This window comes from Tasmannia lanceolata, unplaced genomic scaffold, assembly GCF_043159265.1.
Source record: "Tasmannia lanceolata isolate RefF3 unplaced genomic scaffold, GAP_Taslan_0.1 ptg000019l, whole genome shotgun sequence".
Classification (NCBI taxonomy): domain Eukaryota; kingdom Viridiplantae; phylum Streptophyta; class Magnoliopsida; order Canellales; family Winteraceae; genus Tasmannia; species Tasmannia lanceolata.
Window position 1 is genome coordinate 2,988,939 of NW_027518696.1, and position 66,837 is coordinate 3,055,775.

The 66,837-nt window shown below is 41.2% G+C and overlaps 3 protein-coding genes and 1 long non-coding RNA gene across 5 annotated transcripts; 2 read left to right on the top strand and 2 right to left on the bottom strand.

Annotated features, from left to right (window-relative positions):
* Nucleotides 1-3,418: 3,418 nt before the first annotated feature.
* Nucleotides 3,419-16,166, top strand: LOC143852782 (uncharacterized). Of its 2 annotated transcripts, XM_077362382.1 has the most exons (3): nt 3,419-3,595; nt 5,173-8,129; nt 15,874-16,166. In XM_077362382.1, the coding sequence occupies exon 2, from the start codon at nt 7,088-7,090 to the stop codon at nt 7,982-7,984; it is 897 nt and encodes a 298-aa protein (XP_077218497.1). In that variant the 5' UTR covers nt 3,419-3,595; nt 5,173-7,087; the 3' UTR covers nt 7,985-8,129; nt 15,874-16,166. The 2 variants fall into 2 exon arrangements, 1 of the variants encoding a protein (XP_077218497.1); XR_013236860.1 differs by lacking the exon at nt 5,173-8,129 and having other exon boundaries at nt 15,874-16,140.
* A 2,346-nt stretch (nt 16,167-18,512) lies between these two features.
* On the top strand, nt 18,513-23,957 carry LOC143852720 (uncharacterized). Its single transcript, XR_013236848.1, has 2 exons — nt 18,513-18,715; nt 23,589-23,957. It is a non-coding gene; the product is annotated as an uncharacterized LOC143852720 (long non-coding RNA).
* Nucleotides 23,958-24,243: 286 nt separating this feature from the next.
* Nucleotides 24,244-38,379, bottom strand: LOC143852719 (tubby-like F-box protein 3). The gene is made up of 6 exons (XM_077362284.1): nt 37,226-38,379; nt 35,853-35,943; nt 34,913-35,042; nt 26,662-26,838; nt 25,277-25,751; nt 24,244-24,571 (listed from the first exon to the last, which is right to left on the bottom strand). The coding sequence occupies exons 1-5, from the start codon at nt 37,577-37,579 to the stop codon at nt 25,280-25,282; spliced, it is 1,224 nt and encodes a 407-aa protein (XP_077218399.1). The 5' UTR covers nt 37,580-38,379; the 3' UTR covers nt 24,244-24,571; nt 25,277-25,279.
* A 21,825-nt stretch (nt 38,380-60,204) lies between these two features.
* Nucleotides 60,205-61,774, bottom strand: LOC143853205 (uncharacterized). The gene is made up of 2 exons (XM_077362946.1): nt 60,738-61,774; nt 60,205-60,662 (listed from the first exon to the last, which is right to left on the bottom strand). The coding sequence occupies exons 1-2, from the start codon at nt 61,714-61,716 to the stop codon at nt 60,205-60,207; spliced, it is 1,437 nt and encodes a 478-aa protein (XP_077219061.1). The 5' UTR covers nt 61,717-61,774.
* Nucleotides 61,775-66,837: the final 5,063 nt, after the last annotated feature.

Consider the following 66,837-nt stretch of genomic DNA (forward strand, 5'->3'; position numbering starts at 1 on the left):
ACAAGTTTCTACTTCTTTACACATGAAAATGAAAACTCAAACCGACCCTATTCAAATTTTAATAGAGGGACCTTCAATTTATAATAATATCCCTCTAAATTAAGCATGATCATATCATTGCCGTCGAAGTTGTAGGAAGAAATTTGTTTCTCAAGCCATCATAAATGTTTTTCTTGAAATCCAAACAGGGCCTAAAACTTGTAACTCTAATCAGTCTCGAAGTAATTACTACTTGTAATCCTTACATACATTAACATGTACTTGTTAATGAAATTTTAGATGGATGCCGAGATGAACTTGAAAACGTAGATGACCACATTTTTTTTAAATGAAAGTTTCTTCTCTTTCAAAAAATAAAAATAAATAATTGCTGGACCTCATCTCAATTCACATGGGCTCACTTCACACTTTAAGGGGGTCTACTTGGAATAAGCGCAACGTACCAAATATTTTTCTAAACAAATATTACACTGGACTACTGTCAGCCCCCTAAATATTTTTCTAAACAAATATTACACTGGACTACACTGGACTACTGTCAGCCCCCAAATATTTTTCTAAACAAATGTTTTTCTTGTTGTGGCACCTTGTGTTAGTGATTTTGGATTTTTAAAATCATATGTTTTGCATATTTTAGTGTTTTGGAAAATATTTTATCAAAAGCGTTTGGGAAAAAGAAAATATTTTCTTGGAAAGATTTGCTTTTACAAAAGGATGTAGAAGTGTAGTTGAAAAGATAGTCCCGTACCGGATGAGAGAAAAGAAAGAGAAGAGCTTATAAAGCACTACACTTTTCTATTACTTGTTTGATTGCACATTGGGTTGGACCCGCGGGACGGTGCAACGTACCGTTCGCACACGTGCGCGCGGCGTGGGCAATGGGCTATAGGGCGCATAGTGGCGCTTTATTGGCGCTTTTTTAGACGCACTTCGCACGTACGCAACGTCGCAAGGAGCGATTGGAGCCTTTAATTTTTCCAGAGTTGATCTGCACCGTTGGATCAAGATGAAGATGGACCGGTAGGATGGATGGGTCAAATGATTCGTAGGCCCATCAAGCCGAATGGGTTGGACGGTTGGGTTGGGGAGAGGTTTTACTCAAACCAACAGTCACATCTAGGATCGATCAGGACCGTTCAATATCAATGGGTGCGATCTAACGGTCAGATTTCAAACATTCTGGAAAGGTGCCCTGTAGAGGTGTTTTTCACACTGAAAAGACACCAGGTGGTCTACAAATGGTGCAGAATTCAGTCATTTCAATATAGAAATCGAATTGGCAATTCTGACAGACTTTACACTCTTTTCTACACTCCTACAAAAATCCCCAAGTATTTCTACATACTGTTTTTCTTTTGTTTACTGTTCTAGATACTGTTTTTCTGCAGAAACAGAATCTAGAGATTTCTCTAAGGCTTGAAATTTCGGAAGGGCATTTCGGGTTTGATTCCACTAGTGCTACGCGTCATCAAACATTAGTAGGGCTTCCCTACTAGGCTTCATTGTATCTTGGAGGCAATTCGCGGATCCCCTTTGCACACTACTAGTGGGGGCGAATCTTGTCTTAAGGAAAGTGATATCACGCCTTGAAGCAACAAGTTTCTGTTTTCTATCATCAACAGTACCCTCAACAAGTTTTTCCAACACCTTGCACCCTTGCCAATAGCCAAGTGGGCCTAAGGAGATAAGCCAAAGAGCAAACAAGGTGGTAGTGGTGCCACTTGGTGGCTTGTTATTGTAAGTGCATGAGCACATGACCCTTTGGGGCAGTTGTACATTGTACAATGGCCTATAGGCAGTGTGTAAATTAGCCAATGGCCTTGTAGTGGTTGCCAAAATTGCCCTATATGTGGGAAAACGCCCATGCAGCTAAGGCAATGGGGATTGAGCGTGTTCGTAGATAAAGCTTCCTTGTAAAAGCTTTTTGCCTAGAGTAGGAATCTGTAATACGAAAAGCAATAGAGATTGCTCGTAGAAGTACCGAAGTAGGCATTGTTTGGGCCAAACCACGTTAAAAATTGGTGTCCCTTGCATGTTGTGTTGTTTCGTTGTGTGCTGGTCCCTTTCTTGAGAGAGCCTCAAGGGTTGAGTTAGCTAAGGTTGGAGACTTGGTGCCTTCCTGGGTTGCATTGAGTAGGAGCAAAATGACCTCGTGACAACTACCAAGTCAAAAAGTTCTAAGAAGCTCACACATTACATACTAGTTTTGATTAAAATAAGTGACAACTACCATGTCATAAAGTTCTAAGAAGCTCACACATTACATACTGGTTTTGATTAAAACAAATATATAAATCCTTCAGTTGCTTAGTAAAAAAACAAAATGTCGTTGCCAATTTTGGTGATTGATTCAATACTAGTGCCTTACTAACCAAATTAAGAAAATCTCTTTTTCATCACTACTAACTAAGTATAAAAGATAAATAACAGCTTTCTCGCCAACAGCTTAAGCTTTTGGAGTAAACTGGTAGTTTAGCATGGTATCAGAGCCAAAGATCTCAAGTTCAAACCTTCCGGATAGCTAAAAATTCACATGCGTTGGTCGGCCCAAAGTGGGACCACATGTGCCACATGTTTGCCAAGTAGGCCACAAGTGCGAGGGAGTGTTAAAGTATAAAATATAAATAACGCCTTTCTCCAACAGCTTAAGCTTTTGGAGTAAACTGGTAGTTTAACACTTTGAATCTTTGAATAAAGAAGGTTTTGTCTTCTACTTTCCGACCTTAGTTTCTGTGTGCTCTGTGTTGAGGTTCTTCTTGCCACCTCTCCTCTCTTTGTTTGTTAGTTGGTGTTGAAGAGGGATATAGAGAAATGGGACCTGGCGGGCCTGGAGGTGGACCTGGTGGCGGGCCTGGAGGTGGGCCTGGGGGTGGAGGCCATGGGCATGGAGGCCCTGGTGGAGGCCCTGGGGGTGGAGGCCCTGGGGGTGGACCTGGGGGTGGAGGCCCTGGAGGTGGGCCTGGGGGTGGAGGCCCTGGGAGTGGAGGCCTTGGGGTGGACCTGGGGGTGGAAGCCCTTGGGGTGGATTTGGGGGTGGAGGCCCTGGGGGTGGACCTGGGGGTGGAGGCCCTTGGGGTGGACCTGGGGGTGGAAGCCCTTGGGGTGGATTTGGAGGTGGAGGCCCTGGGGGTGGAGGCCTTGGGGGTGGACCTGGGAGTGGAGGCCCTTGGGGTGGACCTGGGGGTGGAAGCCCTTGGGGTGGAGGCCCTGGGGGTGGACCTGGGTGGGGAGGCCCTGGGGGTGGAGGCCTTGGGGGTGGACCTGGGAGTGGAGGCCCTTGGGGTGGACCTGGGGGTGGAGGCCCTGGGGGTGGACCTGGGTGGGGAGGCCCTGGGGGTGGAGGCCTTGGGGGTGGACCTGGGAGTGGAGGCCCTTGGGGTGGACCTGGGGGTGGAAGCCCTTGGGGTGGAGGCCCTGGGGGTGGACCTGGGTGGGGAGGCCCTGGGGGTGGAGGCCCTGGGGGTGGACCTGGGTGGGGAGGGCCTGGACCTGGAGGCCCTCCAGGCTTCGGCGGACAGGGAGGACCCGGCTTCGGTTGACCGGGCTTCGGCTTTGTTGGTCCAGCAAACGGTTTGTGTGGCATAATCAACTCATGGTGAGTTTATTTTCACTTAATCCGTCTTTTCTTGTTATTTTTTCAGGAAAATGATATCTGCACTCCTTTGTTTTTGTAATGGTTCTACTCTATATTTGTGTAATTGGCAATGATGTTGTTAGAATTACCCCCATGCTTTGCAACCATGAAAAATTATTCCCTGGAATAATCATGGGCCCAAGCGTGTGAGAGACGCTAAGGTGGAGGGACATGGAGTGGGAGAGATTTGAGTTGGTGAGAGTGAGAGTGTAGAGACCAACTATAATCCCTAAAAAACAGTGAAAAATAATACTTAAAATTGGTGTTTTGTTTTCCTGATATTTTGGTGTTTTTTGTCCTCTCACGAGTCACACCCAACATCTCACGTTTGTCCCTCCTCGCCTGACGTGGGCATAAAAGACACAAATCTCAATAAAAAGGGGCCGGAGATTATTAAAAACCCCAATAACTATTAGGGCTCGTTTGGATACCTCATATTTTGTATTTGGATTTGGAATTGAGTTTTGAATACAAAATGAATGGATCCGCCAGATCATGTTGAGGGGGCCAGAGAGGGAAGGGGGTACTTCCTACTGGAGGGGAGAGGTTGAGGAGCAAAAAGGGTGAAGGAAACTGCCAGATCTGTGGATTTCCAATTACTTATTTCCACTGCATATTTGGAAATCTGATTTTTTCCCCTGTCAGTCACTGATTTGGAAATCCATGGATTTGATGTGGATCCAAATCACAACACAAAATGGGCTGCAAATGTGAGAAATCCAAGGATTTGATCTGGATCCAATTCTCTTATTAGTTATTAAATATTGAATTCATGAAGTTGATTCCTTAAAATTTGGGGAGTGATAAATCGACTCCCAAATATGGCAAAACTACCCTTCCACCGCGCATGCCATGTGGCAAGTAGTGATTTGCTCGCTCTCGCATAGGTAGGAAAAAATAAAAGGATATTATATTTTGGATTTCCCTTCAAAAAATGTCAGCTTTGTATAATAGGATTTACCACTTAATATTAAATATTCAAAACAAAACTATTGTTCTTATTTTATCAGAGGACATAATCGTTCTTTTACTATGTTTTACAATTAATACTTCATAAGGGCTGTTATTATTCACCAAGATCAAGATAAGAAGTGCACCCTATTTAACATTGTCTAATTGGAGGAATAGAGTGTCTTAAGACACTAATATTTCCCCATTTAATGTGTTGGATGTGTGTATCAACGCATTGATAGAAGGGTTGAAGGTTAGTTGAAGAAGAGCAGTTGCCAGGTGAGGAGAATGTTAGGAAGAACTGAGAGCAGAGTGTTGGAAGAAAACGAGAATTCTAGACAAAGGAAGGTCATGTCATTTGTATAAATAGACCATCACATGATTCTCCATACACCGCAGGACTTGATTTTTCTTCCTCATTTTCCTCATTTGTAGTCTTTTCTTCTCATGTATGCATTTCTGGACTAGTTCTAATACAGTTATCTCTCAAGTTATTTTCTTTTGGACCTCTATTTGCAACATCTAGAGTTACTCCGTGAGTTGAATTTTTTCAACCTATAAATTTTTTTTGTGCTGCATTATTCCAGGGACCAGGAATTTTAAAGTCATGTATGGATATAACTGAACTTCTAAGGGGTTGTTTGAGTGCGGGATAATCTAAACTTGAGTATTCTGGTCATATGAGCTGCTGACTTGCCTGTATAATAAGAGCAGATTTACGATTTGAACATATGTTGCTATAGACTTTGTAAGATTTCTTCTAATATTTGGTACTATATCGTTCCTCTTTTCTTCTGCCTAATTCTATTTAATGGAACTTACATTGTGCATTGACCATGTTGATTGAGTCAATTGACCAGGTGTGGCTATGTATGTGCATTGGTCATGGTGATCCACTAAGGTAGATGGGGTGTAGTTGGTCCTTCGGAAAGCCAATGGTGGTTTGGGGTGGGAGGGGACCAATGACGACCTCAACGAAAAATCTGGTGGTTAGAAAATAAGCTAAGGTGGACTAGGAGAGAAGAGGAATGCAAGACTCACAAGGGCCCTTCCAAAAAAACAGGGAAAGGGCGCCCTCATTGGTCAAAACCAATTTAGGATGCGTAGAAAATCACGGTCATAACTGCCATAAAGCAGTTTTGACCAATGAGGGCGCCCTTTCCCTTATTTTTTTCAAGGGCTCCTGTGAGTCTAGCATTCCTCAGGAGAGAAAAAATAGAGTTAATCTTGGGCTTCCTAGTTAGATTAGAACTAGTTCTTGTTGGGTATATAATATAACCCATGTATGTTCTAATATAAGCCCAATAGGTAATGGATCAGGTGTAGTGGGCCCATTTGGGCTGGAGCCCATTAACCTCTTATAACCATAGTGTATCTCTATATATAGGGACTGGAGGCAACAAACTTGGTATTCCAAATTAGATACCTTGGGTGTAATGCTTCAAGCAACCTCTTGCTTGACCTAATTACTCTAACAATCTTGAAGCACCACTTTTTAGGGTTTCTCCGTTTTTTTTTTTTTTTGGGAACATCGAAGCATTATTGTTTGTGCGTGGGATTTTTATCCCTCAAAAAAAGTTGGGCGTCGGATCTTCTCTCTGAAGGTTTAATCTCTTCGTTCAAGAACGTTAACCCATCTTTGAAATAACCTGCAACTCTTGAAACACCGAGTTTTATTTTTTTTGTTCTCAAGGAGCCGCCTCTAACTTGGAGAACAGAGAGAGGGTTTTACAATTTGGGATCTTAGGGTTTGGGGAGAGACCTAGAGAGGAAGAAGAAAGGGCCTCATCTGTGCCGCCACCACCAACACCAACAATAGAGAGAGGGTTTTGACGATTTGGGATATCGAGTTGGATTCGGTCCAAAAATTGGCTTTTGTCTGCATCTCATGGGGGTGTCTCTCTCTCCCATCGTTATTTGAAGTGGGTTTCATCTCCCACAGAAGTTGTTGTGAGACTCTCTCACTCCATCGTTTTTTATTTGGACGTTGGGTTATCTTCTCCACAAAAATCAGTTTGGGCGTTTTGGAACCGAAAGAAGGGAGAGGAAATACTCTGCTTCAACAATGATTTGGGTGATAACCAGCAGATTTGGACGTGGTTGTCTCGCACATAGCAACGATTTGGACGATTTGGATCAGAATTCGTCTCCCTCTAATCGTTTGGGACTTCGCTGGCATCACCTCCACACCAAATCAACTGCAAATCTTGTTTAAATTAAAGGTGTGTTTGGGAGATCAGATTATTCTGTTGCAGTGTTTTTATTCCGACACAGACACAGATTTCCTTTTGGATCGTGGGTTTTTTCACCGAACCCCAATCTCGTGGGTTTTTGTTTTTCCGTCGGATCTCGCCGGCTATTCACCGGTTTTGCCGCCGGTCTCGCGGTTCAGTTCTTGGAGCTCGAGCTTGGATTCGGTTCTTGGATTCGTCTAGGATTGGGTTCTCGCGATTCGCCAATCAGGTGCACTCTTTCCAATTTTTATTTCCTCTAAAATATACGATGGAAAAGAATTCTATGCCTTTTGAGATGGTCAAACTTCAATCCTTTGGTGGGTCTGAGTTTAACTCTTGGAAGCGAAAGACTCAATTCAGTCTAAAATATATGAACTGTTTTTACACCGTTTTGAGTACCTTTGCTGAGACGGATGAAGAAGTTGATGAATCTCAATGGCTTAGAGATGAGGATTTCTACAAAGACTACTTGTTGAATTGTCTTTCAGATCGTCTTGCAGAAACCTATAGTAAATATAATACTGCTAAAGCAATATGGGACAACTTAGATGCTCACTTCAAGAAAGAGGAGGAATTGTCCAAGACTCATCTAGTGGACAAATTCATGGATTTCAAGTTTCAAGAAGACAAGGAAATCACTCCTCAAGTTATTGATCTAGAGAATTTGAGATCTAAGTTGAATAATGAAAAAATAGGTGTCTGTGATTCATTTCTTGTGGGCGCAATTATATACAAGTTACCATCTGCATGGCACTCTTTCAAAACCGAGATGTATCGGAAAAAGGTGCAAGTGGGACTAGATGATCTCAAACGATTCATTCGAATCGAAGATGAGAATCGAGCTAGGAATAACTTGGAGATGGTTAGACAGCAACAATCTGCTGCTAACGCGGTAATATATCCCAAGAAATTTTCTCGAAAATCCAAGTCACCTAAAAGTGACCATCCCAAGTTGGAGGCCAAAAAGACTATCTTTCAGAAAAAGAAGGGCAAGTGCCACAACTGTGGGAAATTGGGTCACTTTGCTGCAGAGTGTAAACAACCTAAGAAGGCTAAATCTGACACACCACAAAAGGAAACTCATATGATGGTGGGCAGTACTGCGCATAAGAATTTTATTGCCATGTTAGGCAATGGTAAGGCCAGTACTTCTTCAGACTGGTAGTTAGATACAAGAGCCACCTGTCATGTTTGCAACTCGAAGAAACTACTTACGGATGCTGTTGGCGTGAAAGAGACCGTTACAGTGGCTAATGGAGCTGAGGCAAAAGTGACTCACACTGGAACTGCGAACCTGGTCCTTTCTTCAGGTAAAATACTAACTTTAAAAAATGTTAAAGTAGTTCCTGCTATTCAAAAGAATTTAATTTCTATTAGTCTCTTGGACAATGCTGGCATGTGTTCATCTTTTTTGGGTGGTAGAGTAACTTTAACTGTTAACTCTTATTATTTTGGCTGTGCTTTCTTAATCGATGGTATGTATAGACTGAGTTTAGCAAATGAAATCGTTAGTCAGGTTAGTTCCACTTTGATTGATCCTAAGTTGTTACACACTAGATTGGGACATGTGAACTATAGAAAAATGGTCAAACTTGCTAAAACTTATAAAATACCTTTAGATACATCGATTAGATTTGACAAATGTGAAGTGTGTGCACAAACCAAGATCACTAGAAAACCTTTTCATTCGGTTTCTAGGAGCACACAACTTCTTGAGTTAATACATTCTGACCTCTGTGACTTTAAAAGCTTCACTACTCGAGGTGGTCGGAAGTATTTAATCACTTTTATAGATAATTTTTCTAGATATTGTCATATTTATCTCCTAAAATCGAAAGATGAAGCTTTTGATAAATTTAAAATTTTCAAGAATCGTGTTGAAAATCAATTGAACTTTAAAATTAAGCGATTTAGGAGTGATAGAGGAGGAGAATACACTTTGACAGAGTTCAAAGAATTCTGTGCCTCTCAGGGCATAATACTTGAAACTACTGCTCCTTACTCACCTCAATCTAATAGCATAGCTGAACGTAAGAACCGGACGTTAACTGAAATGTTAAACTCTATGTTATTGACAGCTGGCATGCCTATAGCTATTGGGGAGAAGCAGCTTTAACTGCAAATCACATCCTGAATAGAGTAGCACACTCTAAGTTGCCCTCTACTCCTTATGAGTTATGGCATAAACATCCTTGTAAATATGACACTCTTAAGACTTGGGGCTGTATTGCTTATGTGAGGATACAAGACCCTAGAAGACCTAAGGTAGGACCTCGAACAAACACTTGTGTTTATCTAGGTGGTGCAGAAGATAGTGTTGCTGATCGGTTTTTGGATCTATCTACCAATTTGGTTATAGAATCTAGAGATGCAGTATTCTTTGAGAATAAATTTCTCAGAGATCATGGTTTGAACCTACCTGGTGATACTGAGATGGTTACAGAATCGCATGTAGAGTTTGAACAGAATACTTCTGACACCTGTCCTACACTGATTTCTACATCAGAACCTTTAAGAGTTTCTACAAGAGATAGAGTACCCAAGAACTTTGGTAAGGACTTTGTGACCTACCATGTAGATAATGATCTATCAACCTATAAGGAAGCGATGAGATCTATGGACTCTTTGTTGTGGGCAGAAGCCATTGATGATGAAATGAGCTCTCTGTTACAAAATCAAACTTGGCAGCTAGTCGATTTGCCAAAAGGGGCTAAGACTGTGGGCTGTAAGTGGATTTTGAAGAAGAAACTTAATCCTGACGGATCCATAGCTCGGTATAAAGCACGTTTAGTAGCTAAGGGCTATACTCAAGTCAGTGGGATAGACTACTTTGATGTTTACTTACATGTCTGTCATTTGGCAACGATAAGAATTCTTCTTGCTTTGGCTTCTATTGAGAAGTATGTTGTGCATCAAATGGATGTAAAAATGGCTTTCCTTAATGGAGACCTCACAGAAGAAATCTACATGAACCATCCTGAAGGGTTTGTCATGGAGGCTTTCGAGAACAAAGTTTGTAAGTTACACAAATCTTATATGGTCTTAAACAAGCACCTAAATTGTGGCATCAAAAATTTGACAAGGTAGTAAAGAACTTTGGTTTCCAGACCAGTTACTCAGATAAATGCCTTTACTATCGTTCTGTGTCGAATAAGGTTGCGATTATTTGCTTGTATGTAGACGATATGTTGATTCTTGGTTTCGATCTCTCTGTAGTGAGTGACGTGAAAACCACTTTGGCTCAAGAATTCGACATGAAAGATCTTGGTGTGGTTGACACCATTCTTGGTATGAAAATAAGTTTTGAAAAGCAAGGGATTACTCTTAGCCAAGCTCATTATATTGAAAAACTACTTTCTACATGGGGATACAGTGAATGTAAACCGATTGAGACACCATTTGATTATACCAAGAAGCTGATCTCTAATGAAGGAGACAGTGTGAATCAGTTAGATTATTCTAAACTGATTGGTAGTCTCATGTATGCTATGAGTTGCACTAGGCCAGACATAGCCTTTACAGTTGGCATGCTGAGTCGTTTCACTAGTAATCCTGACCATGAGCATTGGGATGCCCTTATGAGGCTGATGAGATACCTTAAGGGTACTCAAGGATATGCTCTATGTTATAATGGCCATCCTCCTATCCTCGAAGGGTATTCTGATGCATCATGGGGCTCAGAATTAGGAGACAGTAAATCTACCAGTGGTTATATTTTTACACTGGGTGGGGCCGCTATTGCATGGAAGTCAAAGAGACAGACTTGTATTGCTCTGTCATCTATGGAATCGAAACTTTATGCTTTAGCTTCTACAGGAGATGAAGCAGAGTGGATAAGAGATCTGATCATGGACATTCCATTGACCCATTTAAAGATTAACTCTTTAAATTTGTTCTGTGATAATCAAGCTACAATTACGATTGTGAAAAACTCACTCTTTAATGGTAAGAGGAGACATGTCCGGCTGAAACATGCCACGCTGAATTATCTTCTAGAACACGGTATTATCATTTTGGTTGATGTGAGATCAAAGGATAATATGGCCGATGCTCTTACGAAGGGACTGAACAAAGATCGAATATTCAAAACTACGGGGGAGATGGGGTTAAAGACTGTGTAGACGTGTCTTAATCTACATTCATATTATTTTGAATTTTTCGAATCTCCCTATCTTGGCCAAGATAAGCACTTGATATGTTTCAATGATGTTTACAGTTATCTTTATGTCATTCCACATTTGATGACATGTCCTTCTTGGGAAATGTTGTTTCATTCCAAATTTGATGACACAGCTTAACTCAATTTGGATATTATGCCTGTAACATTTTGTAAGCCCAATAGTTTCCACCTTGGCATTCCCATCTTATTTTGATGATTCCAATACACAAGTGATTTATGATCACTAATGTGTTTGATTGTCTAAGTTGTATATCACATCGGTGCTAAGACAACATTGCTTGGATTGAGGCCAAGAAGATCTCATTGGACCACATCATGAAGGCCAAAGACATCGAAGTCCAAGACAAATGAAGACTTGAAGAATCCATCGAAGATCAAGTTATATTAGATTGTATTAAGATCCAATCCTAGTTTAGGATTTTGAAAGGCATAATTAAGTAAATAAACACACACCCTAAATATATAAGTGATTGTCTTTGTAGAGTTCCAATTCCTTGGAACCCTCATAGCAATCCCAACTTGGTGTTAAGTTGGAAGCCTAAAAACAAGAAATGAAAATCTGGATGAAATAGGCTTCTCGGAACTCCGAGAGAAATTCTCGGAACTTCGAGAAATGGTCCAGTAGACTTTTTCCAACTTCTGTGTGTATTCCCGGAACTCCGAGATTTTTTCTCTGAACTCCGAGAAATATTCTCGGAACTCCGAGAACACTATAACGATCGGAAAAATAGCCGTTGGGAATTTTCGCAGGAATTACCACAATGCCACTGAACGGTCATATTTTGGTTTTCCTATATATATGGACATTCTAAACTTCAAGACGATCAATCCTAACACTCTAAAACTTCATTTGAACATCCAAAGAGTGAACCAAACTTGATTATGCCTCTCATCCTCTAAAGATTAGGATTTGGATCTATAGGCTCAATTTGTACATCTTCTACAATTTGTAAACCCTTGTGAGGGATTTTTTGTTCTTTCTTTCTTAGTCAAGAACTTGTATCGGGCGAGTGTTCGGAGAAGCGTAGCCCACTCTCCGTGGTGAATATTGCCACCAAGGTTAAAGGTAATCGGAATTTGTAATCGGCACCGATCTTCGCCGAAGTTAAGAAGATCACATAGTGAAGCCATCAACGGGTTTGGTTGGTGGAGTGGAGTAGGCCTCGCGTTAGGAGGACCGAACCACTTTAAATCTCGGGTGCAATCTCTTTTACTCTTGCTCTTTATTTTGCATTTGCACTTTAGATTTAACTTGTGTGCTTGAACTTTACTGTTGATCTCTTAATTTCCAAAATTGGGTTTGAGTTTTCAAAAGAGTTAAAACTTGTTAGCAACCTAATTTCTCTCTCCTCATAAGTTGCCGTACTCGGGACCACCCTTGGAATTTCACTTGGTATCAGAGCAAAGGCTCTTAAAAGATTTTCTTTTCTATAAATCTTTGGAAAAAATTTCTTTAAAAATTTCAAACAAGGGAAAGATCATAAGATCTTTGGCAACTTTCTAATTGTGAAATGGCGGATAGAAATGGAACCGGACTTCCGAAGGGCCATTCCACAACTAGACCTCCCTTCTTTAATGGGTCCAATTATGGACATTGGAAAACAAGGATGCGCATCTATCTTCTTTCGATAGATGTGGAACTTTGGCACATTGTTGAAAATGGATACATGTTGTCTTCCAAACCATTTGAAGAATGGAATGTCGTAGAAAAAAGGCATGCAAATTTAAATTACAAACCTATAAATTCTTTGTTTTGCGCCCTATCTACGGAGGAGTTTAATCGAGTTGCTCTTTTTTATTCCGCCAAGGTTATTTGGGATACACTTGCCGTTACCCATGAGGGAACATCTCAAGTTAAGGATTCCAAAATAAACTTGTTAAAGAGCAAATATGAAATGTTTAGAATGGATCAAAACGAAAGCATTTCCGAAATGTATACCCGTTTTTCTAAAATTTCTAATGAACTAGCAAATCTTGGTAAATCTTATCCTACTGATGAGCTTGTGAGTAAGTTGCTTAGGTCTCTTCCTCCATATTGGGGTCCAAAGATAACCGCCATACAAGAATCAAAGAATCTCAAGACGCTAACCATGGAGGAGCTTGTAGGATCTCTCATCACCCATGAGATGCTCCTCACTAGCCGATAAGAGGAGAAGAAGCCAAAAGAGAAAGAAAAAGAGAGTCGATCTCTAGCTCTAAAAGCCTCCAAAGCGAACTCATCATCCTCTAGCGAGGCGGATAGCGATGAAGAAGAAGCTTTAAGAAAATTTAAAAGCTTATGGAGAAAAAAGCATAAAAAGGATAAAAATAAGAAGAAAGAAGAAAGTGATGTTGAGGGAGCCTTAAGATGCTTCAATTGCAAGAAGATTTGACACAAAAGACCGGATTGTCCACTTCTCAAGTCATCTTCCTCAAAATACAAGGGAAAGAAGGAATGGAAGAAGCACAAGGCTCTTGCCGCCGGTTGGGATGCTTTGAGCACCTCGGGCAAAAGCTCAAGCGAAGGGGAAGAAAATAAAAAGGATGATCTTTGCTTCATGGCACTCACCCATGAAGATGAGGTAAATTCAAACCCCTCTTGTAATTCATCAAGCAGTGATAGTGAAAAAATATCTTATGATGAATTGTGCAATACCTTGCACTCTCAAATTTCTAAAAATAAAGTTCAAAAGAAATCCATTTCAAAATTAGAAAATGAACTTGACTTTTAAAAAAATGAATCATCCTCTTCCATATCAAAATCTTAAGCACAACTTGAAAATTTTAAACTTGAGATTGAAACCCTTAAGGGTTATTTGGATGAGAAAACTTGCCAAATTGTAAAACTCCAAGATGTGGCAAGCTCTTCCAAATCTTATGAAGATGAATTTAATGATTTTCTAAATCAAATAACCCATCTTCATAATGAAAATGAAAGGTTGAGATTATGTCTTCATGGATTCCTAAATGGTGACAAAATTATTGACATAATCTTAAAGAAGACTAGTCAAAGACCTAAACATGCATATGATAGGACTAGCGTATCTAACCCTCATGTTAGATGCCATTATTGTGGAATAAATGGTCATTACCAATTCCAATGTGCATCTAAGATTAGGGATAGTGTTGGAACCAAGAAATCTTAGGTTCCCAAAGCCCCCATATGATTTTCATCATATGTGCTTAGATTAGGGGCTTGCTCTAAAATTGAATATCTTTCTATGGATAATTAAAATATCCCCTCTTATGTTGAATAAAAATTCTAAATAGGGGGAGTTCTAGGTTTGTCTTTTTCCTTGAAAAAGGGGGAGCTTTAAATTGAATATTTCATCCCTTTGTTTCTCTTTTACCCCAATCTTTTTTATTGATGCCAAAGGGGGAGAGAATTCTAGTCTAAGGAAAATATGTATGCTTTTAATTGGAAAATCTCTTGTGCTTGTCATCATAAAAAAGGGGGAGATTGTAAGCCCAATGGTTTCCATCTTGGCATTCCCATCTTATTTTGATTATTCCAATACACAAGTGATTTATGATCACTAATGTGTTTGATTGTCTAAGTTGTAGATCACATTGGTGCTAAGACAACATTGCTTGGATTGAGGCCAAGAAGATCTCATTGGACCACATCATGAAGGCCAAAGACATCGAAGTCCAAGACAAATGAAGACTTGAAGAATCCATCGAAGATCAAGTTATATTAGATTGTATTAAGATCCAATCCTAGTTTAGGATTTTGAAAGGCATAATTAAGTAAATAAACACACACCCTAAATATATAAGTGATTGTCTTTGTGGAGTTCCAATACCTTGGAACCCTCATAGCAATCCCAACTTGGTGTTAAGTTGGAAGCCTAAAAACAAGAAATGAAAATCTGGATGAAATAGGCTTCTCGGAACTCTAAGAATTCTCGGAACTCCGAGAAATGGTCCAGTAGACTTTTTCCAACTTCTGTGTGTATTCCCGGAACTCCGAGACTTTTTCTCGGAACTCCGAGAACACTATAACGGTCGAAAAAATAGCCGTTGGGAATTTTCGCAGGAATTACCACAATGCCACTGAACGGTCATATTTTGGTTTTCCTATATATATGGACATTCTAAACTTCAAGACGATCAATCCTAACACTCTAAAACTTCATTTGAACATCCAAAGAGTGAACCAAACTTGATTATGCCTCTCATCCTCTAAAGATTAGAATTTGGATCTATAAGCTCAATTTGTACATCTTCTACAATTTGTAAACCCTTGTGAGGGATTTTTTGTTCTTTCTTTCTTAGTCAAGAACTTGTATCGGGCGAGTGTTCGGAGAAGCGTAGCCCACTCTCCGTGGTGAAGATTGCCACCAAGGTTAAAGGTAATCGGAATTTGTAATCGGCACCGATCTTCGCCGAAGTTATGAAGATCACATAGTGAAGCTATCAACGGGTTTGGTTGGTGGAGTGGAGTAGGCCTCGCGTTAGGAGGACCGAACCACTTTAAATCTCGGGTGCAATCTCTCTTACTCTTGCTCTTTATTTTGCATTTGCACTTTAGATTTAACTTGTGTGCTTGAACTTTACTGTTGATCTCTTAATTTCCAAAATTGGGTTTGAGTTTTCAAAAGAGTTAAAACTTGTTAGCAACCTAATTTCTCTCTCCTCATAAGTTGCCGTACTCGGGACCACCCTTGGAATTTCACATTTCAAATGGAAACATGGAATGGTTCTTTGTAAAAGAAACTATTTAGGTCTTGTTCTTGATTGAAACTTGACATTGATGCTTATTGATATTGATATTTATTTTTTCAACCATTATGAAATTGTACTAAGTTCTTCTGGTAGAACTAGATACTTTTAGTAAAATACACAAATGATTGGATTCATTTTTAATGAAATTCATATTTGATAATTTACAGGAATTGGCGAAAATGGAGGAGATTGCCTCAATTTGGATCTTGATGAGGATGACTTACTTGATGAGTGAATCCTTATAGCGCAGTGGGAACTATTATTTTCTTTTCCGTTGATTAAATAGTTCACCTACATATGAAACTGCTTATGTTTGAGTTTAGATTATTTCTAAAACTCTTGGTTATTGTTTAAAGTATTTTTGTTTTCAGTTGGATTACAAATCTTTATTGATATGATGATATGGATGATTCAATAATTTTGTTTGGACATCACATTATCTATCTATTGGATTGTGCTATATGTGGAACATAGGAGGAGATTGTTGGGTATATAATATAACCCATGTATGTTCTAATATAAGCCCAATAGGTAATGGATCAGGTGTAGTGGGCCCATTTGGGCTGGAGCCCATTAACCTCTTATAACCCTAGTGTATCTCTATATATAGGGGTTGGAGGCAACAAACTTGGTATTCCAAATTAGATACCTTGGGTGTAATGCTTCAAGCAACCTCTTGCTTGACCTAATTACTCTAACAGTTCTTAGGTTTGGAGAAAAACTTAAGTGTTGAAATTCTATGTTTATATGGTGTGAAAGGAGGAACGTGAGTGGGGAGTGAGAGAAAAGAGAGATCTCATCTTTCTTTTTTTCCTTGTGATGATTGCATGAATTTTCTAGAAAATTTTGGAAATAAAAAATATTTTTTAAAGTTTCTACTTCTATACACATGAAAACGATGTGGTGATTGCAGGAATTTTCTAGAAAATTTGGAAATGAAAAATATTTCTACAAGTTTCTACTACTTTACACATGAAAACGAAAACTCAAACAAACCCTATTCAAATTTTAAATAGAGAGACCTTCAATTTATAATAATATCCCTCTAAATTAAGCGTGATCATATGATTGCCGACTAAGTTGTAGGAAGAAATTTTTTCCCAAGCCATCATAAATGTTTTTCTTGAAATCCAAACAGGGCCTAAAACTTGTAACTCTAATCAGTCTCGAAGTAATTACTACTTGTAATCCTTACATACATTAACATGTACTTCTTAATGAAATTTTAGATGGATGCCGAGATGATCTTGAAAACGTAGATGACCACATTTTTTTGTAATGAAAGTTTCTTCTCTTTCAAAAAATAAAAATAAATAATTGCTGGACCTCATCTCAATTCACATGGGCTCACTTCACACTTTAAGGGGGTCTACTTGGAATAAGCGCAACGAACCAAATATTTTTCCAAACAAATATTACACTGGACTACTGTCAGCCCCCTAAATTCGATGCCATAGGCCTTGGCTTGTAGTGGCACCTTGCACCCTTGCCAATAGCCAAGTGGGCCTAAAGAGATAAGCCAAAGAGCAAACAAGGTGGTAGTTGTGCCACTTGGTGGCTTGTCATTGTAAGTGCATGAACACATGACCCTTCGGGGCAGTTGTACATTGTACAATGGCCTATAGGCAGTCTGTAAATTAGCCAATGGCCTTGTAGTGGTTGCCAAAATTGCCCTATATGTGGGAAAACGCCCATGCAGCTAAGGCAATGGGGGATTGAGTGTGTTCTAGATAAAGCTTCCTTGTAAAAGCTTTTTGCCTAGAGTAGGAATCTGTAATAGGAAAAGCAATAGAGATTGCTCGTAGAAGTACCGAAGTAGGGATTGTTTGGGCCAAACCACGTTAAATATATAAATCCTTCAGTCGCTTAGTAAAAAAACAAAATGTCGTTGCCAATTTTGGTGATTGATTCAATTCTAGTGCCTTACTAACCAAATTAAGAAAATCTCTTTTTCATCACTAACAGTTACGGTTAAAGTATAAAAGATAAATAACAGCTTTCTCGCCAACAGCTTAAGCTTTTGGAGTAAACTGGTAGTTTAGCATTGTATCAGAGTCAAAGGTCTCAAGTTCAAATCTTCCGGATAGCGAAAAATTCACATGCGTTGGTCGGCTCAAAGTGGGACCACATGTGCCACATGTTTGCCCAGTAGGCCACAACTTGGCCACAAGTGCGAGGGAGTGTTAAAGTATAAAATATAAATAACGCCTTTCTCCAACAAGTTGAGCTTTTGGAGTAAACAGGTAGTTTAACACTTTAACACTACCAAGGCAAGGCGCAGGTAAAACCAAGCGTTTATTGAAAGAATTGATGGTTTAAGGCATGCTTGTAAAGAAGAGAGGAAGGGTAGCTGAAGATTGGTAGATAAGGGTGAGTGAATGCTAGGCAGGTACGCGGAGCTTTGAGTCTCTTTGAGTCTTTGAGTAAAGAAAAAATTTCTTATCAAAGCTATAAAAGTACTCTTCATCGAGCTTACTAACACACGCTTATCAAGAAGGTTTTGTCTTCTACTTTTCGACCTTCGTTTCTGTGTGCTCTGTGTTGAGGTTCTTGTTGCCACCTCTCCTCTCTTTGTTCATTAGTTGGTGTTGAAGAGGGATATAGAGAAATGGGACCTGGTGGGCCTGGAGGTGGAGGTGGCGGGCCTGGAGGTGGGCCTGGGGGTGGAGGCTTTGGGGGTGGACCTGGGGGTGGCGGCCCTGGGGGTGGAGGCCCTGGGGGTGGAGGCTTTGGGGGTGGACCTGGGGGTGGCGGCCCTGGGGGTGGAGGCCCTGGGGGTGGAGGCTTTGGGGGTGGACCTGGGGGTGGCGGCCCTGGGGGTGGAGGCCCTGGGGGTGGGCCTGGGGGTGGAGGCCCTGGGGGTGGAGGACCTGGAGGTGGGCCCGGGTGGGGAGGGCCTGGACTTGGAGGCCCTCCAGGCTTCGGCGGACAGGGAGGACCCGGCTTCGGTGGACCGGGCTTCGGCTTTGGTGGTCTAGCAAACGGTTTGTGTGGCATAATCAACTCATGGTGAGTTTATATTCACTTAATCCGTCTTTTCTTGTTATTTTTTCCAGGAAAATGATATCTGCACTCCTTTGTTTTTGTAATGGCTCTACTCTATATTTGTGTAATTGGCAATGAGGTAGTTAGAATTACCCCCATGCTTGGCAACCATGGAAAAATTATTCCATGGAGTAATCGTGGGCCCAAGCGTGTGAGAGACCCTAAGGAGGAGGGAGATGGTGAGGGAGAGATTTGAGTTGGTGAGGGTGAGTGTAGAGACCATCTATAATCCCTAAAAAACAGTGAAAAATAATACTTAAAAATTGGAGTTTTGTTCTCCAGATATTTTGGGGTTTTTTGTCCTACTCTCACGAGTCACACCCAACCTCCCAAGTTTGTCCCTCCTCGCCTAACGTGGGCATAAAAGACACAAATCTCAATAAAAAGGGCCCGGAGGTTATTAAAAACCCAATAACTATTAGGGGCCCGTTTGGATACCTCATATTTTGTATTTGGATTTTGGAATTGAGTTTTGAATACAAAATGAATGGATCCGCCAGATCATGTTTAGGGGGGCAGAGAGGGAAGGGGGTACTTCCTACTGGAGGGGAGAGGTTGAGGAGCAAAGAGGGTGAAGGAAACTGTCTGTGGATTTCCAATTGCTTATTTCCACTGCATAATTAGAAATCTGATTTTTTTCCCTGTCAGTCACTGATTTGGAAATCCAAGGATTTAATCTGGATCCAAATCACAACACAAAATGGGCTGCAAATGTGAGAAATCAAAATCAAAATCTTCTTGGCATTCAAACGGGCCCTTATCTTATAGATATAAATTTTGTTATTGCTATTAAATATCTTACACAATTAAATACATTACATTTTCAAGTTGAATCTGTTTTTACCTTATGAAATTTTAGTCATAAAAGCATATATTTTCGCATGAATAATAATTGCGCATAGCATGTGACTGTTTTCTTATTAATTATTAAACATTGAATTCATGAAGTTGATTCCTTAAAATTTTTGTTTACTAATTGAGGGTAGTAATTTCCGTAGTATTTAATTCCAAGAGGGCTTATTATGTAATAAATCACAGGCCATAGTACCATGCTTATGAGTCTCTCTCTCTCTCTGTTGAGCGTCTAGTACATAGCAAAAGCTTGAAGCTTGAAGACAGAAAGAGAAGAGATTAATTGAATGCTTCATAATAGAAGTTGCAATTCGACCCCAACCTTGATTGCATGATCCTGGCCCTTGATTTATGAGATTACAAATGAAGATTAGAAACATACCTCGATTTGCCAATCAATCTACATTGGACCTTCTACTACCTCTCTAGATGGTCTCATCTCTGATAGAGAAGATCTCGTTATGGTTAGTCAGGGAGTTGATTTTCTTACCAGCACTCTTACTTAAAGAATAATGATGAGTAAACTGAATTGGGAAAGCAATAGCTTCTTAACACATCGACAACTACTTGCCTTAAACTTAGTTTCTTTATCTCTTTCTTCGCTTTTTCTTAAGATGGCAAAACTACCCTTCTCTATGCCATGTGGCTTGTAGTGATTTGCTCGGTTCCGCTCTCAACTGGGCAGTCGGTTTCGCAGCGTCACTCTTTCTAAAAGAATAATGATAAAGAAACCGAATTGGGAACCTCAGAACCTGTGTATGGAACCAGCAATATCTTCTTAACACATTGATAACTACAGTACTACTTTCCTTATACTTTAGTTTTCCTTTCTTTTTTGCATTTTCTTAAAATGGCAAAACTACCCCTCCTTATGCAATGTGGCGTGTAGTGATTTGCTCGGTTCCGCTCTCAATTAGGCAGTGAGTTTCCATAGCAGCACTCTTAAAGAATAATGAAAAGGAAACCGAATTGGGAGCTTGAGTATGGAACCAGAAATAGCTTCCTAACACCTTGACAACTACTTGCCTTAAAACTTAGATTCTCTAGTCTTTTTTTTTCTTTGGATCAATTACCAATGGGGGACAAAAATTAGGTGGAATTATCAAGAGGACCCATGCTTTTCAGAAATTATCAACGAGGGACAAAAGAGGTCTTGTCATTAAAAGCTGGACGAAAATGCCCTTTTCTTAAGCAACACATTTTGCTTTTCCACTTTTCCCTCTTCTCTCTTCTTTCCCTCTTTTTTTTTAACTTTTCCATTTTCAACTTGTTTTTTTTTTACCTACCAGTCATCTTCTTCATCATTTTAGCCACCATTGGAGGAGGGAAAACTCGAAAACTTGAAACGTGAGTTCATTCCCATCTCTCTCTATATCTAGGTTTTGTTTTTCATTTGTTTTAGGGTTTTGTATTTCTCCTTCTCCCTTTCGATGGAGGATGAGGAAGATGAATTGTACGGTAGAAAGAAAAAAAACATGAAAATGAACGAGTGAAAAAAAACAGGAAGTAAAAAAGTGTTCATAAGGGACTTAATAAGCCCATTCGAAATTTGGTAACCCCATTTTGATACTGGATAACCCCAACTCTAGAGACTTGAAAACCCCATTCCAAAACTCCAGTACTCTTGGGCAATTTTAAAGGACTTAATAAGCCCATTCGTAAATTGGTAACCCCATTTTGATACTGGATAACCCCAACTCTAGAGACTTGAAAACCCCCTTCCAAAACTCCAGTACTCTTGGGCAATTTTAAAGGACTTAATAAGCTCATTCGTAAATTGGTAACCCCATTTTGATACTAGATAACCCCAAACCCAAATACTTGAAAAACCCCTTTCCAAAACTCTAGTGCCCTCGGCAAATTTTTAGGGACTTAATATGCCCATTCGGAAATTGGTAACCCCATTTTGATACTTGATAACCCAAATCCTAGAGACTTGAAACCCCCCTTCCAAAACTCCAGTACCCTTGGCCAATTTTTAAGGACTTGATAAGCCCATTCAGAAATTGGTAACCCCATTTTTTATACTAGATAACCCCAATCCCAGAGACTTGAAAACCCCCTTCCAAAACTCTAGTATCCTTGGCCCATTTTCAGGGACTTGATCACCCCATTTGATAATTGGTCCTTTTTCTTTTTGCTTTTACTTAAAATGGCAAAACTACCCTTCCTCCGCGCATGCCATGTGGCATGTAGTGATTTGCTCGCTCTCGCATAGGTTTGTATAGTAGGATTTACCACTTAATATTAAATATTCAAAACAAAACTACCGATCTTATTTTGTCAGAGCTCCACATAATCGTTCTTCTACTATGTTTTACAATTAATACTTGGTAAGGTTGCATTTTTCACAAACAAGCTGACAAGATATTATTATTTTTACATCAGAAGCTAAAATAGTTTCTTCAGTGGTTTTTATTTTCTTTTACTGATTTTCCTTTTCTTTTTTTATTATTTTGGATTTCATCATAGAGGTAGAACTTGGATCGGGCTCAGCCCGGACCTGACGGGTTCAACCTGAGTTCAGCTCGGGCTAGGTTGGCATTTCCTCGGTTTGAGTTAGGAAAAGCCAACCAGTTGGGTTAGGGTTGAGACCTTGGGCAACCCAAATCCGAACCCGACCTTCATCCTCTAATTTTATCATGATTTGTAAAATCTTAGGGGCAATGGGTTTTTTTTTTTTTTTGTTGGGCGGGGCGGCTAGGCTACGCAGAACCCAACCCAATCAAACCCAATTTGGAAAAAATGGGTTAGACTGGTCGGGTTAGGGTTGAGAGATTTATAGGTGGGTTGGGTTAGGGTTGAGAGATTTATAGGTGGGTTGGGTTATAGGTGGGTTGGGTTGAGTAGGGTTAGGGTTGAGGGACTGCTAATTCAGGTTGGGTTAGGGTGGGCATCAAATCATGTTCGCTAGTGGTTAAGAGAGACATTTAAAACGATATTAAGTGGGAGTACCATAAACCTCACATGGAAAGTTCAAAATCCAACATCTTGTGTTGCTTTATAATGTACACAAATCAAGATCAAGATAAGAAGTGCACCCTATTTAACATTGTCTAATTGGAGGAATAGAGTGTCTTAAGACACTAATATTTCCCCACTTGATGTGATGGATGTGTGTATCAACGCATTGATAGAAGGGTTGAAGGTTAGTTGAAGAAGAGCAGTTGCCAGGTGAGGAGAATGTTAGGAAAAACTGAGAGCAGAGTGTGAGAAGAAAACAAGAATTCTAGGCAAAGGAAGGTCATGTCAATTGAATAAATAGACCATCACATGATTCTCCATACACCGCAAGACTTGATTTTTCTTCCTCATTTAAGGCTCTACTCTGTGCGAGAGAGATGGCACCACCTGGACCCGGACCTGGTTGGGGCCCAGGACCCGGAGGCCCATCAGTCGGGTGTGGACCCTGTGACTGTTTGTGTCGCTGCGTATCTTCTTGGTGGGTTTTTTATTATTATTCAATTATTTTGACATTTTTTTTTTGTCAATTTTTCCTCTTGGAATTATACGGTCAGACTCCATATTCATGAGACCCCTTGTGGTGTGGGGCCTGCTCTAGTTCACCAATCCAGATTCAAAGATCCAGATGACAAATTCATTAACTTAAAAAAAAAAAAAAAAAAAGCTCCAGATGACTCATCCGGTCCTACTGAAGATTCATCTTGTACATTTTTGCCAAATGTACGGTCAGATTCCCTCACAGACATGGCTTACCATTGGTACAAAGGATGGGCCCGCTGAGTATTTTGCACATTTTAACAAATATAATCTTTTTTTTTTATTTGTCTATTTCTTTTCTACAAGTTAATGTGTGAAAAAACCAGACACATTTTTCTGTAATTTACTTTTTATTTTATTTTTGTTGGATATTTTGATTTGACTTATTTAGTGGAGTTATTGCTTGCTTAATGAATTAGGGAATCAATAGTGAAAGTATAAAGCTAACCAGCTCTAACATAAAATCTTTGGTGATGTTTGGCAGTTTCTACTTCTTGTGCTGTTGCTTCTTGTTCCAAGATTGCTGTGGGCCCTTCTTTGGTGGCCCACGTGGTCCTGGTGGCCCCCCAGGTGGGCCAGGGGGTCAACCATTCTGAGATGGCTGCTGGTAGAAGGGAAGTTCTGTAATAACAAGAGAGGATGATCCATGTCCAACACCTTTGTTTAGGTGTATGTCTTTGTGGGTTCTGTGTGTTTGCCTCTATATGAAGACTATATGATATGAACATGAATAGTGTAATTGTCTGGTGATCTGTTATTGTTGTGTTCTGTGATTGTTGCATGTACAAGAATGTTGTTATCTATAGTAACCTTTCATTAAAACTAATTACATGAGATTAGTTTGAACTTCTAAGATTGACGGCTGAATTAGCAAAAAAAATAGGTTTTTTGATTGGAGGGTTGGGTAGACATTCATGTTTAGATTAGTTAATTCCTCTTTTCTGTTTGTCTTTTCCTGTTAAATAACTATTTTCAAGAAAGACCACCAAAAGCAGTTGGAATGCAGTTATTTTTAGGAAAGGACAAACAAAAGGGGGTGGAAATATCATTTCTCAGATTAAACAACAACTAGAAACAGATAAATGAATCACCTAATACAAACAAAAAAGTAGAAATACACATAGCAAGGACATCACACAGCAGAGAAGTATAAATTAAATTCATGGGTTTCGTTCAATTTTGGAACAGACCAAAATGATACAGTTGTTCCATGAGGGACGTGGAATCCATAGAGCCTGATGAAATCTTTTGGAACAGTTCTGTACAACATAAAAGAAACAACAAATACACAACAAGAGTCTTTTGGTACACAACAAGAGTTAGGGAGATGGAATCCACCAACCAGTTGGTTTAACCAAGTTGCACTCCAGCCTCTGCATAACGACACCCTCGTCTTCTCCAAAGGATTTTATTGTAACTGCCATGCAGCAACTAGAAAATGCTTCAAGGTGTCAGCTTCTTTAAGGGCTGATAGACAATAATATAGGGTCAGAAATGAAATTCCCAAACATATAGAACCATCAAAGCTAAAAGGCCTCTTTGGATACCTCTAAAAATTGTGGGTATAATAATGTTTAGAGGCTGGTTCATCTCCGTAGCGACTACGTGTGTTGCCCCAAATCAGCCCATTCACTTTTCGGTGAATGGCTGAGATTAAAAAATCTGTTTTTTCAGTTATACTAATCTCAGCCATTCACGAAAATGTGACTGGTGATTTGGGGCGCCGCACTTGGTTGCAACAGAGGTGAAATCCACTCTAATGGTTATAGGCAAATGGTTTTGAAGTTAAATATGATTATTCACAAATAATAGTTGTGTGTGTGGTAACTATTTTATTAAACCAGCAAACTGATAACAGAGAGTAGGGATCAAAGATGTTCTCCACGATGAAAAAATACAGAAGGGACAAGATGTTCTCCACAATGAATAAACAGCAGCTAATGATGCAAAGAATGCCACAAATAATGGTTGTTGGTTTTTATAAAAGATAAATTAATGGCCTTGAAAGAGACCTTAATGTCCCATTTGCAAGAGGCCCAAATAATAGTTCTGGTTTCCAAATAAGAACCAATTTTGCTAGCATCCAAAGAGGCCCCAAGAGCGATATATTGTATAATACGAGAACAAAAATCTATGCTAAATGGGGGGGGGGGGGGAATCTGCAGCTCAAACCTGTCATTCGCATGCAATCTTGGTGTCGAAGCTGCTGAGGCAGATAGCAAATGCCTGAAATGCTGAGATTGGATAGCGGAAGTCCATAGTGAACAAGTCCTTCCCCACCTTTCCAAACTGGAGAAGGACCTTCTCATGTTCCTGGCTGGCCTGCCCATTTTCGGGTGAAGCTACCAACTGGAAATTCTTAACTGAAGCAACTGTGACACGCCCTCGAAAATTCAGACACCAGCATTGAAGCTGCTCATGCCAACGAGGAGCCTTGTTCTTCAACACCAATATTCCCTCTTTCTGGGAAGGCAAAGGTCCTGATTTGAAGCTATCTGAGCGGCTTGACTTGGACCGGAAAAATGATATTGATGGATAGGAATCAAGGCCGCCAAGAAGGAATTCGGTCTGGGTGGGAGCCACACCTCCTGGTTCAATTGCAGAGGCGGGAATGGAGTTCATGGTACACTGCATTCTCCTTGGACCTCTGGTTGTTCCAAGAAAACATGAGTATGGATTTGATCATTTCCAACATACAACAGAAGAAAAATCCCTACATATAGCAAGAAATGGAGAAGACACTTTGCAAATTTGAAATCCTTTCAGAAACCATTTGCATCAGAAAAACAGTCTGAATTTTCCTCATCTTTTCAAAATCAAAATTTAGGATTTAGAACCAACCGAGGATCATCAATTGGATTTTATGGTCTTTTACTAACCAGATACAATTCAAAAAAAAAAAAAGATTGGAAATAGATATGCTAAAGGTAATATTTTGGTAAAGAAATGGGGCTTTTAAGTGTATCCATGTTCATGGTGATTGACCATAATTCATAAAAATAGGTATTCCAAATTGGAAAATGATATGAGGACGCCCAGGCCGGGCGTCATGACCGAGACGTCCACTCCCTGCGTACCATGCATGTGGGCCAGACCACCAGACTGCTGACCACACATGTGGTATGCAAGGAGGGTCCATCCAGGCCCTGGCATTTCCTGGGCATCCTGCTAATAGTCCTCTTCCAAATACTATAGCTGTTAAAACCAGTAAAAAGATCAAGGGAGGAAAAAATGTTGAGGAGAAGTACTACTTTTGCAGTGCTACAAAACTTTGAATAGATATTTACAGCCCAAAACAATTTTAACCTGTTTTTATGTTTTCTAGTTTCAGTTTAGAAATAAAATATCCCAACAGTCTGGAACACTTTAATTTCCATTTCTGTAATAAGAAGCTTCTTTTAGACACTTACAGATGGAACAGAAGAACTCAGTATAATTCTCCAAATTACTCAGATATTTTCAAAGAAATATAACAAAATCAATCTGTAAACCCACACCTTTTAAAGTCCCAAAGCCTGAAAAATATTCATTATGTTTCACATAAATGTGTTTCTCACCTGGAGCCCAGAACATTCAACTCGTAAGTAATGTGGGCAACTGGATAGTTGCCAGCAGGTACTCTGGGGGAGACTTGTTTCAAAGCCACCAGCCGAGTGGAACGACTTTTTGCCATGGCTCCAGCATGAGGAGGCTGAGCATCATAGACTGTGAACTTGGTCCCCAAAAAGTTTGATCTGTTAAAAAAAGTGAATTTAGCAGGAAAAAAGGATCCCAAAAAACCTGGATACCTCCACAGAAAACATAACAGTTGAAGAATACTAAGCGGTGTCAATGAGCCAGTTAACAGGGTAATTGGGCCACGCTCAGTCTTATTCATTTTCTGACCAACTCTTGGCACGTCCTATCCCATTAACACCTCTAGTTATACTCCCCATAGCATTGGCTACACAATGTGGCTGCTCGTCTTGCCAAATCATGTGCATATAGAGTTGTGTTTTGGGGGAAATTTTCGCCTCCGAATGTGCACTTGTGATCCCTTCTTTCATTAATCAATGCCATCTTTATCAAAAAACAAAAATAGAGTGACTTCTTGAACACTAGATGCAGCACACTGTTATTTTTTCTCTTCTGGTAATATTGATCATAAAGAGTAGCCACAAACACATACATTATATTAATACCAGATAACTTCTTCATACAGCCAATTCGAGTAAATTCGGTGGAGTTCTGAATCAAAATGAGTGACTTTTTGAACAATGGATAACAACACTGCTATTTTTTTTCCTTTTTCACTTCTCATAATGATAAAAACATTATTGATCACAAAAAGTAGGAAGTGCAGAGTTGCATAAAATAAAAACAAGAAAAAACCTCTAAAGAAAACTATGACATGCGACGTTGAACTAAAAATTTTATCAAAAGAAGAACATAAATTCTATGTTTGAGGAGCCTTAGTAGACTCAAATTGTCTCAACAGTGCAAGAAAGTTAACTTCCCAAAATGGTATTAAATAAATCTTCCCGGATTAAAAGATTTAAGAGAGCCTAAAGAGACTCATCCAAGTCAAGAAAACTAATATCTCACAAAAATAAAATGTACATTCAAGGTTAACTTCAAAACTCAAGTAAAACTATCCAGTCCTCCAAGATACCTTACACAATGACCCTTCTACACTGGCAAAACCCAACTTTTATCATATATCAATAAATTTGTGAGGGTGGCCTCATTACTTGAATCCCAAACTCACAGTTGACCCTTATTTCAAACTCACAGTTGACCCCTCCCATAAAAGGAATATCTTACCCAATTTTTTATCTTACCCCTTTGATGGGAACCATCCTTTACCAAAACTCATGAAGTGGGCTAAATATGATGGTGGGGTCCATCAATAGTACGTTAGGGTTTTCCTTTTGTTAGTAGGGGCATATTGGTCTTATTGAAAATTTTAATGTAATAGATTAATCAGTTCAAATAAAATAGCAGTTTATTTTAGTTAAGAGTTACGCTATTTATGCGACACTAGTCATGTCACTATTCACACACATGTTAAAGTCAATGTAAGGATTTGTTCCTAATAAAGTACTTCTATTGATTGGATTTTATTTTTTTGTTAGTAAATGTTAAATTAGAGTTATGGAGAACTACTTCGGAATCTAAAGGTTTTAGATTGAGTAGGACTAAGACAGAATATATGGAATGCAACTTTAGTAATGTGAGGAGGAGGGACGAGGATGTAGTAAATATGACTGGACAGGAGGTACCTAAGAGGGATATCTTTCGCCATCTTGGTTCAATTCTACAAAAGGAAGGAGAGATTGAAGAGGATGCTAACCATAGAATAAGAGCATGCTGGTTGAAGTGGAAGCTTGCCTCAGGAGTTCTAGACCGTAAAATCCCTACCAAGTTGAAGGGAAAGTTTTATAAGACAGCTGTGAGGCCAGCCATGTTGTACGGCTCAGAATGTTGGGTCACCAAGAAGCAGCATGTGCATAAAATGAGTGTCGCAGAGATGCGAATGCTTGGATGTGCGGCCACACAAGGTTACATAGAATTAAAAATGAAGACATTCATGAAAAGGTGGGGGTGGCACCAATTGAGGAGAAGATGAGAGAGCACTGGTTAAGATGGTTTGGACGTAGGCCTTTGGATGGTCCAGTGAGAAGAGGCGACTCGTGCCAAATCGATGGAGTAAAAAGAGGTAGGGGCAGACCGAAAACAACTTGGGTAGAAACAGTGAGGTAAGACTTGATAGCTAGGAACATAACAAATAACATGACCTTGGATAGGATACAATGGAAGAAAATGATCCACGTAGAAGAACCCAACTAGAACCAGGATTAGAGCCGGGTAGATTCCTTTTACCTTCTTCATGAATTTTTTCTAAATGATTCATTTAGCCGACCCCAACTAGTTTGGGACAAAGGCTTTGTTGAGTTGAGTTGAGTTGAGTTGAGTTGGTTGGTAAGCTGGGATCGAACCTGTGACCTCAAGGTTGAGAAACAAAGCCTCAACCATTGAACTATAGGCCCAAACTGTCCACCCCACGCAAGTCACATGAGAGTCATCTCTCTCTCTCTCTCTCTCTCTCTCTCTCTCTCTCTCTCTCTCTCTCTCACACACACACAAACACACACACACAATTACGCTCCTGTAGATCGGATGATTAGGATTATGCTATGGAGATGGTTTCTTATGAACATCTTATCTATTTGAGGTGCTATAAAATGAATGGGTTGGATGAGTCAAACACCTATGGCATATGGGGTATTGTAAGCTCTAGCGCACGCTGAAAAGTGACCGTACTCGGTCGACTAGATAAGCTTATGTACTCAATCGAGCTAAAAACAGTGGGGGCTCACATTTTTTGGGTGATCCAAACCATTCATTTGAAAGGCCCTTACTTACATAGGGTGTCCAAAAAAAATCAGATCCATAGGATCATCCTAACCCATCCAAATGTGGAGGGGAAAATGGGGGAAAATGGACAGACACAGTTTGTCCACAAATCTGCCCATTTTTCCCTCCACTGTTGGATGGGTTAGGATGATCCTATGGGTCTGATTTTTCGTGGACACCGTATTTAGGTAAGGACCTTTCAAATGGATGGTTTGAATCACCCAAAAAATGTTGGCCCCCACTGTTTTTAGCCGACCGAGTAGATAAGCTTATCTACTCGACCGAGTACACTCACTTTTCCCATATATATATAAATATATATATATATATATATATATATATATATATATATATAGAGAGAGAGAGAGAGAGAGAATAGACTTCCTGAGGCTAACCTCATATAAGCTTATATGAGGTGGCGCTCACAAAACATAAGGCACCGACTTTGTTTGGATGATCCAAACCTATGAAGCATGGGTACGGGGTGCGGGTACGACACGACACGGGTACGTGATTTTTCAAAAAAACCCGGTGCTGGTACGCCGAATATAGTAATATATTTTAATATTTTATTATATATTTATAAAAATAAAAATAAAATAATTGGAGAGCAATCAAATAACAATAACATCACCAAAATGGAAAATTCTAATATTACTCTTCATTTCATAAGTGATTAAGTTCCATATTTCATAACACGAGGCATCAATACATCATTCATTTGAAAAAAAAGTATGTCACCAGTGCGTTGACCAGTGCCTGACAAGATGAATAATTTTTAGAGGCCAAATTATGAGATTTTTTATACCAGACTTTTGGGATTTAATAACGTTTGGATATGATAGATTTTATGAATTTTTAAAATTTGAAAAATACCCCACCGTTTGGAAGTTAAGAAAGTTAAAATTTTGACCCGACCATTTTTCTACGAATTTTGTACTAAAACAGGAGAGTTGATTTTTTTTCCTTTTAGATTTGGGTCTTGAAACTATTTTTAATAAATCCAAATGGAGGGTATTCTGTTATTTACATGTAAATCTTAAGTAAATGGACATTTACTTATATGGTTTACATGTAAATACTAAATATAGGAAAGGAGAGAGAACAAGCAGGAAGGGTTTACAAACCAGATTAGAGAAGCAGGACGTGTCGGGTACACGTGGGTGAGCACCCGACATGCACCCAGTACAAGAAAAATGCTTTTTATTATTTTTAGTTATGGGAGTGCGTACCCGGGACGTACCCAGGGTGTACCCGCACCCCATACATGTCGGGTACGGGTACTGGATGCCCTGGAGAGTACCCGTGCTTCCTAGATCCAAACCATTCATTTGCAAGGCCCCATCATAGATAGGGTGTGTACCAAAAATCAGCTCCATTGGATCATCCTAACCCCTCCAAAAGTGGAGGCAAAAATGGGCAGATTTGGGGACAAAAAGTCTCTATCCATTTTGCCCTCCACTTTTGGATGGGATAGGATGATCCAATGGAGCTAATTTTTTGTACACACCCTATCTATGATGGGGCCTTTCAAATGAATGCTTTGAATCATCCTAATAATGTGGGCCCCATATGTTTTGTGAGCGCCACCTCATATAAGCTATATGAGGTTAACCTTAGGAACCCTTTTCTCATATATATATAGAGAGAGAGAGAGAGAGGAAAGTGTCTCTAGTCTCTCCCCTAGATAAGCTTATCTACTCCTCCCTTTAAAAAAACACAATGGGCCCACGCTGTTTGGATGATCCAAAGCATTCATTTGATAGGTTCTACCATAGATAGGGTGTGCCCAAAAAATCAGCACCAAAGGGTCATCCTAGAACTTCGTTTTGTGGTGCCTTGTGGTACCCAGAATGGACACATATAAACGTCCACGTTTATATGCATCCATTTTGGACACGGTGTGCCCAACAAAACGAAGTTCTAGGATGACCATTTGGTGCTGATTTTTTGGGCACACCCTATCTATGTTAGGACCTATCAAATGAATGCTTTGGATCATCCAAACAGCGTGGGCCCACTGTGTTTTTTTAAAGGGAGGAGTAGATAAGCTTATCTAGGGGAGAGACTAGAGACACTTTCCTCATATATATATATATATATATATATAGAGAGAGAGAGAGAGAAAAAAAAAACGGTTCCTACACATATGTGTAGAGAGTTCTCTACACACTAGCTTAAAATACAATGGGGACCCACATTGTTTGGGTGATCAAAGCCATCCATTTTAAAGGTCCTCACATAGATAGGGTGTCTACAAAAACTCAGATCCATAGGATCATCCCAACCCTAAGATTTGTGGAGGTAAAATGGATGTCTTTAAACCTTCACAAATTAGTCCAATTTTTGCCTCCACAGTTCGAATGGTTAGGATCATCCTATGGATCTGATTTTTTGTGGACACCCTATCTATGTGAGGGCCTTAAAAATGAATAGTTTGGATCACCCAAATAATGTGGCCCCCACTGTATTTTAAGCTAGTGTGTAGATAACTTATTTACATGTGTGTAGGAACCGTTTTCTCATATATATATATATATACTAGTAAAAAATGTCGTGCGATGCACAGGCCGACAAAGAACTGTACGGACCACATCATAGGTTGATCCAAACCGTCCATGTGATGGAACACAACAGAAATAGGTTGTGCCCGTAAAATCATTTCCATAGGCTGATCCTAGCCCTCCAATCTATAGAGGTTTCCATAATATGTTGTTCCTCTTAGGGTGAGGAATTCGTCAATATTTTGAAAGGCGTCCTTAATCCATAGTATTATGTAACATATGTACCCAATCCTTAATTTTGCAAAGAAAAAACATCACTATGTTGACTTTGTCCACTTTGTCCACTTTTTTTATTACAAAAGCATAAAGGAGGGGGCTAGGATTGAAATTATGTGGCTTTAATGGGTGCCTTTGTTAAAAAGCATAAAGGAGGGGGTAGGATTGAAAATATGTGAGTTGAATGGGTGCCTTTGCTAAAAAAAGTCAAAAAAAGTGATGTGTAATTCTCATAGAATTTTGGGAGAATATATATATATACTAGCAAAAATGCACGGGCCGACAAAGAACTGTATGGACCACATCATAGGTTGACCCAAACCGTCCATGTGATGGAACACAACATCAAAAGGTTGTGCCCGTAAAATCATTTTCATAGGCTGATCCTATCCCTCCAATCTATAGAGGTTTCCATAATTAAAAAAGCATAAAGGAGGGGGGTAGTATTGAAATTATGTGGCTTTAATGGGTGCCTTTGTTAAAAAGCATAAAGGAGGGGGTAGGATTGAAAATATGTGGGTTGAATAGGTGCCCTTGTTAAAAAAGTCAAAAAAAGTGATGTGTAATTCTATTAGAGTTTTGGGAGAAATTCAAATAATTCTCTCCTTTTCTCTTCTGCTATATATATATATATATATATATATATATGAGGAAAGTGTTGGTGAGCTTAAGCTCACCAAACTTATGGTGAGCTTAAGCGCCCAATCACATTGGGGCCTACTTTGTTAGGATGATCCAAAGCATTCATTTGAAAGGCCCTTACATAGATGGGGTGTGTACGAAAAATCAGCTCCATAGGATCATCCTAACCCGTCCATTTGTGGAGGTCAAAATGGACAGACATTATTTGTCCACAAATCTGCCCATTTTTGTCCTCCACAAATGGAGGGGTTAGGATGATCCTATGGAGCTAATTTTTGGTACACACCCTATCTATGATAGGGCCTTGCAAATGAATGGTTTGGATCACCACAGAAAATGTGGGACCCATGTGATTGGGGCGCTTAAGCTCACCATAAGTTTGGTGAGCTTAAGCTCACCAACACTTTCCTCTATATATATATATATATATATATATATATATATATTCGGTCTAGTAGATAAGCTTATCTACTCGGTCGAGCTAAAAACAGTGGGGGCCCACATTGTTTGGGTGATCCAAACCATTCATTTGAAAGGCCCGTACCTATATAGGGTGTCCACAAAAAATCAGATCCATAGGATCATCCTAACCCATCCAAATGTGGAGGGAAAAATGGGGGAAAATGGACCGACACAGTTTGTCCATAAATCTGCCCATTTTTCCCTCCACTATTGGATGTGTTAGGATGATCCTATGGGGCTGATTTTTTTGTGGACACCCTGTCTAGGTAAGGACCTTTCAAATGAATGGTTTGGATCACCCAAAAAATGTGGGCCCCCACTGTTTTTAGCCGACCGAGTAGATAAGCTTATCTACTAAGCCGAGTACACTCACTTTTCCCATATATATAATAGTAAACCTTTCGCTATTGTTTTGATATGAAATGAAAAATTGAATTTTAAAGAGTTGTTGCAGCCCTCATACTGTAGTCTGGATTCATGGTGATCAACGGTGGATTTCATTAACAAAGAGGCAATCCCTTTAGATGGATTCCTAAAGTTCAGAGGTGGATTCCATTGATCTAGCCTGTTCTTCTAGGTGGATTCCTTCTTTCCTAGAGCATCAAAGGTGGATTCCATTGGTACTCCTATCTATCTTAGATCTGCTATCTAGTTTTTGTATCCTATGTTGCCACTTGTCAGTCATAATTTAGTCTTCCTGATAAGTTTTGTTTATCGTTCAGTCTCATCTTCACTTAGCAAGTTTCATCTTCTTCCAAAAACCCTAATGGCCTTTTAGCTCACAAATCAGTATTTTCCCTGTCCTGTTTAAATATGTGAGTTTCATATCCGTACTGTTCGAAAGTGACTGATTCCAGTCCTGCAAATTGACTGTTACTATCTATTATATATGTTAAACACCCTTTAAAATTTGGATCGAATCTAAACCCAAATCTGTATTCATGACCAGTCCAGTCCTTAATTTCAGTTCTGCAGATTTCAGAAATAAATTCCTGCAAGTGATGCAACTTCAGCACATCCCTACAGTTTCTTGAATTTTTTATCTCTTCCCATAGCCTGTCTCACATAACCGTAGCAACTTCTAATCCTTCATTAAACTTCCAACACTTTTCTTCACCCGATGTTTCAGGGATGACCAAAACAAAACCTTCCTTTAAATGTCCAAAGCTCCCAGCCTTGAAACCTTGGGACAAACAATCGTTAGCTTCTCTTTGGCAAAACAGGATATCTCTGGCCCTCACACATGGTTTGCATAGCTTAGTATGCACACTGACCACCTATCTGAGGACCAGGGAGAAATATCATCCGGTAAAATCAGGTATTTCCTCATGGAGCTTCAAGATCAATTCTTTGCCGATCTTTTCCAAAGCAAACAGAACCATAATTACAAAACCACTGTCTTTGGTTTCTGCTCGATCTCCTTCAATGATGAGAGCTCCTCCCTGAGAGTGCCCTCATCCTCATGAAAAAGTATCAGTCGATTATATTCAATAATTTGTTTTATTTTTTCCAAGGATCCAGAGCTTACCTCAGCTTTCCAATGTAGGTACTGCTCCACTTTGACATGTCATCGGCATCTAGAGAAATAATGTAGTCTGTACAGGTGGGACGTCGACATTTGCGTGCAGCAAGAAGGAATTTGCCATTATCAGTCAGTGCTGCCAGATAAATAAGTAACCAAAAATCAGCACACAAGATATGTAAAAAAAAAAAAAATTAAAACGGTTAAGCTACCAAATGCAATTTAATGATATGTTGGAACTGGAAAAAAAGACTATCACAGCATTCATTTCATTTTGGTGGATGCACAAATAGCTAAAAACTAGAACAGGAGGGTAAAATCACATAATTAGGGGATGACATGAGGGAAACCTCCTCACCAAGCAGCATAGGAGATCAAGTGGAAGAATCCTAAGCTCTGCTAACTGCTCTACCTCGGTAGACATTGGATCGCAAAATATTAGTCCACGACAGATTGGTGACAACAATTCACACTTATCAAAGCACATGACAACTCGAATAATGAAGGAAGATCAAGGAAGGAAAAAAATGTCAAGATCCATGAAATCTAAAGAAAGAAAGTATGCTACTTCAAGAAGCCATCAAACAAAGAAGGTCCTACATGCAAAAAATACAAAACAAAGTCATCCAAATGAGTTCAAAGACCTGGTTTTTACCAATTCTCAGCTCACGCAAACATTACAAGTTATTTTCTATAAATCTTGACGATAGAGGAAAAATGAGTTAGCGTGTAAGTTGTATGACAGAAGCACCCATTCATGGAATGCAAGGTGCAAGCAAAACTATGCAATACATGGCAGTTTTTAAGTTATTTTTAGAAGTGATAATAATGCAGAGATGTGCTTGGTGTAGAAAACTAGTCACAACCAAAACAATATAAATTACACATACAATCAACTCAAACAGAAGTGCCACATGACTGCCGCAAGGATTTTTTTTAAAAATACCTTGAGTTAAACCCAGGTAAAGATGATAAGTTTGTGTGTTCCGGTTCCTCTTTATGAAACACTGAAGAAGGGAGTCCCCCCTTGGTCCGGGCTGCAAACAACGATCAAAGATTTCAAAAGCATAAATGGAGAATTTAAACAAGAAGAAAAAAATGAAAGAGTAAAATGTTCCTGAATCTACAAATTTTTTATAATGATTTTCTTTTTTAACAAAATAATTGATAATGATAATAGATAGAAAAATCGTCCCGGCAAAAAGAAAAAAGTTTTTTCCCTCTTGAATTGTGAGGCTTAATAGAAGGAAAAGTTATCAACTAAGCTCATCCAGAGAAAGCCCAAAATTATATTCTCAGCACAGATAAGTCTAGAAAACTAACCCAAATGAAGCGTGCTAGATTTCTGGTCAATGATAACTAACAATTCTAGATTTCTGATCAAGTTTCATTTATAGCATGTGGCATGATTTAATAACAATTCAAGACATGACCCACACTCTTTTCACTACTAAACTGGGCAAGTCTTTATAGTTTGGTATTTTTCCCCAGTTATGGGCGAGTCTTTACAAATCAAATCTTTCAGGATTCTGCTCATTCAAGAACAAGTAAAAGGCACACCAAGTCTACCACATGATTCAAGTCAATTCCTATTCTGGACAAATCAACTAATAACGCTGTCAAACATTTAGTTGTATAGAAGTATAAATTGCATAAAAGTTTAGAATTAAAAGACATCATATTTTGGGGTTTTCGAGGAAAGTGATAGTTCTGTACCCACATTGATTGGAACACTCCAGATTTTAAACCCCTCAAATTTCATTCTTATGAGAACAAAAGCTCCAAAATAGCAAAAAAGACTAATGACAAGGTGAAATAAAGGCCAAAAACCATTAAAAAAACTCTCGCAAATTTCTTCGAAAAGATTAATGACGTTTTGTGAAATAAAGTCCAAAAACCGCAAATTTCTTCCAAAAGAATAATTAAACTAGGTGAAATAAAGGCCACAAACCACAAAACCCCGTGAATTTCCACAAATCCATCTTGCTCCATCTTTCAACAGATACACTCACACATATAGATGAATATGTCAATGGGTTGAGCTTTCTCCATTGTAATAGCAAATAAAAGTCCATATATTCAGTTCTATGTATCAGTATCACTTATGCAGTCTTGTTTCACAGATCTTATCGAATCAAAATTATTTCAGACCCTAACCTACCATATTTGTTGCATCAGATAAAATGATACGAATTGCTGATGAGTGATGATACTGAGCATACAGAAAGAAAAGAAAATAGAAACACATAACAATAAGCATAAAAAACACAAGCCAAAAAAATTATAATGGGATTCATAGACAAGTTTCTACAGTCGAACCTGCTTAACGGAAATCGGAAATGTCAGCTTCCCTGATAGTTCAGGGGACTTCACGATCTCCTTCGTAATTTCCCTCCAATTCCTACAGACTCCGGCACAAGCAACCACATGTTTACGTGCGGGCCACGTGCTCTCTGCTGCCTCTAACCTCACCAGCACATCCCTCAACAGCTCAGGTGGCATATTAACCCAACAACTCTGCTTCAATCCATCGATCACCACCGGTCCCACGCTATCCTGGACCACACGATGAGACCTCGATCTCAATCCATAACCCATCTTCACGTCGAATCCCTTCTTCGAAATGCTCCCAATTTCTCCTTTCATATCCTGAATAATACTTTTAAAAGACATGAATTCCCCACTATGTTTCCCCCTTATAAACCCTTAAGAAAACATATGCACTTTCGTATCTAAATTTCGCCCTCCAAAATCCATGAGAATTATAACAAGAAAACGGATTTTAGGTCATAAACCCTTCCCTTTTGAGCTACAAAACTTTGTCAACACGAATATTCAAAGATTAAAACCCTAGAACACAGAAAAAAAAAGCTAATCTTTGGAGGGAAGGATAGATCATTGACACAATCCAAGTCCATTAAAAGCTTCTATTTAGGGCAAAACGGCTGAAACGTTTCAACCTCAGATTCGTTGCATTAAAATTTATAAAAACCAACAAAAATAGAAACAGATTGCCACGTTCTCGATCATCTAAAGCTCCGATCTAAAAAAAATCGCATCTCTATTTGCATCAAAATTTTAACTTATAACTTATCGATTTGAGATAATAACCTTTTTTTCTTAGATCCGTCCCTTCAAAGCATCATTTGTTCAAGGAAAGATAATCAGAAAAGTAAAAGAAAGATCAAATAGTCTCTACCTACTACGAACTCGAAGAGAATAAAAAAACCTCACAAAAGCAGAATAATATCAGCCAAAATCCACGAAAATTATATCAATCGAGAGCTCAGATTCTGCAGATAAAGGACAAATATCACGAAGCAGGAGAGATCGATTTAGGTTTCTCCCATTAGGGCAAGTAATTCATAATTTATAGCTATAGATTAGCACGAGACAAGTTAGGGTTTGGAGCTTCGGTAATCTAAAATACGGCAACATCTGTCTGTTTCGGGTTCGCGCGATAAGAACAATAGAATCGAGGGAGAATCTTATCGACCATCTTTTTTTAATAAAATAGGGCAATGATAAATTCGCATCTCTCTAGGATAATTCGCACTTTTTTTAACGTTAAAAAGCGTTAAGTCTGCAACATACGCTCCTTTACAGGGTTCGAATTATCTTACAGAGGGTGCGAATTTATCATTGACCTAAAATAAATAAATAAGGCTAGTAGTTTGCAATTGGAACGACTCTTTGTTTTATAATAGCCTTTGACCTATAGTTAATTAATGTGAAACATTGTAAGCTAGTCCCATTATCAAAATATGGTCGTGTGGATATTAGAAGCCTTTATTATAAAATTAGCTTTTTTTCTTCTTGTCAATGTACTTTTCCCCTCCGATGTAACTTACCGGCTTTTATTGTTTTATTCTTCAATTGAAAGGTTCAACTCGATAATGATCGCCCACCATTACATTGTTTATGTAGTGGTCCACCCATCATATGCCCGAAAGAAAAGTAGGCTTCTTAATGGATGGTTAAGATTAAGGTTGCAACTAACCTCACCCTATCCACAAAATTCAAACAATACCTTGGGTCGGGTTCAGAAATCATGGGCCTCGAGTTGGGTCGGTTTTCATGTTGAAAATTTCGACCAAATCTCAAGCCGGGTTAGGTCGGGGAAAGAAAAATAATTGAAACCTGACCCAACTTAATTTGTGCTTCATGACACAAGAAGAAGAAAGTTTAGCATTTCGGAAGTCTAGACTGAAGGGAGCTCTTTGAAAAAAGAGGTGAAAGGGCTCCCTCATTGGTTGCACATCACCATCATGTTTGACTTTTCAGCCATTATTAATACATGATTGTGATGTGTAGCCTTTCACCTCTTTTTTGCAACGGCTCCTTTCAGTCTAGAATTCCTCTATAATTAAAAGATAGAAACCTTACACTCACCTCTTACTCAATGCATTGCCTCTCAACTCATTCCTTCTTCAATCTCCTTCGTTTGCATCAAAGAACTCTTAATGGTAGAAGCATTTCCAAATCCAAAATCATTAGTTGATTCTTCACTTGCACTATCACTTAATGGCACATTATTCAAATCATCCATTCTCAAGATAAAATGAGTGCAAATGAGTTGCACAACCCTAGTTAAGATACAACCCCATGACATATGTTCACCAATTGATCATCTAACGAGTAATTATTCTACTCATTGACTATTCATGTATGGATCTGAGAGGATCACTCTCCATATAGCCACATCATTTCAACCTTCTTTTTAGCATTCCACCCCTTTTATTTGTTTTTTCTTCTAAATGAGTGCACTTTCACCCTCTATGTTTATCTTTCGCTATAAAAATTAACCTTTTTTCCAAGAGAAATTATATGGAGCCCGACCGTCAAATCTGCAAGGGCTAGGTGGTTTGCCAGTGGTTTGCCACCTAGCCCTTCTAACTTTGACGGTACTTTGACGGTCGGGCATCATATAAAAACTCTTTTTTCAAAAAGAAAAACATGATGGGGTGGAAATATCATTCCTCGTAAATAATATTTAACACCTCTTTTTATTAAAATAAAAAGGGGATGATAAATGAGCCCATTTATCATCTCTCCAAACTCCAAACTAAAATCAAATAGAATAAGAGAATATAAAACAACATGGTGCCTCGATGTTAACTTACTTTTAACGAAATGCTGCTTACTTTGTTGGGCAGTAGAGATTGCTTTGCTGGAAAGACTGATCTATAGAGAGAGTGAGTCCCACGTGGGCTCACATGAAAAGGTCTCAAGAAGCATAAGGAGAGTCTGGGCCAGTGTTATTTTGTCTGAAAGCTTTCACGGTTTTAACGCCCACACATGGCAGGAATAGCAATGTAAAAGTGACGAACCGTGATTTGTTCGATTGCCCTCTAGTGATAGTTTCTAGATGAAGAAATATTAGAAAAAACTTTTGTTTGGTTGCACAAAATGAGGGATGGCACACGGATTTTGCTTGGCTTTTGGGTGCTAAGTCAGCAAAACTCCCTGTTTGGTTATCCATATAATATTGAAATACCTCGAGACCATGGTTTTAAATTTCGGCCGAAATCTGAAATTTCGGGTTTCGCTCGAGACCGAAGCCGAAATCGGGTATACCCGAAATGTTACAAAATTTAAGGAATTTCACCATAAAATCTCGATTTTGTTCATTATTTAATGTTTTTATACTCGAAATGTTACAAATTTTAAGGAATTTCACCATAAAATCTCGATTTTGATCGTTATTTAATATTTTCCCAAAATTTCAGTAATTTTGGCCAAAATTTCTGCTGAAATTTGGTATGAGATAAAATATTATTTTAATTGATATCATCGAATTTCGGCTGAAATTTCGGTTTTGGTGAGGACTGAAATGCATTCTGAAACCGAAATTTGGAACCATACTCGAGACTCCTATGGACGTCTACTGGTTAACCATTGTAAGTTTGTTGATGCAGGGCCCTTGTCCACTCCCTATAATATTCAAGGCCAACAACCATAAAATAGATGGCATTTTGCTTTAATTTGACAACCAAACGCTACTTACAAGTATTCTCCAGGCAAATCCCAAGCTCGTCTCCTCCATGTTGATTACTTATTCCACCACTCTCTGAGTCTATCCCTCACAACTAATTAAAGACGATGCTTGCAGTTAGATATTCGTACGCTCTCATTTTGATAATGACACTTCTCTCTATTACGATTGGTTGCGAGGCACATTGATATCAGATCTAGGTTTTGAGGGTCCAATTGTGAGCGAGACACAGCCAAAACTGTTTTATACTGTTTCATATGGGAGTTTTTAAAGAATTTATATGTGGCATTAAATCCACTTTTATGAGCTATGATCTACTAAGACTACTAGGCTATGGGTGTTAATGAAGAAACAATTACTCATAAATTATGGGTTAAGGAAGAAACAAATATGATGAAATGATATTAGCACTCCCGTTTAGTCACGTAAAAACCAATCCATTTTTTGTTGGTTGACATAAATGATGTCTTTTTATATTAAAAATCTCAACCATTTTCAAAAAAATAAATGAATTGATTTTTGTGCTGTTACTCCTGTTAGAGTATCTGAAGATTGGTACCTAAAACATGATGACTTATACATAAAAGTATAAAACCAACCCATGCGGAGTCACAAAATGAGACCTAATCTTTCCATTGAGGCAAAAGTTCCTAGTGGCCCATTCCCATGAAGATCAGTAACTAAAACGAAGGTTTTTAATTTTGGTTTTGATCGTTAGTGAAACAAAAACATATCGGTTTCGGTACGAAATTTTGACCAAAATCTTATAAAATTACGGAAACATTTCGGTACGAAATCATGACCGAAATTAGGTAAGAATCTTCACCACTGATTTTTTTTTTTTTTGGTCATTTTTTAGAAATATCATTAAGGAATTCTATTGTTCTCTTTCTTGTGAGTGGAGTTGATTTTTGTCAGGGTAGAAATATTACGTGGACAGAAATTTTACCTTTTCAAATATAAAACGCTGCACGTGTCACATATTTCGATAAAAAAAACATTAATGAAGCCTAAAAAATATTGGGTTAAATCCCAAAATTTCGAGCGAAATTTGGAATTTCAACTGAAATCATAATGTTGCTTAAAAAATGTCCACAGATACTCACCTATATCAATGCACTTCTTCCCCACTTAGGCTTTGGTTCATAATGACACATTGACTCTTTCATAAGCTCATATTTGTTGCTCACTTTGCAAGCAACATGTTTTTCAAGCACTATCGAGTATCGACAATGTGTAATTAGATTCATCAAATAGCCACTCCAGCAACAATCAATAGCGTGCATAGAGGATGAGTCAAGGCCTCACGGGCATTAAAGGCTTTCTTTTTATATAATACAGGTGCAATGATTCAAACTTGCATTATTTCTTTGATAATAATTTTGCCAAATACTCCTATAGTCCTATTGATTTGGTTGTGACCATGCAGATTACACCAAGCACACCTTAGTACCTGAGTGTTTTGTGGGAAAAGGAAATTCTACAGCCAAGGTCTTTCAAAACTCTCCCAATGTTAAAATCATCCTCTTTCTCTCTCCTTTGAAGAAGCTTTTATAAATGGTCGTAGTTTTGCTTGGGGGGTGTTCTAGGGTAAACTTTTGTTTATAGAAAATAAAATTCTCCACGGGGGAAAATTTGCCAATGCACAGCAAGGTAGATGTTTTCCTAAAACAAAAGCAAAAAAATTTATTCTAGAAAGAAAAAAAAAAAAAAAAAAAAAAAAAAAAAACCATGAAAAATGAGTTAGTCAAACATTGAAAAAGCCGTGTTCGATGATTTTTTTTTTTTTAATTCTAGATCCAATAGACCCTTAGCCCGTGTTTGGATTGTAGGAATTTTATTGAAAAGTTTGAAATTGAATTTTTTTTCTAAAATTTCCTACTTTTCAACCATTTGGTTACATGTGAGAAAAGATAAGTTGAACCAGCGCGATTTAAGTTGTATTTACAGTTAATTTCAATTTATAATAACACCTTTAAATTAGTCGTAATTATATCATTTCCCTCTAAATCGTGGAAAAATTATCCCAAGAATTTGTTTTTCCTATACAAAATGGGATAATTCTTGCCCTTGATCCACAGAAAGTGGTGATTAAGTTTGTGAATCTTGTTCTTCATAACAAGTCCAACAAATTGCCCTTGATCCCCACCCTCATCAGATGATAATGTCTCTTAACTAAAAGTGAAGGGGGACCAAGCCATTAAACCTTCCCACATCTCAATCCTACGAATGGGATCACTGCTTGGCTAGAGACCTAAACCTACTCTATTTGGCAGCAATAAAAAATTATTTCATGGAATATTTGTGGGTTGGAGGAGAAACTTGAGAGGCCATGAGTGAAGATAGCATGAGAAATCCTTAAAAACCAATGAAAAAAACACCCTACTTCAAATTGAGTATTTTTTTTCTTGTTTTCTTAGGGGTTTTTCATGCTCCCTCACTCCCATCTTCTCAAAATCTTTCCCTCTCTGCCCTTCACACAATTGGCCACACTAGTAGTATTCCATGGAATATTTTTTCTTGGTTGCAAACTTGCCCATAGGACTAATGTTACTATTTCGTGAGACTTTATACGGTGTAAGCACCTTATTTTTCATAAAGTATTGTACCTATAATCCAAACCGTACATATGATGGGCCATAACGTAAATAGGTTGTGCCCAAAAAATCATTTCCATAGAATGATCTCAACCCTCCGATCTATAGATGAACAGTATATTATGGAAACCTCAATAGATCGGAGGGTTAGGATCATCCTATGGAAAGGAGTTTTTGGGCACAGCCTATTTACGTTATGGCCCATCATATGGACGGTTTGGATCATCTTATAGTGTGGTCCTTACTGTACTTTTAAAAAAATAAGGGACTATAAGGGCTAACACCATGGTTCCTTTGTAATTTCACTAGTAAGGGGCACATGAAAGTGCATGCACGTCCTCGTGCATGTCTGAAGAAAAGAGACTCGGGGCATGATGAGATGAGAGTGTGAGAGGAAGACAAACAACATGGCCTCAATAAGTCGTGCCTCACATGAAAAAATAACTTAATTTTGGTAATTATGATAAAGAGATCGTGGCCGTACAATCCGACTACATTGCCAGTTGCCACCACGCCACAAGAGTGGGTAGGCACTACAACTTTGTTTTCTCATCTGGGTGTGGGTGGGTCCCATGTTTCTTTTCTTGTGTGCCTAATTAAGATCCCTATAGAAGGTTAAGGTCTTAATCATTCTCATAATTAGGCTTTGTCTCTCGGAAAATATGGCAAATCCATTCTCTAATAAATCCAGAATGACAAAAATACCCTTAGATAATAGATATCATTCTTACTAGTATGAGACCCGTGCGATGCACGGGGGCGATTGGGACAGATACATCATCCTAATCATCAACAGCAATCAAAGTGTTGTAGGTAGGAGACAGAATGTAATGGCACAACATCAACATCATCTCTAGATCAATGAGCAAAATAATTTAAAAGAGACGGCAATGCAATCACTGAGAGTAAAGAAGATGACATGCTGCTTTGCTCTATGCAGGTAGGAGACAGAATGTGATGGCATTACAATACTTTGGACTGCTAAACTTCTAATGTTCAGGCAGTGATTTAAGAGATCCATTATTCAGCTGCAAGTAGGTTATGTGATTGCAACCTAAAGCTTTATTTTTTAACACATTGATATGGCACATTCTTTAAACTCAATGATAATGTAAGCGAAATTGACCATGTTGACTCTCTAGCTAGAGGAAGCTAATAAACCCATGTTAATTGCAGCTTACATTGCGTCACATGTCAGCAGCCATATGCCGAGGCCTGTTTGGGCTACTGATTCAAGAAGGAGTAATTAAAAAACTGGAGAAAAACAATGCCAAAGAAACACAACATGGGAAACTCCAATTTTAGCATCAGTACCTCAACCGAATCCTACCCAACCTGATTGTCAATTCGGGTTGATTTTTCCCAACCCAACCGAACCCGATTTGCGAAAAAGCTTAATCCGACCCAACCCAACCTAAATTCGGGTTGAACCCGACTCGCGTGGGAACATCCAAGTAACAACGATGATTTCAAATTTTATATAGTGCTAATGTCTTCACTACCATCTTTTATCATGGCACTACTGACCGTATTTTGATGATCGCACTCATCACTTTATTAAAATGTACGGTATGGCCCGTACCATAGGATCATCCAAACCGTCCATTAGATAGGCCACTGCCTAAATAGGTTGTGCCCCAAAAACTAATTTTCATAGGTTGATCCGAACCGTCCGATCTATAGAGGGTTATAGGTTGATCAAAACCATTCATGTGATGGAACACACCATAAATCGGTTGTGCCTACCCAACCCGATTTTCAATTCGGGTTGATTTTTCCTAACCCAACCCAAGTCGATTTGCGAAAAATCTTAACGCGACCCAGCCCAACCGAATTCGACCCGCGTAGGAACATCCACGTGACAACAATGGTTTCAAATTATGTATAGTCCTAAAGTCCTCACTACCATATTTTATAATGGCACTATTGACCATATTTTGATGATCATACTCTTCACTTTCTTAAAATGTACGGTATGGTCCGTACCATAGGACCATCCAAACCGTCCATTAAATGGGCCACTGCCGAAATAGGTTGTGCCCCAAAAATAATTTTCATAGGTTGATCCGCACCCTCCGATTGATAGAGGGTTATAGGTTGATCCAAACCGTCCATGTGATGGAACACAACATCAATTGGTTGTGCCCGTAAAATCATTTCCATAGGTTGATCCTAGCCCTCCAATCGATATAGGCTGATCCTAACCCTCCAACCGATAGAGGTTTCCATAATTGTTGTTCCTCGTCAGGTGCCCAGAATCCGTCAATATTTTGCAAGTGTCCTGCATTAGTAATATACTGTAGTTTTTCCGTCATTGTCATATGTCTATACCTCTTCTTCGTAGTTTTTTGCCGTAATTGTCATAGACAGGTACCCTATGACGATTTAACTTCTCATGATAGACAATAGAGAAACTCCATATTACGAAAACCTTATAGATTGGAGGGTTGCGATCATCCCATCGAAATGATTTTGGGGGCACAACCTATTTGCGTTGCAGCCCATCAAATGGACGGCCTGAGTTATCCTATGGCGTTGATTGCAAACTTCATTTGAAAAATATGGGTAGCGCCTAAAATTTGGCCTTAATGTTAATGCACGACCCACACCATAGGATGATTGAAACCATTAATTTGATGGGCCACAATGTAAATAGGTTGTGGCCCAAAAATCATTTCCATGGGATGATCACAACTCTCCAATCTATAGAGGTTTCCGTAATATGCAGTTTTTCTTTAGATCGGAGGGCTAGGATTCTGAAATGGAGGGTTTGGATCATGGGGTGGTGCGTACAATTAATTTTGAAAAATACAGGTGGGGCCTACCTTGTTCAAAGATTTGAAGAAATTAATTTTTGGGCCAATGAATTGTGGGGGATAGACCAGTTAAAAGATTTGAAGAAATTAATATTCGAGCCCATGAAAAAGATTTTGAAAAATATGGGAGGGTTTGACCCGAACCATACGGCACGGGCGAGGTAAAAATGACTCAGGAAAATTTACGGGTCACGAATCTTGGACTCGTACCCGGCCCAAGAACTGTACGGACTACATCATAGGTTGATCCAAACCGTCCATGTGATGGAACAAAACATCAATACGTTGTGCCTATAAAATCATTTCCATAGGCTGATCTTAGCCCTCCAATCTATTGAGGTTTGCATAATATGTTGTTCCTCTGAAGGATTTTGAAAAAAATGGGAGTGTTTGACCCGACCCGTAACGGTCCGGGTGACACGAGGAAGGTCAAAATGACCCGGGAAAATTTACGGGTCACGAATTTTGGACCCGTGCCTGGCCCAAGAACTGTACGGACCACATCATAGGTTGATCCAAACCGTCCATGTGATGGAACACAACTTCAATAGGTTGTGCCCCAAAAATCATTTCCATAGGCTGATCCTAGTCCTCTAATCTATAGAGGTTTCCATAATATGTTGCTCCTCTTAAATCTGATGGTTAAGATCACCCATTAGATTTATTTTATTTAAAAAGCATAAATGAGGGGGTATGATTGAAATTATGTGGCTCTAATGGGTGCCTTTGCTAAAAAGCATAAAGGAGGGTAGGATTGAAAATATGTGGGAGGGTGCCTTTGTTTAAAAAAGTCAAAAAAAGAATTTCCAAAAATTCATAAAATCCTTCCCTTTTCTCTCATGTTGCCACCTCAGCAGTGAATAGTGAAACCCCCATCTAGCAAAAAACATTGTGCGATGCACAGGCCGAGAAAGAATTGTACAGACCACATCATAAGGTGCCCATAATTCGTCAATATTTTTACAGGTGTCCTGCATTCGTAAGATCAAACTTTCCCTAATTTGACCCGCACATAGTGAATAAGGAAAAGTAGTTCCCGATTTCCAACCCGACCGGGTTCAACCCGACCCAACCCGATCTGCAAATTCCTCAACCCGACCCAGCCTAATTTCCAATTCGGGTTGAGTTGGGTCGGGTTGACCCGATTTGATATGGTTGAAATTGTTGACAACCTCAACTGAAGCCGGGTTGTTTTGGATTTTGAGAAGCATTAGTGAATCAGCAATAATAAGTTTTTAACTGACAATCGGTTCTCAAAATCCAAACCAAACAGGGACTAACAATTAACAAAGGGAAATGTTATCCGAACTACTATATTTTGATGATCACACTCCTCACTTTATTAAAGTACGGTATGGCCCGCACCATAGGATTATCCAAACCGTCCATTGTGGACTGTGGAGACTATTTAAGTGTTGAAAAAGAAAAACACATATAGAGAACTTCTTGAGATAGAACCCAAATTCGGGTTTCGAGTCGGGTCGGGTTGCCCGACAGCCCAACCCGACCCGATTTCCAATTCGGGTTGAACCCGACCCACGTGAGAACATCCAAGTAACAATGAAGGTTTCAAATTATATAGTGCTAATGTCCTCACTACCATATTTTATAATGCCACTAAGCACTGTATTGTGATGATCGCAGTCCTCACTTTATTAAAATGTACGACATGGCCCGTACCATCGGATGATCCAAACCGTCGATTAGATGGGCCACTGCCTACATAGGTTGTGCCCCAAAAATAATTTTCATAGGTTGATCCGAACCCTCCGATCTATAGCAGGTTATATGTTGATCCAAACCGTCCATTTAATGGAACACAACATCAATCGGTTGTGCCCGTAAAATCATTTCCATAGGTTGATCCTAGCCCTCCAATCGATATAGGTTGATCCTAGCCCTCCAATCGATAGAGGTTTCCATAATTGTTGTTCCTCTCTAGGTGCCCGGAATCCGTCAATATTTTGCAAGTGTCCTGCATGCGTAATATAAAGTAGTTCTTTCGTCATTGTCATATGTCCTTACCTCTCTTTGGTAGCTTTTTTTCGTAATTGTCATAGACAGGTACCCAGGTCGGTACTTTTCGTATGTAGATTACGATTTTACCTTCAAATAATTCCTCATAGAGATAGATGTTAGATATCAGTGAAGGGGTTAATGGTAAAAGAGCATTGCTGTAGAAAAACGAAAAGTCAAAAAAAGGATTTTCTAAAAATTCAAAAATTCCACCCTTTTTCTCTCACACTCCACCTCAGCAGTGAATAGTGAAACCCCCATCTAGCTATCTTATAGTAGATATTTTTTGGGCTGATTTTGCAAAAGAAGTCTTCTACTTTCCAGTTTGACAATTACAAATAGAGTCTTCACAATTGAGGGCCCGTTTGGATGCCAAGAAGATTTTGATTTGGATTTCTCACATTTGTAGCCCTTTCAGCATTGTAATTTGGATCAGATCAAATTCTTGGATTTCTAATTCAGCAACTGACAATGAAAAAAAAATCAGATTTCTAAATTTGTTGTGAAAATAAGAAATTGAAAATCCACCGATCTGGAAGTTTCATTCACCCTCTTTGCTCCTCAACCTCTCCCCTCCACCAGGAAGTACCCCCGTCCCTCACTATTTCCCTCTACATGAGCTGCCAAATCTTTTCATTATGTACTCAAAACTCAATTCCAAATCCAAATACAAAATGGGAGGTATCCAAACGGGCCTGAGGGAATTTTGCAAATCAGGTCATTCCATAAATTTGTGACCAAAGTGCCCTTGATATATATATTTTTTTGACTTGTTAAAAGGTCAGAATGAAAATTACCTTGTAAAGAGACCAAAATTACACGAGATGCTAGTGGGCCCAACCACATGCATAGGCTAGTGGATATCGTGGGACCTACCCTATCAAAACATGATTAAAATGGTGGGCCTGATCCAATGCATGGGTTGAGTTGAGTTGGTGGGACCGACCCTCTCAAAAAATTAAAAAGCCCCACTCTATCAAAACATGAAGTGTAAAATGGTGGGCCCCACCCCATCAAAACATGAGATGTAAAATGGTGGACGCCACCCAATGCAGGTTTGAGTTGGGTTGGTGGGACCTACCCTATCAGAACTTATTATTGGAAGTGTAAAATTGTGACCCACGCTCTATCCATAGGCTTGAGTGAATATCGTGGGACCTACCCCTCAAAATATGATGTGAAATTTTGTGTCCCACCCGATGCATGGGTTTGAGATGAGTTGATGGGACAAAATAATAAAGGCTCCACCCGATCAAAACATGAGGTGTAAAATTATAAGCCCCACCATATACATGGTTTGAGTTGTGCTGGCGGAACCCACTTTATCAAAACATATTGCTGAGTTTCACTAAGTCGGGTCAGATTTTTTATTTTTAAATTTTTTTTCGGGAAAAGCCCCTTTAATTTAAAAAAAAAAATTATCACTCCAAGTACTTTAGTCAAGCGCCACCACTCCCAACCAAGGTTTAAAATTTCGGTTTTGGTATCGGTTTCGGACCTTGAAATTTCGAAATTTCGGTCGAAATCTAGTACCCAAAAAAAAAAAATATTTTATTCATTATTAAATTTCGGTAATTTCGGTGAAATATTAAATTAATATTTTAAAAACAAATTTTTTATGTCAAATTTCGGAAAAACCGAAATTTAGCCGAAATAAATGACAATTTCGGTTTTGTGTGGTATTGGTGTAGGTCTCCACCGAAATTTCGGATTTCGGTCGAAATTTAAAACCATGCTCCCAACATGTTACCATATGTTGTCGCAACTCGCAAGTTAAACCCCCATGAATGCCCACGCTATGAATATTGCACAAGTTAATAAAATCAACTACTCAGAAAGACACTTTTGCGATCAAAGGTAAGAGGTAGACTTTGAGCCCCAACGAAGGTTCCAATATCGGCCAATATATGGAGAACATTCTCGATGTATCCAAAATATTCTGATATATTTGCGTATTGGGACCAGTTTGATATGATATATATTGATACATCAGCCACTATATCCACATATTTAAAACTATGGTCATAGGGAGGCATAGGTGGGTATGCAAATGAAATCAAAAGCGTCAATCGTGTGGAATAGTACACATGAGGCGACCCACATGGTCTTGGTCGCTTCACGAACAGACAACTGATGTGTAATGTATAAGAGTATAAAAACCAATGGTATGCCTTATCTTGTCCCCAATAAGCATTCCTCATGTATATATTCAATGGTACTTTTTGGCTCCTAAAAGGAGCATTTATATGAAGGGGGCGAGGTTTATGAGGAATCGCACAGCCTGAGCGAGCCACTATAAATAAACCATCCCCATGTAGTTTGACTCATCTAACCTATTCGTTCTATATGACTTCACATAGATAGGGTGTTCCTAAGAAACCATTTCCATACCATAATCTTAACCATTCGATCTATAGGAGCCTAATTTATAGCCGTCTATTTCAAAACCTCCACAAATCATAACCCTAACCATAACCCATAATCCTAACCATAGCCATAAGCATAATCCTACCTATAACCTACATAATAAATGGGTTGGATGAGTCAAACAACTATGTGAGATGGTGTATTTAGAGGGCTGCTAAGGCTGCGCGATACCTCATAAACCTTTTCCTGTTATATGGAATCAATACCATTGATCTCCTCAGACTCGGGTGCAACTTGCTCTTCGATTTCAAAGCCAAGAACCAGTGATCTCCGCTCAAAAAGTGAAAAGTCTACCTACTCCGAGGATGGAAACAAAGAAGATAACCCCATGGCAAAAGCTAAAAATATCTGGTCTGCTAGTAACAGCACCTCTCCAAATGCGTGGTCGAAAGGTTGTCATCCTATCTCAGGGACTCTTCCTGGAAATCCCCTGCAAAACACTCCATGGAGCTCTCTCTTTGGGCAACCGTTGCAAAGCCAGCCCTCAAAATTGGACTCAATCGAAGACCCAGATTCAGGGGATACTGAGATTGAATTTGAAGATGAGGTTTTTCTGAAATTGGAAAAAAGATAGGGAAACTCCCTGGTGGAGTACTTTCTAGGGAAAAAGCCCTACTTCATTGCTCTGAAAGAACACCTTCATAGAATGTGGAAACTAAAAGGATCCTTTGAGATTATAGGGATTCATGGAGGTTTCTTTCTTTTCCAGGTTAATGTTGCTGAGGATTGTGAAATGGTATTAGAAAGTAATACTTCTTTCAGCGGTCACCCTCTTGTGATTATACGATGGACTCCTGACATTAACCTGATGCTCCGTTTAGTTGCTAGTAAAATTTTTATCCTAGGAGATTTCTAATCCCAACACTGAAGTCAACGGGATTTGCTAGGTTTTCTTTTTTCCTACAATTCCTAAAATTCCTGCCAAATTTTAGAGGTGTCATTATCAAATATGGGAATGGAGGAGAGAGAGGGAAGAGAGATGACATCATTCCTTAGGAAAGAAAAAAGAGGGGACAAGGAGTCCATGTCATACTCATAAGCAATCATTACAAGAGTGGGATTAAAAAATTCTAGTGCTAAAAGGTAACGAAACATGGGATGGGACGAAAATTTTACTAAAAACTTCATAGGTTTTAAATTTTACTGGCAACCAAACAGACTATTTTTATTTGGGCTCAGCTTCCTGAGTTGCACCTGAAATTCTGGACCCGATATGGGATAAGTAAAATAGCCAGCAACCTTGGTAAACCATTATACATGGATGCTCATACCACTGACCCCAACTTACCCATCAGACAAAAATAAAAAATAAAAAAAATCAATACCATTGATCTTGAATTCATATAAAGGGCCATTTTTATGAAATCAAAACCTTTAGGTCTAGTTATCCACGGATGGCCTGCAATGGAAAATAAAATCAGAGAAAATGTCCAAGCAGTTCTTTTAGAAATTCATGATGATCTAGAAATGAACGGGTGAGATGGACAGACAATCCCTGTGCAACGCCACTTGCCTAAACGAGTAAGTGTATGGTATGCAAGTAGCAAGGAGCGTGGATATCATATTCTTTTTTACTTTTTCTTTCATGAATACTTTTGGTCGCTTTTTGTCCAACCATGTCTAGCACTGAAAGACCCAACACTCGCGACATGACCAAGTGGAAGCCACTAGAAGGACCAGGTGTAGGTGGACCCCACTGAGATTTTTGGAAATGGTTGTCTCTTTGCTCAAGTTTTGGCAGGCACAATAATATGGGACCCTCTACCACAAAATGATACCGATTCCTTTTACTTGACGAATGAGAGGGATGGTGGATTGTAGGAATTGTATGGAAAAGAAAAACTTTTCCACAATTTCTTACTTTTCTGTGGTTTGATTACAAATTTAAAACGGTAGGATGAACCACCACGGTTCAAGTTTTACATAGAAGAAGATAGAAAGACCTTCAATTTATAATGCTATCTGATGGGGTGTAAAAACTCCAGCCACTCACAGGCTGCCACCTGTCCCAGAGCAGGTGAACTCCAGCCACTCACAGGCTGCCACCTGTCCCAGAGCAGGTGAACTCCAGCCACTCACAGGCTGCCACCTGTCCCAGAGTAGGTAAACTCCAGCCACTCACAACCTGCCACCTGTCCTGGAGTAGGTGAACTCCAGCCTCTTACAGGCCGCCATCTGTTCTGGACACCTGTCCAGGACACCTCACCAGGTTTTCCCTATAAAAAGGGATTCAAAGCTCAAACCAATGGGTAATGCGAAAATCCCTTCTCTCCCTAAACTCTCAGACATCTCCCCTTCACTCCTGCTCATACTGACTTGAGTGTCGAATGGCCTATCCGGAGTAAAACCCGGTCTGGTCTTCTGACCTCGCTTGCCTTGTGCAGGACTCAGCCCTCATAGCAGGACTCTCTATCGACCACCTCACTCCTCGTTCACTCCGGTCCTTCAGGACTCAGCTCCTCTAGTCATCCAGCTCAGCTCTTACATCACTGCTGTACCTGTTACCGATTTTAGGCATAACAGATTGGCGCCATCCGTGGGACCCCCGAACTAAAAGCTGTCTTTACATTCCACTCACAAAAATAGCAGGACGCAAGAGTACGCGGATGCCTACTGCGCGGGCGCGGACTACCCAAACCGCGCTACCCCGCAGGACCCGGAGCGAGCGAATTGCATCACTAGTAGTAGCAGCTTCTGCTACAGCAGATCAGAGCCCGGCTCGCTCAGAACATCTGAATCCTTTGCCCACCCCGGAGCAGGTTCAAGCTCTATTTCAGCAGATGACAGCCCTCGTTGGGCAGTACCAGCAACTACTTCAAGTACCCCCTCAACCTCCCCCAGAGGCTCCGCGATCTGTCCAAGGAAGGTCAGATGTCCATAGGGGAGAGTCATCACACCATGGTGAGGGCCGAACTCATCATTCCACTAGACAAGTCCCTCACCCCGCGACGAGGCATGCCCAAACAGAGCCTCATCGCCGTGAAAGGTCGCGTTCCCCCTCCGCACAGAGGCGCCGAGCTCATGAAGATCGCGCGCCACCAGCGAAGCGCCGACCTCGTCGTATGAGTCGGGAGAGCCAATCCGGCTCTGCGGCGAGCCAGTCTGTGGAAAGGATCAGGTCCTTGGACCACAGGACGGATCCGCTGCTACAGAGAATGGAGGAGATGGACCATCGGATAAAGGAACTGGCGAAGGACCAGAGCCGGCCCGTCTCCAGGGCGTTCTCAAGTAAGACTCCATTCACTGATGATGTTCTGGGTGCCCCAGCACCCAGAGGGTTTAAAATGCCTGCCGTCCCTCAGTATGACGGCACTACAGACCCCGTGGACCACTTGGAGACGTTCAGAACAATTATGCTCCTCCACGGAGCTTCCGATGGCTTTCTTTGCAGAGCGTTTCCAACGACGCTAACTGGCGCAGCAAGAGACTGGTATTCCAGGATCAAACCGAACTCCATCAACCATTTTGATGATTTTGGAGAGGATCTTGTCCGCCACTTCATGAGCAGCCGCAGGCCAAGGAAAACAACAGCTTCCCTGATGGCCTTGCGACAGGACGACAACGAGCCTCTGAAGGTGTTCGTCCGTCGATTCAACAGGGAGTCACTTCAAGTGCCAAATCTAGATCCCTCAGCAGCAATGAATGCGCTCCTCGCAGGCGCCAGGTCTAATGAATTCCGTCGAGCGGTGGCTCGACAAAATCCGCACTCACTAGCGGATCTTATGGCCGGAGCAGAAGAGTACATAACGGTGGAAGAAACACTGGCAGCTCTTAATTCAAATCGGAGGATAACCTCTGAAGAGAAGAATCTCCCTAAGCAGCGCAGGGAGGATAAACCTCCCAGGAGAGAGAAGTCTCCGCCTCCTCAGAGAAGAGAAGAAAACTTCACGCCTCTCAAACACCTCCAGAAAGCACATACTGGCGGCGATCAGCGAAGAAGAGTTCGTGAAGTGGCCTGCTAGAATGATCTCCAAGGGAAACAGGAGAGATCCCTCAAAGTACTGCCGGTTCCACAAGGACCACGGCCACGACACAGATGATTGTTGGCAACTCAAGCAGGAAATTGAACAACTCATCAGCCGGGGCTATTTGAAAAAGTATATCCGAACTGACGGCCGCAACCAAGAGCGCAGAGGAAAGAGCCCTCAGGGCCGCAGCCCTCGAAGATCACAGCAGCCCCCTGCTCGGGACAAAACTCCTCAGCTGGGCAATACGCAGCCTGAGGCACCCCAACCTCAGCCAAGGGGGGTCATCGGTACAATTATGGGTGGGCCTGCAGCTGAGGGCACCTCTTCTACCGCCCGCAAAGCATATGCACGGCGAGTTAACGCCGTGCACACAACCAGCAAAAAGACGAGAACGGAGAATGAGATCTCCTTCTCAGATGCAGATCTGGATAATCTTATCCTGCCCCACGACGACGCACTGGTTTTAACCATGCTCGTCGCCAACTGGGAGGTGAAGAAAATCCTCGTAGACAATGGGAGTTCGGCGGACATTCTATACTACCACGCCTTTGAGCAAATGATGATAGGCGACGACCGTCTGAAGCCGGCAAACTCAGATTTATTTGGCTTCTCCGGAGAGGTCATGAAAGTGGTGGGGCAGATCGAGCTCCCTGTTCTTGTCGGAGATCCACCTTGTCAAGCTTTCGCCATGGTCAACTTTCTAGTAGTAAGGGCCACTTCGGTCTATAATGCTATCTTGGGACGGCCTGGCCAGAACCTCATCCGTGCAGTAGCCTCGGCGTACCACCAAAAAATGAAGTTCATAACCCCCAATGGTGTGGGGGAAGTTCGAGGGGATCAGCCTCAATCCAGAGAGTGCTACGCAACGGCACTTAAAGGCAAAAATGCAGTTGAGTCACTGCCAATTGAACTGCTCGATGTAAGGGACGAGCTCAGAGGGACTCAACCTGCTGAAGACCTCCTCTCCATCCCACTGTGCCCAGAGGACAGTGAGAAAGTCGCTCTGATCGGTTCCTCCCTCAGCACCGACATTCAGCACCAGCTCACCAACTTTCTCCAGGACAATGCAGATGTCTTTGCATGGGTTCCCGCCGATATGCCCGGCATTGATCCAGATATCAGCACACACAGGCTCGGTGTTGATTCAACCTGCAGACCGGTGAAGCAGAAGAGACGACATTTCGCCTTCGAAAGGCGGCAGGCAATAAAAGAAGAAGTGGAGAGGCTTCTGAAGGCTGACTTCATTCGCGAGATTCGATACCCGGACTGGTTGGCAAACGTAGTCCTAGTCAAGAAAACTAATGGGAAATGGAGGACATGCGTCGACTTCACCGATCTGAATAAGGCTTGTCCTAAGGACAGCTATCCACTCCCGAAGATCGACCAACTCATTGACGCCACAGCGGGTCATGAACTGTTGAGCTTCATGGACGCCTTCTCCGGATACAATCAGATCAGGAAGTACGAGTCAGATATACCAAAGACCTCCTTCGTCATGATCAAGGGACTTACTGCTACCGAGTTATGCCCTTCGGCCTCAAAAATACCGGAGCCACTTACCAAAGGCTTGTGAACAAACTTTTTCAGAACCAGATCGGCCGTAACATGGAAGTCTATGTAGACGATATGCTGGTCAAAAGTCGGAGTGCGCAGGATCATGCGTCTGATCTCAGAGAAACATTCCAGGTCCTGAAGAAGCACAACATGAAACTTAACCCCACCAAGTGCACATTTGGTGTCAGCTCGGGGAAGTTCTTAGGATTCATGGTGAGCCAGCGAGGGATAGAAGCAAATCCAGAAAAGATCAGAGCTGTCATGGAGCTTACTGCCCCAAAAACCATCAGGGAAGTCCAGCGGCTCACAGGAATGATAGCGGCGTTGGGTCGCTTTATCTCCAAATCAGCGTAAAGGTGCCTCCCCTTTTTCAGCGCGGTCAAGGGACTCAAGACCGCGCCCTGGACGGAAGAATGCCAGGTCGCATTCGAAGAACTGAAAAGATATTTGTCCTCTCCGCCATTATTAACAAAGCCGGAGCCGGGCGAGGAGCTATTTTTGTATCTCTCCATCAGCTCCACGGCTCTGGCAGCTGTACTCGTCCGTGAAGAGCACCGCCAGCAAAAACCAATTTATTATGTTAGCAAGGTTCTTCACGACGCAGAAACAAGGTACCAGCGGGTCGAGAAATTGGCTTACGCGCTGGTAATGGCCGCCAGGAAGTTAAGGCCGTACTTCCAAGCTCACACTGTAAAGGTCTTGACTGATCAGCCACTTCGACAAGTTCTTCATCGACCAGATATCTCCGGGCGGCTTGTGAAATGGGCTGTAGAGCTAAGCGAGTTCGATATTCAGTACGCACCCAGGCCAGCTATCAAGGCCCAAGTACTGGCAGATTTTGTAGCAGAGTGCACTATCCCCCAGCAGGTCGTCGACCCTGAAGCATTGCAGCTCCCAGTTATAGAGAAAGTAGTCCCTGAAGAGCGTATGACAGAGGAAATTCGGACAGAAATCAGGCCACCTTCAGCCGGACAGGACTCCATAACCGGCACACCAACTTGGGAAGTATATGTCGACGGATCTTCAAATAAAAACGGCTGTGGAGCTGGCCTCATCCTCACTGGGCCTGATGAGTTCACTGCGGATTACGCCCTGAGATTCGGGTTCCGTGCATCAAATAATGAGGCGGAATATGAGGCCCTCCTTGCCGGAATGAGCCTATCAATTCAGATCGGCGCCCAAAAATTGAAAGCATACTGCGACTCGCAGCTGGTAGCAAACCAGATCCAAGGTGTCTACGAAGCCCGAGACGAGCGTATGATTAAGTACCTCGCCAAGGTTCGCCAACTTTCCAGCCGGTTTGCAAGTTTCGAGGTCATCAGAGTGCCAAGAACGGAGAATGCCAAAGCTGACGTGCTGTCAAAACTGGCTGCCTCTGGATATACCACTCTCGGAAGCATACACATGGAGTTTCTACAGAGGTCCAGCATCGACAGTAAAGCCATGGAAGTCATGCAGGTGGAAGATGAGCCGTGCTGGATTGATGAGATCGTGGGTTATCTGCGCGATGCTAGACTCCCGGAGGATAAGAAAGAAGCTCGTAAGGTGATACAGAGAGCTGCCCGATTCTCCCTCAGTGGTGACAATCTATACAAAAGGTCATATACTCTCCCATATCTGAAGTGTTGAGGCCGAGCGACGCCGCGTATGCACTACAAGAGACTCATGAAGGAATTTGCGGAGAACATCTGGGGGGCAAAGCCCTGGCGATAAAGGTGCTGCTCAGAGGACTGTATTGGCCTACTATCAGACAGAATGCCCTGGATCTGGTTAAAAGGTGTGAGAAGTGTCAGAAGTTCTCTCCTACCATCCACCAGCCTGCCGTAGCAATGGCTCCAATTATTAGTCCGCTTCCCTTTGCAGTATGGGGGATGGACATCCTAGGCCCTTTCCCACCGGCCTCTGGAAAGCGCATGTTCGTGGTAGTGGCGATCGACTATTTCACTAAGTGTGTGGAGGCAGAACCTCTGGCCCAGATCACTGAGCAGAATGTGCAGAACTTCTTCTGGAAGGCAGTAGTCTGTAGATTTGGGATTCCCCGTATCTTGATCACAGACAACGGCAAACAGTTCGACTGCCGGAACTTTCGAAAGTTCTGCTCGGACCTAAAAATTGAACAGAGATTCACTTCGGTTGCACACCCCCAGACCAATGGGCAAACGGAAGTAACTAATAGAATCCTGCTCCAGGGGATAAAGAAGAGGCTGGACGAAAAAGCTGGCCGTTGGGCAGATGAGCTCTATCACGTTCTGTGGGCTTACCGCACTACTCCTCGCACGACGACTGGTGAATCGCCATTCAACCTTTCCTTTGGTACTGAGGCTGTGATACCAGTCGATATAGGCGCTCTGTCTCCCCGAATCACCAGCTTCAACGAGCAGCTTAACGGCGACGGGCTCCGTGCCGACCTCGACTTACTAGAAGAAATCCGGGAAGAATCTCGAATCCGGGTCGCCGCTTATAAGCAGAGGGTATCAAATTATCACAACTCCAAGATTCGCCCCAGAGAATTCAGGACAGGAGATTTAGTCCTGAGAAAGGCAGCCGTCTCCCAACCGACGAAAGTCGGGAAACTCTCCCCGACTTGGGAAGGGCCATATCGAGTGAAAGAAGTTATCCGGCCAGGAAGCTATAAACTGGAGACACTAGAGGAGCACTTGTTACCTCACGCATGGAACTCCAAAAATCTCAGGAGATATTATCAATAGACAAAATGTACAGCGTAAAAAGGTGACTTTGTAAATTTGTCAATTTGTTGTTATAAATAAATAATCTTTTTGCAGACTTTGTTTCACTCTTACTCTCTGGAAACCCAGTTTTTAAACTTGGGTACTCACTGGAAACCCAGTTCTTAAACTTGGGTACTCACTGGAAATCCAGTTCTTAAACTTGGGTACTCACTGGAAACCCAGTTCACAAAACTTGGGTACTCACTGGAAACCCAGTTCACAAAACTTGGGTACTCACTGGAAACCCAGTTCTTAAACTTGGGTACTCACTGGAAACCCAGTTCACAAAACTTGGGTACTCATTGGAAACCCAGTTCACAAAACTTGGGTACTCGCTGGAAACCCAGTTCTCAAACTTGGGTACTTTCTGGAAACCCAGTTCACAAAACTTGGGTACTTGTTGTTCCTGAACTTGGGTACTTGTTAAAAGACCAGTTCGTCACAATTCGACTATCAACAGCCTCAGTCCCAGGTTATCAAAATTAAAAAGACAGTCAAGCAAATCACTCAGTTGAGAAGTATCAGAGATAGACATGTGATTTCATTGATCAGAATATGTGGGGCCTCGAGGGCCAATACAAAGTTCACTTTAAAAAGGCTGGTAAGAGCTGTAGGGTCTCAAGGACCATTACAAAAAGAGGTCAAAACAAAAAAAAATAAAATAATACTAAGCATCTGGAAGAGAGGTGATGTCAGCAGGAGCATCAGCAGGAGTATCTGGCTCCTCATCAGTAATCTTCGGCCTGGCAGGGAGAGTCATGTTCTGCATCAATAAGTTTGGATTGCAGGCCTGGAGCTCCTGGAGGCAGTCGTAGTATCCAAGACTATAAGCCTCGCTCGACAGGCTGAAAAGTTCAGCCTCCTTCGCCTCTGTGGCCTCCTTCACTGCCTTCTCCTGCCTCTCAGTGGCTCTTCCTCTTTGAGCCTCCATGGCTTCAGCAGCCTTGGCCAATTTCTTCTTCTCTGCGGCCAGATCCTCCTTCAACAACCTCCTCTCCTCCTCTATTCGCCCGATGCTCGTTTGAAGCTCCTGCACCTCAGCGGCCAACTTTCCGTTCACCTCTTCAGATGCAGTAATGGCTTGGGAGAACTTCTTACTCTTCTCCTTGAGGTCATTATAGTAGAGCAAGATCTGAAGAAAGAAATAGGCATCAGTATGGTGAAAGGAAGAAATGGGCAGAAAGTTAGCAAACGGATCACCACTTCCTTACCTGGTAAGCTGAGGATAGCACAGCCTCCTCTCCTGTAGCTGGCGGCTCGTAAAGGATCTGTTGCTTGTCCTTCCGCAGCAAACACTTGCTCATGAGCTCTGCTGCTACTCGGCTCTCGCCTAGGGCAGTGTCATCCTTCAGAACGGCCCAATTGGGTCGAAAGACGTGCTCACTAAGCCCCGTAGGAGGACGAGCCCCAGAACCGGTTCCGGTAGAAGCACCACCGGACTTAGAAGAGCCACCGCCCTGAGCAAAGGGGCCTATTAGCTTCACCGTAGTCTTGGGCCTCTGGGATGGGGGTGGAGTGCCCTGTGACGGGGCCGGACTCCCCAGTACAGTCGCCTTTCTCTTCTGGCGCTCCTGTTGTGCCTGTGCAGCACCCTCCTGTGCCCGTGGCTGGGCTCCCTGTCTTATCTTCTCGACAGTCGATTGTTTCTTCATTTCTGCCAGACAAGCAAGCAGTCAGAAGCAAGCATATAAAAGTAAACATATCTTAAAAGACAAGTCTAGCTACATACGTTCTGGAGTCGCGGCACTCACGCCCAGTCCAACTAGCACCTCCTCTCTTGAGAACTCTGCACAGCGGATAAGGCCTGATTGCTCAATCTCCTTCCGCATCAAGGCGAAAGTCTCTTTGTCCTCACTCTCGAGGAGCGGCTTTCGACTTAATTTGGAAGTGTCCGGAGTGTCCCACACTAGAGGGACAGGCCAGGGCTCACTGACCTCCTTATCCTCGACGTAGAAGAACCTATTCTTCCATGAATGTATTGACGAGGGGATACCGGTGATGATTTTGAGTTCAGGGCGCTGGCTGATGTAGATCCAGCCCCCTTCCTTATGCCTCTTCAGATGTGCACAAGCACGGAATAGCGACAAGCTCACGCTCCTCTCTAACCGGCCGTGGACAAGATACAAGAACCCAGTCAGTAGTCTCCATGAGTTCGGAGCTACTTGAGCTGGGGCCAGTCCGTAGTATCGAAGCACCGCTGCGAAGAATGGGTGCAGAGGAAATCGGAGTCCCGCCCTCATCGACTCCTCATAAATACAGAGATCTCGACTCTCGTTACAGGCTCTGTCTCCCTCTATAGCTGCCTTCAGTTCAAATCTTGGAGGCACACAGTACTTGTTCCTAATGTCGCCTAGCATGGACCTGGTGAGGTAGTTCTCTTCGACTAGAGCTCGCAGGTTGTATTTTGGGTTGGCATCCATCCGCGCTCTAGCGACTACCTCCACCGCCTGACCAGGAGGGAATATTGTAGACGCCTCAGCAACGTCGCTTTCAACACTCCCTTCTGCTCGGGAGAGACTAACAGTGGGGAGTGGAGTGGCGTTTAAGTCTAAAAACACCTCCTCCTTGTCCCCTTCGTCGTCACTATCTACAAGATCTACTCTAGCGGACGTCCTAGCCATTACAGGCTCCTGCGGCGGCCTAAATTCTGAACTACTGCTAGTGGAGGACTCCGTACCGGACTCGGAACTCGAATTACTATCAGACATGTAGTAAAGAGAAGGGCTGAGAGGAATACCGGTGAGTGGAGCTCGTCAAGTCCTTGCGCAACTCGAACTGCGGACTGCGAACTGCGAACTGAGAACTGAGAAGTCGAAGCTCCCAGAGCAAGAAAAAGAAGAAAAGATGAAAAGTAAAAAGTAAAGAATGAGAGGGGGTAAAGCCTCCTTTTATAGCTTTTCAGAGGCGGTGGGGCATTAAATACGATGCACGCATCTCGAGGACACTCAAATGGCGCCACGTGTCCCATATTTATGACGGACACATTCTCCCACTCAAAAATACGATCAAGCACGCGTGTGTTCCTACGTGCATGAAAATTCACATCTCCGCTCCACCTCATGCTTCGTACTCCGTACTCCGTGCTCCACGCTCCGCACTCCGTACTGGATTTTTAAATCCGAACTGGATATAACGCGTTTCAACAAAACGACAAAAACCAGTCCGGTCCGAACCGGACTGGCCGCAAGACGACAAAAATCAGTCCGGGAAAATCCGAACTGGATATAACGCGTTTCAACAAAACGACAAAAACCAGTCCGGTCCGAACCGGACTGGCCGCAAGACGACAAAAATCAGTCCGGGAAAATCCGAACTGGATATAACGCGTTTCAACAAAACGACAAAAACCAGTCCGGTCCGAACCGGACTGGCCGCAAGACGACAAAAATCAGTCCGGGAAAATCCGAACTGGATATAACGCGTTTCAACAAAACGACAAAAACCAGTCCGGTCCGAACCGGACTGGCCGCAAGACGACAAAAATCAGTCCGGGAAAATCCGAACTGGATATAACGCGTTTCAACAAAACGACAAAAAACCAGTCCGGTCCGAACCGGACTGGCCGCAAGACGACAAAAATCAGTCCAGATCCGGACTCCACTTCCAGCCGGACTCCGGACTCCACTTCCAGCCGGACTCCGGACTCAACACCCAGCCGGACTCCGGACTCAACTCCCAGCCGGACTCCGGACTCAACTTCCAGCCGGACTCCGGACTCTGGACTCAACTTCCAGCCGAAGTCCGGACTCAACTTCCAGCCGGACTCCGGACTCAACTTCCAGCCGGACTCCACTTCCAGCCGGACTCCGGACTCCACTTCCAGCCGGACTCCGGACTGGACCTCCGGATTCCACTTCCAGCCGGACTCCGGACTCCACTTCCAGCCGGACTCCGGACTGGACCTCCGGACTCAACTTCCAGCCGGACTCCGGACTCCACTTCCAGCCGGACTCCGGACTCCACTTCCAGTCGGACTCCGGACTGGACCTCCAGACTGAACCCTCCGATTCACTTCCACACAACACCTGTCCATCCAGATAAGCGATCAACCACACTTTCCCAAGTCACTCAATGACTTGGAAAACTGGGGGGCAACTGATGGGGTGTAAAAACTCCAGCCACTCACAGGCTGCCACCTGTCCCAGAGCAGGTGAACTCCAGCCACTCACAGGCTGCCACCTGTCCCAGAGTAGGTAAACTCCAGCCACTCACAACCTGCCACCTGTCCTGGAGTAGGTGAACTCCAGCCTCTTACAGGCCGCCATCTGTCCTGGACACCTGTCCAGGACACCTCACCAGGTTTTCCCTATAAAAAGGGATTCAAAGCTCAAACCAATGGGTAATGCGAAAATCCCTTCTCTCCCTAAACTCTCAGACATCTCCCCTTCACTCCTGCTCATACTGACTTGAGTGTCGAATGGCCTGTCCGGAGTAAAACCCGGTCTGGTCTTCTGACCTCGCTTGCCTTGTGCAGGACTCAGCCCTCATAGCAGGACTCTCTATCGACCACCTCACTCCTCGTTCACTCCGGTCCTTCAGGACTCAGCTCCTCTAGTCATCCAGCTCAGCTCTTACATCACTGCTGTACCTGTTACCGATTTTAGGCATAACACTATCCTTTCAAATAAGTCATGTATACTTGCATCATTTCCCTTTAAATCATGGAAACTGTTAACTAACCAACTTTTCCAAAAGCTTAAGCTGTTGGAGAAAGGCATTATTTATCTTTTATACTTTAACACTCCCCCGCACGTGTGGCCCACTTGCAAACACGTGGCACATGAGGTCCCACTTTGAGCCAACCATCGCATATGAGTTTTTGCTATCCGGGAGGTTTGAACTTGAGACCTTTGACTATGATACCATGTTAACTAACCAACTTCTCAAAGCTTAAGCTATTGGAGAAAGGTGTGATGAAAAATTCTCCTTGACAATTGTTATTCCTGAAATCTAAACAGGGCCTTATTGCATGGCCCACTAGTACTTTAAATGGCATGGCCCAGCATTTATTATAAAGAAATTTTAAGGGGACATGATATATTCATACCCTTTTCTTCCCCAGGGCACCCCTTCTAGAGGGAGTGGCCCGGGGAAGAAAGGAAGCCAATATATCATTGCCCTTTCTAAGAAGATTACTTTTTGGACGCCACGTGTGCTGATGTCAGTGATCACGTATGTTGAATGTTTTTATTCAGTTGGCGCCAAGACCATTTGGTCACCTCGTGATGATCTAGAAGATGATTAGATGAACGGTCTCAATTTCACACGCATGATGACCAGAAATTGATCATTATTTGAACGGTCTCGATTGCACACTCATGATGACCAAAATTTGATCATTACTCGTTAGAATTGATCCAAAGGTGATTGATTATGGGCCTGATCAGAGTCATTCTCGAAAAGGGCGTTTCTGTCATTAGAAAAATGGTTAGGGGTATTTTTGTCGTTTAGAAGAAAGAGGAAGAATATCTAGACAGGTTAGGTATTAAAAAATATGGCGTGCAGAAAGTAGAAAGTAGAAAGTAGAAAGTAGAAAGTAGAAAGTAGAAAGTCGAAGCCTTTTGGCGGTCTTCATGTGAAGAGAGTGGGTCCCATACTTCCTTTGAGTGGCTCAGTTCATTTGATTCCCATTTTTACAGATTTTGACCGTGAATAGGTTACGAACCACAATCGTGAAATGGGACCCAAAATCACAACGGCTCTTTCTTCTTCAACCAGCCCTTCCTTGTCGAGAAAATTACAAAACTACTCACGCAAGCGTGACCGTGACTTACGCGAGTGAGAGTAGCATCTTGCAGTTTAAATTTCGACTTCTTCTTCATCCTGAAATTTCAACCTAAATCCGAAATTTCCGATTTCGGTAAGCATCGTACCGAAATTGCCAATACCCAAAACGGTACTGAATTTCAACCTAAATTTCAGTTTTTTAAAAATATTTCGTCCTAAATTTCAAGCACATCAAGCCAAAAAATCTCAAATTTTCTATCCATATAGTGAAATTTCAGCCAAAATTTGGTATTAAATATAATATTATCTTTTAATGGTGTACCCCATTTTGAAATTTCAGTTTCGGTGAGGACCGAAACACATTCCAAACCCAAAATTTACAACCATGGTTAGAAGCACTCCTCCGCGGCCTTAAACACTCAGCTCCGTGCCCTTAAACACTGACTCAAATTGAGTGATCGTTCGAGCGCTAGAAAGGGGGACTTAAGTCGATATATACACCCTCTTCAAGCTTTGGCGGGAAGCTGTCTTCCGAACCTTTGGGCAAGAGGTCGGGCTTATGCGAGCCTAGGCTTCGTGTGAAACAATCAATTACTCCAAAAGCTTAAGATGTTAGAATTGGTGTCATTTAGTCATTGACTCAATTCTACTTCAACACTCCCCATCACGTGAGGCCTCCCTTTTTATGGTTGGCCATAAATGTGGGATTTTAATATTAAGGAGTTGTTGGGTTTGAAACCGGAGCCTATCACGAGGCAATAGCTCTTAATCTGATGCCATGTGAAACAACCAATCACTCCAAAAGCTTAAGCTGTTAGAGTTTGTGTTATTTAATCATTTTATACTTCAACACTTGCTTGAAAAAGTCTAGTCAATCTCGGTGATATTGTCACACATTTGGACTGATCAGTGATCACCATCCTTGACCAATCTTTAATCAAGGAATGAGAATGATTTTTCGAAAATGACTAAAATACGCTTCAAAAGGGCAAAACACATAAAATCACCTCGCAGGTGGTTGTTCACTCCAGACAAATAAAAAAGTGATTAGTGAAATGGCTTCATGGGAAATTGCCTACCAAATCCCTTGCCCGTATTTGTGATTAGTGGATATGATGTGACCCCAATCAATTTGTATGATCATGTCACTTCCGAGGCACATTTCATTTCCCCTTCACATTTACTTTTATATTTGGCACAATCAGAGGGAACCTGATAAAATGACATCAATTTCAATGTATATCTTAAATAATCTTGTGGAGACATAGGTGGGGATTCCCAATTTGGTATTCTAAAGTCCAAAACCAGTAATTGCTGGGCAAAAAATTAACTTGTGTCGTATACATAAAAAAATAATAATAATAATACAGCATTCAGGAAAGATTTTTGCGGCCTAAATTTGGATTGGATCATTGAGCAAGTGGCCCTACATGTACACAGAGTGTCTTCATATATTTTTTTCACCAAAAATTGGTTCACTTACTGAATAGTTACCCCAGGACATTACTTGGCTTGTCTATGTCTAGTGACATATCATACCAGCAAACTACTAGCAAAATCTAAGCAAAATCCAAGCAAGAAACAACAAAATAGGGCAGTGATATTCCCCCTCTTTAACAGTTTTTGTTAACTTTTATGAACGGGTGGAGAAGCAACCGTTAACTCCAAAAGCATAAAAGTTAACGATTTCTGTTGGGGGGGGGATATAGTTTTTATCTGGCGGAATCATTAAATTTTCTCTCTCTATCACTCCTGCCGCTAATCTATGAGGTTGAGAACCAACACGGCTTACCACTATTCAACGAGGTGACTACAAGTCTCCTCCTTGTACTACTTACTGTGAATCACTCCCCAAAAATTATAGTTTTTTTTTTTTTTGGGGGGGGGGGGTATGTGTGTGTGTGTGTTATCTCTCTCTCACACAGTAATGACACCCCTGCCGCTACTCTATGAGGTTGAGAACCAACACTGCTTACCACTATTCAACGAGGTGACTACAAGTCTCTTCCTTGTACTAATTACTGTGAATCACTCCCCAAAAAATATACAGTTTTTTTCTAGTGGAATCATTAAATTGTCTCTCAGTTCTCTCTCTCAGTAAT

What these genes read in the sequence shown, in the direction of transcription:
- LOC143852782 (XM_077362382.1), top strand. Translation starts at nt 7,088, where the DNA reads ATGGAAAAGAATTCTATGCCTTTTGAGATGGTCAAACTTCAATCCTTT.
- LOC143852719 (XM_077362284.1), bottom strand. Translation starts at nt 37,579, where the DNA reads ATGTCTTTTAAAAGTATTATTCAGGATATGAAAGGAGAAATTGGGAGC. An exon ending in TTACCTGGGTTTAACTCAAG is followed by an intron (nt 35,043 to 35,852) that starts GTATTTTTAAAA and finishes TTTATCTGGCAG; the next exon opens with CACTGACTGATAATGGCAAA. An exon ending in ACCTACATTGGAAAGCTGAG is followed by an intron (nt 26,839 to 34,912) that starts GTAAGCTCTGGA and finishes TTTTTTTAACAG; the next exon opens with ATCAAACTTTTTGGGGACCA.
- LOC143853205 (XM_077362946.1), bottom strand. Translation starts at nt 61,716, where the DNA reads ATGTCTGATAGTAATTCGAGTTCCGAGTCCGGTACGGAGTCCTCCACT. An exon ending in GAGTGCCGCGACTCCAGAAC is followed by an intron (nt 60,663 to 60,737) that starts GTATGTAGCTAG and finishes CTTGTCTGGCAG; the next exon opens with AAATGAAGAAACAATCGACT.